This window comes from Hibiscus syriacus, unplaced genomic scaffold, assembly GCF_006381635.1.
Source record: "Hibiscus syriacus cultivar Baekdansim isolate YM2019G1 unplaced genomic scaffold, ASM638163v2 tig00110954_pilon, whole genome shotgun sequence".
Taxonomy (NCBI): Eukaryota; Viridiplantae; Streptophyta; class Magnoliopsida; order Malvales; family Malvaceae; genus Hibiscus; species Hibiscus syriacus.
The window spans coordinates 1338779-1410867 of NW_024062931.1; the positions used below are offsets into that span (position 1 = coordinate 1338779).

Below are 72089 nucleotides of genomic sequence, written 5' to 3' on the forward strand. Positions count from 1 at the left end.
AAGCTCTGGCAGGAGGAGGTGTCATAGATGGCCCAAGGAAGGCTCGGGTAGCTTCTATGGGGGTTGATGTTCTCCTTAATGAAATTAAATCCAAAAAGAGAGAACATGTTGATAAAGTTAAGGGTAATGTTGTGGGAGTTGGTGGTGTGGGCCCAGTTAATGCTTGATGCTAATAAGCTTTTGGAATGTTAGAGGAATTAATAATCCTCTTAAGTTGGGTAAGGTATTCAGTAGGTTGGTTAAGTTGGATGTGGATGTCATTTGTTTACTTGAAACTCGAATTAAGAGGCCTAATTCTGGTAAGATTTACTCTACTTTCTCTAAAGACTGGAACATGGCAGATAACTATGATTATGCTGAGGGTGGCAGAATCTGGATGTTATGGAGGAAGTAGTTAGGGTTCTCTATTTTAAGCTGTAGTGATCAGTCTCTCACTATTGCTGGTTTTTTCAATGGCCACAAGACTCTGATAACAATTGTTTATGCCAGTAACAGTGGCTTAGTCAGAAGAGAATCATGGAATCATCTTAAGAACTTGGAATGTATGGTTGGTTCTGCTTCTTGGGTGGTTGAGGGAGACTTTAATGTTATCCTAAGGGCAGAAGAAAGTTCAGATTATGAGAATCTGGGTATGTTCAGTTCCTCTGACATGGAGGACATTCAAGACTGCCTTCAGGATTTGGATCTTATGGATCATCCTTACCAGATGCCCACTTTTACCTGGTCTAATAGGCAAAACGCGGGTTTTTTAGCTCGCAAATTAGATAGAATCCTGATAAACCCTCAATGGTTGATTGACTTCCCAGACTCGTATGCTGAATATATGGCACAAGGTGTTTCTGATCATTGCTTGGGTGTGTTATGGACTCAGAGGGGTGCTTTGGCTAGGAGACCTATGCATTTTAAGTTTTTTAATTGCTGGACTGCTAGTGATGATTTTTTTAGAATTGTGAAGGATTCTTGGCTGGTGGAGTGTGTTGGTAATCCTATGCAATGTATGTTCCTCAAGATGAAAATGCTAAAGGCTAGGCTGAGAGAAATTAACAAGAACCAATTCTCTGATATTTCAAACAGAGTGCTCAGTAAGAGAGCAGATTACGAAAGAATGCAATTGCACAATCTGAATCACACTGACCAAAGAAGCTTGGAGGAGGAGAAGAGAATTTATGCTGAGTTGGTGGATTTGGAGGTTGTTGAATTTGAATTCTACAAGCAGAAGGCTAAAATTCATTGGCTTAAGGAAGGTGATCTCAATACTAAATTTTTTCACCAAAGAGTTGAGTCAAATAAGAAAAGGAATACCATAAAGGTTTTAATGAATGAAAGTGGGCAGTATATGGATTCTTTTGAAGATATAGCTGTTGAGTTAGTGTCCTTCTTCACTAACCTCATAAGTACTGTTGATCCAGCAGTCAAGGGCACTAATGTGGATTATTTGAAAAATCTATTAAATTTCTCCTTACCAGAGGATGATGGAGATGTTCTTTCTAAAGATGTAGATGACAAAGAAATCAAGGTTGCTTTGTTTAGGCAAGGAAATGGGAAAAGCCCAAGGACTGATGGTTACTCCTCTTGGTTTTTTAAAGCTGCTTGGGAAGTGGTTGGGTGTGACTTCCTTGCTGCCATTAGGTATTTCTTCCATTCCTCTTTCTTGTTTCCAGCTTTTAATGCTACCTCAATTGTGTTAGTCCCAAAGTCACTAAATGCTTGCATGGCCAAAGATTTTAGGCTTATTTCTTGTTGTTCTGTGGTTTACAAAACCATCACCAGGATCCTTACCACTAAGCTGTCTCATTATTTCCCTGGAATGATTTCTCTTAGTCAGCCTGCTTTTGTCAAAGGTAGAAACATTGCTGACAATACTTTGTTAGCCCAGGAGATAGTCAAAGGTTATTATAGGAAAAGTCTTTCTCCTAGGTGTGCCATTAAAATTGATTTACAAAAATCCTTTGACTCTGTGAACTGGGATTTTTTTATGGTTGTGCTGGAGGCCATGGGTCTGCCTGATAAGTTTTGTGGATGGATTCGGACATGTGTCACATCCCCTAAATATTCAGTTTCATTGAATGAAAGTCTGGTAGGTTTCTTTAATGGTGCTAGAGGGGTTAGGCAGGGGGATCCTTTATCCCCTTACCTTTTTGTTTTGGCTATGAATATTCTCTCCTACTTACTAGATGCTGCTGCCAAAAATGGTATTTTTAAGTATCATCCCAAATGCAAGCGGATTTCTCTCAGCCATCTTTGCTTTGCTGATGACCTGTTGGTGTTCTGCCATGGATCCCTTGATGTTGTGCTGGGTGTATTGAGCACTTTAGAGGTCTTTTATGATCTTTCTGGCCTTAGAATAAATGCCATGAAGACTGAGATTTATGCTTGTGGTGTATCTGACCATGTCCTTGAGCAGATTCATTATGACACTAGTTTTAAAGTTGGGAAACTCCTTGTCTGATATCTTGGTGTACCTTTGGTAACTAGGAAACTCACAGGGAAAGACTGTTATGCTTTGGTTGTTAAAATTAAAGAGAAACTTAGCAAATGGTCAAGTAAAAAGCTGAGTTTTGGAGGTAGATTACAACTCATTAAAGCTGTGTTGTTTAGTATCTTTAGCTATTGGAACAGACAACTTATCCTGCCTAAAGGGGTGATCAGGGATATTGAGAAACTTTGTATGAGATTCTTTTGGAAAGGTGGTGACACCCCTGCTAGGGGTGCTCGGGTTAGTTAGAGACATATTTATTCCTTGAAATCTGAGGGAGGCCTGGGGTTAAGGAGCTTGTTGGATTGGAGCAAAGCTTGTTGTTTGCTACTCATAAAGAAAATTTTAGTAGAGGAAGGCTCACTCTGGATTGCTTGGATTAATGTGTACTGTTTTAGATCTGCTGACTTTTGGAATGTGGAAAACAAGCTTAATTTTAGCTGGATTCTGGCTAAACTGCTTAAGCTAAAAAGTGATGCTTGGAGACTGTTTTGCTCTAACAGCAACTAGTCTCAAGTTAAGGTTAGTTGGATATGGGACAATATTCGAAGTAGGCTTGAGAAGGTTAACTGGCATCGCCTTGTATGGTTTCCAGGCAATTTTCTTTAATCTTTTTGATGTCAATTTTGGACAGATTGCCTACAAAAGATAGGCTAGCAAGATTTGGTTTGGCTACAGATATTGCGTGTGGGCTATGTAATTCTGGTACTAAATCTTGTAATCACATTTTTTCTGAGTGTGTTTTTGCGAAGAGCATATGGCGTGCTATTCTTCTCTCCTGTGGCCTTGCCCAGGAGTTCATATGCTAGAGTGATCACCTCCAGTGGTTGATACAAAGTCTCAAAGGTAAGTCTCTTCTGGTTCACCTTCTCAAGCTAGCTTGGACTGGATTCATTTATTACACTTGGGAGGAACGAAATCACAGGTTTTTTTTAGAGGTGTGGCTCGTTCGATTGATACTATTGTAAGTAGGGTTAAGGATGCTGTGAGATTTAAATTGTATGGATCTCATATGAACAGATTAGATGCTGTAAATATGCATTTGTGTGTTACTTGGGGATTGATATAATTGTATAGATTGTATAGGGGTATACGTTGTACAGCAGCTTGTCTGCTCCTTTTTGGATGAATGAATTTTACTTATCCAAAAAAAAAATATTTTCACTTCTATAGTTGTTTTAATATATAACAATTGTTAGTTTATTACACACATTGGATATATTTTAAAATTATTGAAAGAGTGTAAGAACAAGAGCAAAATGATTGAATTAATCATATATTTCTTCTGAAATTATCAAAATTATCCATTTTTTCTTCTTTAATTTTGTTTAATCGACGGTGGTACCGATTTTGATGCTGGTTGACACCCTCCGATTATATTTTTCCTTTTTTTCTAGTTTTTAATAAGAATAATTATGTATTTGTTGTTTTCATTTATCTTTTTTCTCAGGGATAAATTTGACATCGCCACGACTGATCATGATGATGCTTATTTGTTATCATGATGATCTTCCCTTCTTTGGACCCTTGGATTGATTTGAATACGCGTTTTGCGTTCATGGATAGTTTTCTCACGTCGCTTGACTCTAATTTGAGATTTGTCAATGACCTTCAGTAGTTTCATCCCCTTTTGTGGTTCGTTTGCTTATGCAAACAAATTTTTTTGTATCGTTATTTTGTTTGAGCGTTGATTAGATTTTTTAATCTTTCAGTTCTACTAAAATATAATTTTTATTAAATATTATCACATTGGAGTGACAAGTTTCAATAAAAATATATATATTATTGGAACTCTTCATGCTGACGAAATGAGTTCTAAGTCACTATATCAAATATCATAATTCCCAAAATAAATAAATAAAAATCTAGTACCATATTGGGCTTAATAATTAACCCGCCTACGGTATTGAGTCAAATTTACCCTCAAGATGAGAGCTGTTATTTGTATCTCTCTTTTGTTAATGGTTGATTCCACTTAAACGTGTTAATATCATTTCATATTTGTCCAATATTTCTACCCAATTTAAATAAATTTAGATCCAAAAATGCTTTTTTATCTGATCAATATAATCACAAAAACTGTATTAGGTAACACGCAGCTATAAAAGCTCATTCCAAAGTCACATTGTATTTATAGATACTGAATTCAAGTAGATAGATTAATACATTTACTCACCTCAGTTAGGCTCCAAGCAAAAAATGTTACCACTATGAAAATTGCATGTACCTCCTGGACATGTTATAATCAGATGAAAAATAAATTGAGAAGCAAGCATTTATCAAGACAGTTTACTTTTTGATCAAACATTGACCTATCAAAGGAAAAAATCTACTGTTACGTTTAGTTTGATTTAATAGAGGTAACAATATATATAGGTGAAGATTCTTCATCAAGATATACGGCTCGTTCCCTCCTCCATCTTTCCATGGTTGAGATTTGAATGAAAATGCTTAATAAACAAGAAATTCAAAAGAATATGAAACCATAGGTTTTTTTCACAAAAAGTGAAGAAGGTTTGGAGGCCATTTCATAATATTTGAAAGAAATACGTCTAGCCATAACACCGTTAAGTATTATGGACGGATTCTGACCAAAATAAGAACTAATTGAAAGTTTAGTGAGTAAACTATATTTTTTTAAAAGGACCAAAATAAGAATGAGAAAAAGTTGAGTGGTGAAATATATAATTTACCCTCTTTAATAGAGTTGATGAAGTTATATTTTGGGATAATCAAAAGCATGATTTAATAATTAAGTGGTTACCAGAATAATTTACCCTAAATTTAATATTTAAAAGAAAGAAAGTCGTAGAATATGCCGCTTCCAACTCGTGGTAATAATTTTGAAAAGTAGGGGAAGATGCAGAAGGATTTGAGAAGTAAAATTCAAGTACAAGTGAACCAGTGGGGTGATTGTCAACGAATTTATTTCACTTTTTTTTAAGTCATTTATCATGAAGATTCAGCCGAGTTTAGCTCGCATCAGTGGCGGATGTACCTGGGTCTTAGGGTGGGTATGTCATGCTTAAATTTTTTAAATTCGAATTTTTTCTTTAAAACTCAATTTTTTTACTAATATATGCGTGCCTTTGAAATTTTATCGTGTTCATCCTGAAATTTTATCATATCTATCTAGATAAAAAAATTATATTATTAATATGTGTCTATCCTAAAAACGTTTCTAGATCCGTCACTTGGTTACAATAATAATACCTTTTGTAATGATTGGTAAAATTCATGCATGTCATCTTCCTACTTGTTCAATATCATTTTGGCAATTATATTTTCTTTATAATATATATATATATATATATATATTTTTACGAAAACAACGTTTAAAAAAATAATGGTATTAATTAGACAATCGATCGATATAGTGATATCCGACTTTTAGTTCTGCTAGGGTGATAATGCAACTCGCTTTGCTACAACACGTCTCCCTATTGATTCACTTATCACTGATATCTTGCCTGTGTTTCCTGTATCCTATACTAACAGATGTGTGCTTGAATATATCATGGTGAAAGTGAAAGGAAAAGGGAAGCTTTTCCATTGAAGATTAAGTCTTCCATTCATTCAAAGATAAATTTAAAAAGGAAATTATGAGCTTAATTTAGCATTTATAGTGATGGGGTTTGAATAATTGGTTGAATTCAATAACTGAATCGCTCAGTTGATGTGAAATCATTGTGTTTAGAAGATCCTCAAACAGGTTCAAAATAGCCCCGCTATTTTACATCTTTTATATATATTATGTAATGGTATTCATTACATCCGCCACCCAAATCATAATTTAAATGGCCTTAGTGAAGACTAGAGCTAGCATGAGGTGATTACAGTGATATGTAGCAAGATGAGATACGAAAACACCCAGATGTTAAAGAGTTTCCCCAGGAGACAAGTAGTGTTACATATTATGAATAAATAAATGAATTCTAACTAGCCGGCTAAATATGGAAACATATTACTCTCTTCTTCATCCATCTTCCACAGTGAATCCAAGCAATGGTCGTTATAGTTATCACTCGAAGGTTTTATCATATTTTCTTCAGACATATCAATATCCTTCCATATGTCATCCATGGAATACCCCTTTTCGTCTTCGAATTCCCAACTTTTCTCCCCTTCCAAGTCTGCCATGTCTGGCCCTCCGGTGTCATAGAAACTTACCTTTCCGGTGCTTGACGACGACGAATGACTGTTGGAGGAAGATGAAGATGATGGTGACATGGCCTTTTTGTTTTCTTGAGCCTTTTTTCTCATGTGAGTTCTCCAGTAGTTCTTGATCTCGTTGTCGGTACGCCCCGGTAACTTCCGAGCAATTCTCGACCACCTGCGCATCATTATCATGTTTATGTACCTAGTGAATTCAAGATCATCAAACCAAGGGAAACAGAATACATATTTTTATAAACGTTATTGAATAATGTCGAACCTGTTTCCCCATATGGCATGAAGTTCAAGAACAAGACGCTCTTCTTGGGGTGTCATCTTGCCTCTTTTGAGACCAGGGTGAAGGTAATTAACCCAACGTAACCGGCAACTCTTCCCGGTTCGGTTCAAACCTACAACAAAAATTCATTTTGTTAAACCAGGGCTCATTCCAAGACCTTCCAATCTTCAAGATAATCCTACCTATCTGTTGTCTTTTCTCCCGCCAAACCTTCAGACCTGAAACTTTGGCGATAAAATCCCATCGCTGATCTCCGAATAAGTGCACAAGGTTGATCAGAATCATGTCCTCTTGCTCCGTCCACGGTCCCTTTCGGATTTTCTCATGCTCCATTTTCTCTGATTCTTCCTGGTAATGTTGCTGGTTCATGGTGACCTTGTGGGGTGTACACGTCTCATATTTATACTCAAAACTATACTTTGCCGTTGTCGAGATTCTGTTGATTGTCTTTTTTTTTTTGGCATTATATGATGATGTAGCAATAGTTACTTGTAATGCGGGCGTGCTCGTTTGTGATAGCTACCTTATGCATCTGATGTCAACCACTATATGGATCCAAAATAATCAAAGTGATAGGTTGATAAGTTGACGCAATCTTCAAATGTGATAGGTTGATAAGTTAATGCGGGCGTACTCGTTTGTGATAGCTACCTTATGCATCTGTTGCTTCAATGTGAACTTCTATATCATTAGCTTAGCAAGCTAAGTGCAAATAAAGGTTCCGTTTGATGAAAAAACACAACAAAAATGCTACTAAATGATTATCATCCAAGGAGGAGTGTCAAGGAATTTGCACAGGAAACCAAATGATTTTATGCCTATCAATCCTATCTTCCTTTACATAGTGCTATATTAGTGCTCAAAAGATCATGAACAATGTAAAGGAGATGTTATGAGGTCAAATTGTCTTGGCTCCACAATATATTATTTTCAGTTCGATCAACTGCCAGTAAAAATATAAGACCTGGAGCATGATCCTTCTCAAATGATGTTCAATGGTATTTCAAATACATACATACATATATATATATATATATATATAAACATGATAAAATATTTTAAAATTCAATATTTTAGGACGATATTTTGATCAATCACTTTTAATACTTATGAAATTCAGACTAGATAGATAGATAGATTGCAAAGTGTTATCACTTCCAATAACATTTTAGATTAATTTTGCAAAAAGTTATCTTTAGAAGAAGATTTTTTAGGATATTATGCTTCAGTTTCAGAAGGTCTAAGTGATCAAAATTACTATTATAAATCTTTGTATTAGCATCGAACAGGGATGGAACTCTGTAGAGCTCCGGGGTGGGTTGCCCCCCAATTTTTTTTATTAAAGAATATAGAGAAATTTATTTACCTAGACCCTAATTTTAATATTTTTTTCTATTTTTAATGACTATTTATACTTTTAGCTCCGATTGTTAGTATGATACTGATTTTACACGATCTATAGTTCATTTCTACTTAATCGAGATAATCAATTGATTAAAATAAATAAATCTTTGGGTGCTTAAAGTATTGTAGGGACTTTATACAAGATAATATATATATGATATGACACTTGAATTCATGGAAGTTGCAACTGATTAGAGATGATAGTTCTTCTTTACCAGAATATACACAGAAAATGATGGTGGTTACTGCCCTGTGTCAAGTTCGCAATGTGACTCTCGGTTCAATGAAGTTGACATGCATGCTTTTGTCTTCATCTCTGGCTGATAACCTCTTGAAAAATGGTTGATAGGAGCCCTGTAATGGCTACCAAAAAGCTCAAACGAGAGCATAATTTAGGGTTTAGTTTCATTTCAATTTTGGATTAATACGTTAACCGTTGCCCCTTAAATCATGATAAACAATATGACGAGGAGAACAATATTTGAAGTGGGATGTGGCTTCATCTTTGCTTCTACTAATGCTTATATTAGTGGTTTTCCTGACATCTAATGTAATATGATAAAATGATAATGTTGATGATGCTAAAAGATAAGTTTTTTTTTTTTATGCTTTTCAGTTTTGTTATATACTGAAAACAAAGGTCCCCTTGTTCGGGATGGTGGATTAAGCATTATAGAACAAGTAATTAAGCATTGATTAGCTGTTAATAACTATAAGAGAAAGAAACAATCATTTCTTGATGATGATGATTCTACATAAATGTGCAACACTGGTGATTGTAGGGACGCACCTGGTAATTTAGTCGAAGGCTAAGACAAGATTTAATGATAAACAAAATATTGTGTGCTTTCTTGGACCACTTTTACCCACTTATCTAAGATCATAAAAGTTGGGGTCAGTAATGCATTTTCTAAGTTCATCAAAGACATAATATTCTAATTGAAATACAATTCATGGGTATGAATTGGTTTTACACGAGTAAATTCGAATTTTGAAAGTTAAGTTATATTTATGCCAAAGTTAAATTTGAAGTTTTGGTTAATTTGACAGGTTATTGAGACCTTAAGAGATAGCATATACTTGAAGAAATAAATTTTACTGTTGTGGTAAGCACAACCGAATTTATAGAGAGTGATATTAAATTAATCTTATAAAAAAAAGAAAATAAAATAAAGAGGGTTTGTATAATGACAATTAAATTAAAAAGACTTAAATGAAAAAAAGTACAATCGTAAATAAAGAGATTATCGGTAATGATGAGGTATCCAGCTATTGTAAAGTGTAAAGTTTAATTTAATAGGTTGATTATAATTATTCGGGATGTTCGATTAATTTAATCTTTTCATAACTTCTCAGTAATCAAAGAAACGTTCGAACAATTACTTCACTTATTGATTTAATCTATTCAACAACTTTTAGAATCGAAGGGATTTAACGCTAAGCTAACTAATTTACTCCAACATGGATGATTCAAGTTAGATCTTATATCTTCATAACTTGTTCCTAAGTTATTTTACTACTTAGATTAAGATATGCCCACAGTTATAGATAGATGAGAAGATTTTAAATAACAATATAAATATTTAATAAATTATAGAATTATCATTTCACACACTATATAAATCAATAATAAATATAAAAATGTTAAAAATGATAAAGTATATAAAGATAAAAAAAAAATCTTACGAATCATTGAACTAAAATACCTTGAAGAAATAATATATATGTCATCTATCTCTATTACCTCTTCTTTGTCTAATAATCTATATAAATAATGATTAAATATTTTTATCAAAATAGGAGAAGAGATAGAGTTCGAGTTTTAGATTATATTTTATTAAATAATCTTTATATAATCTCATTATGAGGTGGAGATGGAGTTGTGATGTATCAAACTAAAAATTTACGCCTTACTTATATTCATTATAAAATTATAAATATGATTTGATATATAATTTATTTAAAAGGTGTTGTGAGAAGTAGTATTAAACTAATCCCATGTGTGTCATAATCATGTTTTGTCAGCAGATTTATCTTGAATCGGCCTTTAAATCAAACGTAGCTGTTTCCATCTATGGTTCACACCTTGACCACAATGAATGGAATGTCTAATCAAGTAATTAAAAGTAATGTATTTGGATTGAGATAAGGGTGTTATATCAGCTTAGGCAGAAGTGCAAAGCCAACACCATTTGTTTTCCTATAATGTCGGCCATGAGGTTCAGGGACATAGTCACTGGCCGGCCTGGTAAAACTGAAGACTGGTTGGTGTTTCAGAGTTCGAACTTCTATAATATGTGTGACAAAGGGGAGAGATTGAATGGGAAAAAACTCGTGCTCCCAGAAGGATCCGAAATAAGAGAATAAATAATTGGAGATGTTGGCTATCCTCTACTACCCTATCTCGTTATACCGTACGAGGGGAAAGAACTACCCGAATTAAGAGCCGAATTCAACAAAAGACATTCGGCCACGCTCCTGGTGGCGCACAGGGCGTTGGCAAGTCTCAAGGAAATGTGGAAGATCATCCAAGGGGTAATGTGGAGTGTTGGGGAAAACGGGTTATTTCCCACACGAACGTAGTTTTAAAATTGACCTAAAATGTCAAGATTAAAACCACCAAAGGTTGCACAGCGGATAAACCTGTCAAACTATTGAATATTGAAACACAATGGAAAAGAATCGAATAAAAAACAATAAATGAGAGAACACACCAAATTTACGAGGTTCGACGAGAATATTGTCTACTCCTCGGGCACCACACCGGATGATAACTTCACTATATCGCCAATATTACAACAAATGGAATTCTTTGGAATTCCCAAAGTGGGAGAATGAAGAATACAAGAGGAAGAGAGAACTTGTTTTTGGGATGATTTCTAATGGAAATACTTAGGCCTATTTATAGTTGAGTTTCAAGAACAATATGTTCAAAGTTTGGCCACCTACCAAAGAATTTTCCAATGTGTACAAGTTAGCCACCAAATATGAAATTCACATGTTCAAAGTTTGGCCACCAACCAAGATGAAATTTCCAACTTGTCAACTTAATTTCTAGACAGATCTAACAAATCTCCACCTTGGCTTGAAATTACCAAGCCTACTCAACTTCTTCAACTCCCCAAATTTGTAGTGCCTCTAATTGCGCTCACAAGTGCCACACACCCGAAGGTGTTCATACTTTCAGGATGTTAATCAAGTTCAAACAAATATTGAACTTGATTACTGTTACCACCTTGGTCATCATATCTGCAGGATTTTCTGATGTCGCAATTTTCTGAAGTAGAATCTTTCCTTCTTCAAAGATCTCCCGTACAAAGTGATACCTCACGTCGATATGCTTAGTCCTTGAATGGTAGAATTGATTTTTCGCTAAGTGAATAGCGTTCTGACTGTCCCAATAGAGACTAATGTGACTTTGAACAACTCCCAAGTCTTCCATCAACCCGTTAAGCCAAATTGCTTCCTTTACAGCCTCTGAAACTGCCATGTATTCTGCCTCTGTAGTAGACAAGGCTACCGTAGATTGCAATGTAGACTTCCAACTTACTGGGGCTTTAGCAAGAGTAAACAAATACCCAGTAGTTGATCGACGCTTATCCAAATCACCAGCATAATCGGAATCAACATATCCAACCATACACTGACCAAGTGCTTTATCCTGTTCAAAAACTAAACCAACATCCACGGTTTGTTGGAGATACCGTAGAATCCATTTCACAGCTTGCCAATGTCCTTCTCCAGGATCATGCATGTACCTGCTCACAACTCCAACTGCTTGTGAAATGTCAGGACGCGTACACACCATTGCATACATCAAGCTCCCAACTGCATTAGCATATGGAACTTTTGCCATATACACTCGTTCTTCGTTAGTTTTAGGAGATAATTGAGAACTAAGTTTCAAATGAGAAGCCAATGGGATACTTACATGTTTAGTATTTTCATTCATGCCAAAACATTGTAATACCTTTCTCAGATACTGCTTCTGTGTTAAACAAAGCTTCCCTCTCTGTCTATCTCTGCTTATCTCCATACCAAGAATCTTCTTGGCCTCACCTAGATCTTTCATCTTAAACTCTTGATTCAACTGAGCCTTTAATTTGTCTATCTCCTTTTGACTCTTCGAAACGATCAACATATCGTCAACGTACAAGAGAAGATAAATGAAAGATCCATCTTTGAGCTTTTTCAAATACACACAATGATCATATTTGCTTCTAGTATACTTTTGCCTCCTCATAAAGCTATCAAATCACTTGTACCACTGCCTCGGAGATTGCTTCAATCCATATAGCGATTTGTTCAGCTTACAAACCCATTTCTCACAACCACCATCTTTGTATCCTTCTGGCTGTGTCATATAGATCTCTTCTTCTAAATCACCGTGCAAGAAAGCCGTCTTTACATCAAGTTGAGCTAGCTCCAAATTCAACTGTGCTACCAAGGCCAACAATATTCTAATGGAGGAATGCTTCACAACAGGGGAAAATACTTTATTGTAGTCGATTCCCTCCTTTTGAGCGTAGCCTTTAGCTACCAACCGTGCCTTGTAGCGAACATATTTCTTGTTATGAGATCCATCTTTCTTTACAAATACCCACTTGCATCAATGGCTCTTTTACCTTTCGGTAATTGTGCCAGTTTCCAAGTGTCGTTCTTTTGGAGAGATTGCATTTCGTCATCCATGGCACTTTTCCACTTATCACTTTCCAAGCTTTGTATTGCTTCTTGGTAAGTGATAGGGATATCATCATCAACAACTGGAAGAGCATAGGCCACCATATCAACAAATCGAGCAGGTCTACGAATTTCTCTCCTTGGCCTTGTAACTGCAAGTGTTTCTGGTGTCTCCAATGGTTCTTGGGTTTGAACCTCTTCATCTTCTGATTCTTCTATTGGAGTTGAAGAATCAGCTGCATCAACTTCTGGGATCATCATCTGCTGAAACTCCACCTATTTTGGAGTATGCTCCACCTGCTGCGGAGTACTACTTGTCTGGACAGCTTCACTTGTTACCTTCTTTACTAGGGCAGATTCATCAAAGGTAACATCTCTGCTACAAATTATCTTCTTGGTGTCTAAACACCAAAGACGGAATCCCTTCACTCCATGGGTGATTCCCATAAAGAGAGCCTTCTTTGCTCTCGGATCAAGCTTGGATTCCTTCACATGATAATAAGCAGTGGATCCAAATACATATAAGGAATCATAATCAGTAGCAGGTTTTCCAGACCATACCTCCAATGGTGTTTTTCCTCCTATCGCTGATGACGGCAGACGATTAATGAGATGGCCAGCATATGTCACAGCCTCAGCCCAAAATGCCTTGCCTAACCCAACATTAGACAACATACATCGAACTTTCTCCAATAGTGTTCGATTCATATGCTTTGCCACCCCATTCTGTTGTGGTGTATGTCTAACAGTGAAGTGTCGAACAATACCATACTCATGGCAAACGTCAAAGAATGGGTCACTTTTATATTCCCCTCCATTGTTCGTCCTAAGACGTTTGATCTTTCTACCAGTCTGGTTCTCGATCATATTTTTCCATTTCAGGAAATTTTAAAGCACTTCATCTTTAGACTTCATCGGATACACCCAAACTCTTCTGGAAAAGTCATCTACAAAAGTTACAAAATAATGGTTTCCTCCTAAAGATGATGTCTTTGAAGGACCCCATACATCTGAGTGAATATAATCTACAATACCTTTTGTATTATGTATAGTGGTGCCAAACTTCACTCTCTTCTGCTTTCCCAGAACACAATGCTCGCAAAAGTTCAATTTGCAAGCCTTTGCACCTTTCAACAATCCTTTCTTTGCCAGAATTTGCAAGGATTTCTCTCCAGCATGTCCCAACCGCATATGCCACAACTAGGTTGCGTCCAAATCATCACCTCCGGAAGCTGCTACAACTGCTCCAATAATTGTACTACCTTGGTAGTAATACAAATTATTTTTCCTGATGCTCTTCATCATCACAAGTGCGCCATATGTGACTTTTAAAACTCCATCTCTCATAGTGACTACTGAGCCTTTGGATTATAAGGCTCCCAACGAGATGATATTTTTCTTCAAACTGGGCACGTATCGGACATTCGTCAGAACTCTGGTTGATCCATCTTGATTCTTCAATCGAATTGAACCTATCCCAACAGTTTTACAGGTATTGTCATTGCCCATATAAAAAACTCCTGCATTTAGTTCCACTAAATCGGAGAACCACTCCCGATTAGGGGACATATGATAGGTGCAACCCGAATCTAATATCCACTCATCGGAATGGAATGTTGTTGATGAAGCAACCAATGATATGTCAGAGTCATGTGCATCATGCTCTGCAACACATGCATCTGGAGCAGCTTTTCCTTTCTTCTTCAGCTTCGGACAATCTTTCTTCCAATGGCCTTTCTCATGACAAAAGGCACATTCATCTTTTCCCAGTCTGGACTTCGACTTTGATCTCCCTCTCCACTTTGGCTTTTGACTTTTCGAGCGACCTCTTACCACCATGGCCTCTGCTGCTTCGTACTTGCTCTCCTTCTTGGTTTTCTTCCTGAGTTCATAACTATACAAAGCAGCAGTTACATCTTTAAGGGTAACATTATCCTTACCATGAAGTAACGTTGTCTCAAGGTGCTCAAATTCATCTGGAAGAGATGAAAACAACATCAAAGCCAAATCTTCATCTTTGAAGGTTTCATCCATGCCCAATAAGTCTTCCACTAGCTCATTGAACACAGTGATGTGTTCATTCATACTGGTGTCTGGTTGATAATCAAATCTGAACAATCTTTTCTTCATGTGGAGACGATTCTGAGAGCTTTTCTTCAGGAATTTTTCCTCCAAAGCTTTCCACATCTTACTTGCAGAAGTCTCGTTCTTGTAGCCATACTTCTGCTCCCTAGAAAGACAAGATCGAATCGTGCTGCACTCCAAACGATTGATTGTTCCCCATTCTTTCTCCTCCATATATTCGGGCTTTTCTTCCTCAATGGAGATGTCTAGACCTTGTTGGAATAAAGTGTCTAACACCTCGCCTTGCCACATGCCAAAATGACCGGATCCATCGAACAACTCCACCGAGAAATTTGCATTTGACATCACCCTCCTCACCGGTCCAGATAAAGAGCTTGATGTCTCAACTGATCCGTATTTTGGCATTTTAATTCTAACGAACAATATTCAATATCACGAACTGTATCTTTTCAGCAACGGAACCACCAGGATAACCTCAACCGAAGCTCTGATACCAATTGTTGGGGAAAAAGGGTTATTTCCCACACAAACGTAGTTTTAAAATTGACCTAAAATGTCAAGATTAAAACCACCAAAGGTTGCACAGCGGATAAACCTGTCAAACTATTGAATATTGAAACACAATGGAAAAGAATCGAATAAAAAACAATAAAGGAGAGAACACACCAAATTTACGAGGTTCGACGAGAATATCGTATACTCCTCGGGCACCACACCGGATGATAACTTCACTATATCGCCAATATTACAACAAATGGAATTCTTTGGAATTCCCAAAGTGGGAGAATGAAGAATACAATAGGGAGAGAGAACTTGTTTTTGGGATGATTTCTAATGGAAATACTTAGGCCTATTTATAGTTGAGTTTCAAGAACAATATGTTCAAAGTTTGGCCACCTACCAAAGAATTTTCCAATGTGTACAAGTTAGCCACCAAATATGAAATTCACATGTTCAAAGTTTGGCCACCAACCAAGATGAAATTTCCAATAAGTTGGCCACCAACCAAGATGAAATTTCCAACTTGTCAACTTAATTTCTAGACAAATCTAACATGGAGACCTGACAAACATAAGTTGCCAAGGATTATCCTTGTTTGCTGCATGCTTCATAACATCGTTGTCGACTTGGAAGATGACGTGAAGGAAGAAATGCCTTTGTCTCACGATCATGATTTCAGTTACTGCCAACGAATTTGCGGATCCGTTGACATCAAGGGTGTTCATCTAAGAGATAAACTATCTCTCTACGTGTCCGGGAAATCGCGAGAATGATTGATCTCCATTTCGGATTCCTGATACAAAAAGGTCGGAATATGATCTTTCTTGGACACAGACAATCATTTCACTGAAGTTGGTTTCCTTTTGTTTAATTCAACAGTGGAAAAGTGAACGATATCATTGCATATTGTTTTGTACAAGGCTCCTAAAATCTTGAAGTAATTGTTGAGCCAGTTACAACTGGGATTTCTCTGCAGAACCAGAGAACTGAAAGAGCTCAACACGCATTCAATCAATCGTGACCGTGAAATGTCTTAGATGCAGCTGAATTTGTATCTATGTTAACCAAATTTCAGATTGCAAAAATGGATCCAATAAAAGTAGAGGGGGGGGGGACACGAATATATCTAAATTACGTGACTTAAAATTATGAAATTAAATAATGAGAAGCAAATATATAACTAAGTATAATATATGAACTAATGACAAAATTTTACAGATATTGTTTGAATCAAAACAAAATTTAAAATTTTGAAAAATACAAAGTTAAAAATTGATCAATTTAAAATACAAAAACTAAATCTGCCATTTATATATAGTACAAATGTTAATCCTATAATTTAACCAAAACAAATAAAAGGCTTAATATCAAAATAAATGCCCAAACTATACAGTTTTTCCCAAACAGGTGCCTAAACTATTTTTTGACTCATCCAGGTGCCTAACGTTACAAACGTTACCCATTTAGGTGCTCAGGTCGTTAAATTTTCCCGTTCAGTGACATGTGTCACACTCTTGTAAATTTAAAATTAAAAAATTAAAATTATATTTTTTAAAAAAACATAAATTTTGAAATAAACCCAAAACTTTGAAAACCTTCATTTCAACCCCTAAACCTATGTTAGTCGCCGCCTTTTGTCGTCGAAGAAGCTCCAACCGACACAAAACACCTATGAAATTATGACTGATCAATGGTCGATTGACGACTAATTGGAGTTATATACTTCACGAACCATAGGTTAAAAATCATGATCTCACGCGATTCTGAAGGCCAATCGACGACAACTACGATGACGTGTGACTAGGAGGATGGTAGGGACTACGTCTACGACAGTTGTTGTGGCAACAAAGGGTGATGGCGGCAGATTAAGGTTAGGATTTGGGGGCTATTTTATAATTTAAGAGAAATTAGGAATTTTTATATATATCATAATATTTTTTAAAACAATCAAAATCATCAAATTGTGACAATTGTCGCTTAACAGGGGAAATTAACGTCGTTGACAGCCTGGACACCAAAATAGGTAACATTTGTAATGTTAGACATATGGATCAGTCAAAAATAATTTATGTACCTATTTTAGGGAAACGGTATAGTTTTAAAATTTATTTCGGTATTAAGCCAAAAACAAAATAAACATAAAACGCCTTATGCGCCCTTCTCTTTTGACCTATCAACCAGCGTGAGGCACGGCACGCAGGCAGAGAAATCCCCATGGAAAATGTACTTTCGTACTTGAGCCTCTACCTACCCAATTTTCAATCTCCTTTGACTTCTTCAACAAATCCTCCCGATAATCATTTTCCAATTTTCCCCCACGCACCATCATATGTATTCCCATGGACAGAGAGAATATATTTTAAACTTTAGAAAGTGATGAATTTATGTAATTTTAAGAATGATAAATAGATTATCAATAAAAAATATAAATAAAATTTTAAAATATATTATAATTTTAAATTTTTCAGATGAACGATTATCACCGCCTGACGCCTCAATCCATTCCGGTGTATTCCCAAACCAATTACATGTTTCATGTTAATAATTTCATGGGAAGAATCGTCGAAAATTGCAGGAAGAACAAAGATTCTAGGGGGCAGATAATTGTAATATTTTATTTACTCACGTGCTCCTCGAATCCTCGACTTTTCAGTATGTTCAAACTCAAACAACCTGACGTGACGACATTATCTGGTTAAACAAACTTCGAAAATTAACATTATATATAGAATAGTCCAAACACAGTTCGCTTGAAGTTTTACTGTACGGTAGTCTTAATATACGGCTAAAAAAATGTTATCGATTTTTATTTTACAAAACCAGTAAAAAAATTACCGGAAACATGATTATTTCTACCCAAAACATTATTGAGCGCTATACCGAGCTTGATAATATATCCAGTAAAATATTACCTAAAATATTATTTTTTCTATCGAATATATTTACTAAACCCGGTAAAACGCCTAATAATAACAAAATCGTAGAAATAATAATATTTCTGATAATTTTTTTCCAATTTTATTAAAAAATAATAATAAAATTGATAAAAAAAAATTAACCGTATATTTAACTATCGCACGTGAAAATTCCCCCAGTTTGATGTGCGGAAAAAGATAGCATTGGAACATAAAATTCCACACAAAGAAGCTTCTTTAATTACACATGTCGACATTACACGGCAAGTGTAGGTTCTCTCAGTTCACATTTAAGAGGAAATCTCCAATAAAATATAATATGCCTAAATATGAAAATGTTATACTTACACGTTGTTTCATATTTAAATGCCTTAAATATTATTAATATTTTGTGTCATGTTTATGCCGTTTTATTGCACTATTTATTTTTGTTTTCTAGTTATATGTTTGTTCAAATAAATATGGCTAATGTTCATTCAACTGGTCTTCAAGAAACTAATTATGTACAAATTTGTGTAATACTCATGGGTGAGGAAACCTTTATAATGTTGTTTTTTCTCTGATTGATTTAGATTTCTTTGACTGAATTGCAAATTTAATAAACCTATGGGTTTTGAGCAGCAAGTTTCATGCTTATTCCCTTCTTTTAATTATATTTTGCCATTCCCGTAAGAAATATCGATTATTTATTTATTTATTATCTAGATAAATATACTATCAGGGAAGGACACTGAGGGTGAAATTTTAAAATTACTATATATTTTAGATTTTTATGTATTTTTTATTGAAAATTAATCTGTTTTCGTACCTTGATATTTTCGAAGTTTAAGTTCGCCCCCTCGAAGTTTAAAAGTTTAAGTTCGTCCTCAAACATAAAATCTTACATCTGTCCCGGGATACTATTAAACCATATTAGCAAGAATTGGTTCAGTTCAGTTGATTAAATATTTATTAATAGATATTTTAAGATTTGAAAACATCAATTTCAGTCGTAAATCAATGGAAATTGTATGGAAAAGTAAGTGTGCTACCTTCTACCAACATACTGCTCTCTAGTCTTTACTTTAAAACCAGAGGTAATAGCTACGAAAGTGGTGGATTAATGTTGGGAGATTTCGCCTCCAAAACGTAGAGAAAAGATACAAGTGTGAAATTATGAAACTCGCCCCTTCAAGGGAGACCGCGTTGATTTCCAATAATATGTAAATAGTTTAATAATTTTTTTATATAATACAGATATTATTTAAATTTTTATTCACTTATAAATGAAAAATATTAAAATTCAAACATATTTGATACTAAATTTTATATCAATATCAATTGAATTAAAAACATTCAACAATTCAATTAATTATAGGGAAAAAGGGACCGAGCTCCATCTAACTTTGAAAAAAAAAACTAATATGGTCCTCATATTATTTTTCTCTCAAAACGGTCCTCTAACTTATAAAACAAACTCAATTTGACGCTTTGACCAACGTTTTTCGTCGTTTGACCGTTATGGTGCTGACGTAGCAATCCATCTATCATATTTGAGTTATCAATTTGGCTCATTTGTCATGTTATTTGTCACATTATCAACTATTGTGGACTTTCACTTCAAACCATAGACCGTCACGTTAGCACCGTAACGGTTAACGGGAAAAAAAATTGGTCAAAAAATCACATTGGGCTTATTTTATGAGTTAAAGGGCCATATTGAGAAAAATAATAATACGATGATCACATTGATTTTTTTAAAATACAAAGACCTTTGTGTCCTTTTGCCTAAATTAGAATTAAAAACGATCGTAATTTATAATAATTATTTGTATGTAATATTTTAATATTCTCAAGCATTTACGTTATAATTCATCGAACCCCATTTTTGAGTCCAAGTCTTTTAACTGCTACTAACCTACTTTCTTTGCACCTTTCTCCCCGTTTCCATTTAAATATGAAGCCTTGTGAGCCACAATAGTTGATTCAACGTTCTCACGCGCAAGTGATGCGAGGACCATCAAACAACGATTTTTTAAAAGCTATATAGAGACGATAATTTTGTCACGACGAATATCAATTAACACAGTTAATTTAATTTGTACATTATTTAAAATAACATATTAATTATATTATTTTTATGATCTTATTTTTAATAATAATTAGATGAAATATTAATTCCTAAATTTAAAAATATTAAATTCCTTTTTTCTTTGAAGTCGTCGCCATCGTCGATGTCACCATCGTCATCGTCATCGTCGTCTTCATTGTTGTTGTGTCACCGATGCTGCTAATATTGTTGTCGTCGCTACTATTACTATTGTCATTATCGTTGCTATCGACATTGTTGTTGTTATTGTTGACATTTTTCACTGTTGTCATCACTGTCATCGTCAATGTTATTGTCGTCATCGTTACTACCATCGTTGTTATTGTTGTCATCGTTGTCATCGTTGTCGTTGCTACCGCCGCGTCAAAGCAAGAAAAAATGATTTAGAGATTTTTAATTTATGGGTTAATATTTTATCTAATTATTATTTAAAATAAGATTATAAAAATAATGTAATTAATATTTTATTTTAAGTAATTTATGTTTAGATTTTTAACTAATTTATAATTACACGTTGAGTACTTTATAATTTTAAAGTTTTATAAATTAATGGTGCTCATCAATACTCGTCAAGCGTTATAGAAATTTCATATATATGTGTGCGCGTAGACTTTCCAAAAGAAAATTGTTGGAATTCTTGAATAAAATTGTGGGATGATTCTTCTACGCTCGACGAGCGGCGATGGGCACCACTAATGATGAACACTGATAAATTAATTTATAAAACGTTAAAATTCTGAAGGACTCAACATATAATTATAAATTAGTTTAAAATTCAAAGGTAAATTATTTAAAATAAAAAGGTAAACTATACTAGTGTCCACCTAACTATTGTCCCTTTTTATTTTGACCATCATTTTTGAAATTTTTTCAATCATGTCACTCAAGTACTATTTAAATGCATTCAATAAAACCACTTGCAGTTTATATTTAACGGTAAAGTTGATATAGTAGTTAAAACATTTGGGATAATTACACATGTAATCATTGTTACTTATATATTCTATCATTTTGGTCCTAATTTTAATAACTAAAATAAATTTAATCCTCAAATATACCAAAGTAGTTAATTAGAGAGGAATCAAATTTAATGCCAGCAAGCACAATTTTCTTTTCTCTCTATCGACTTTTATTATTTATAATAATAAAGTAAAATAAACATGACAATGTTTTGTGATGATATGTGCCAGCATTTCTCCATGTTCTTCGTTTTTTTAGCTTAAAATACTATATTTTACATTGATACACGCAAAACAATTAATGTGTTTAAGTTATATCTTTCAATAATTTTAGGAGTTTAAATTAGATTTTTTATTTTATTTTATAATTACTTTTAAACAGTTTGTTGAAAAATATTTATTTTTTATTACTCAGCAATCCTAGTATTACAACTTTACTTTTACCTAATTCATCACATTATATGTAAAATTTCATTATTTTTGATTAATTTTTAAGAGTTTAAATTTTTATTTTACTTAATATAGATATATTTTTGAAATCAAAGCGTTTCATATCTAATTTTTTTTAATTTCTCAAAAACAAAATCAAATTTTTTTAAGTTTTCTTTTCTTTTCTTTCTTGTTTGTTTTCCTAGAAATTGAAAGAATAAGATGAATACATACTACTTTGGCACCATTTGATTTGAGGGTTAAGTTTATTTTAATTTATTAAAATTAGGAACAAATTGATAGAATATATAAGTAACATAGACCAAATGTGTCATAATATCTAATATTTTAACTACCACATCAGCTTTTCCGTTAAACATTAACGATAAGCGGCTTAATTGAAAGGATTTAAATAGTTGAGTGACCTGATTGACAAAATTTCAAAAATAGTGGTCAAAATAAAAATGGGCAATAGTTAGGTGTCATTGGTATATTTTACCTTTTATTTTAAATAATTTACCTTTAAATTTGCAACTAGTTTATAATTATACGTTGAGCCCCTTAGAATTTTAAATTTTTATAAATTAAATTAGTGGCGCTCATCGTTAGTGGTGCTCATTGATACTCGTCAAGCAGAGAATTTTCCAAAATTGAGTGAGTGAGAAAATTGCAATTTTAAAAAATAAGGGTTAACTACATGGATGATCACTTATGTTTGTGTTTTGTTCACTGGTTTAAAAAAAGATATAGCCATTCTTGTTTTTATTTAATTAAGATATGGTCACTTTCGTTTTTATTTAATTAAGATGAGATCATCATGGGTTAATTGTTGTTAACAATTAATAGAATATGTGATGTGATAGTTGGTATAATCACACATTTGACCCTTCTTATTTACATATCCTCTTAATTTAGTCATACTTTTAAATAAATTTTAACATAAAATAAACATTTTTAAATGAAAATAAAAATAAAAATAAAATATTTTTAAATTAAGTAAATAATAAAATATATTTAATAAGTTAATATAAAAAATTAAGTTAATATATATAAAATATTTTGAATTTAAATATTTATACACTAAGATACAAAATATATACACCTCGTCTACTTTAGACCAAGTAATGGCCTGGGCTTAATGGTTGGATACATGTTTAGTTTCTTAAGTGACCAATGTTTGAATCTTTTTTGACTCATTTTGCTTTCCTTTGTTTTCTTTCAACCAGAGGGTGACACATGTCACTCTTTGATTGGTGGAAATAAATATATTAAATTAAAATAAAGTTAATCATTCAATCTAATGGTGACACGTGGAATCATTTGATTGGAGGATTAAATTTATTTTAATTTATTGAAAGTATGGCTAAATTGAGAGAATATGTAAATAACAGAGATCAAATGTGTGATTATATCAAACTATTTAATTGATGTTAACGACAATTAACTAAAGGTGATTACATCTTAATTAAATAAAAACAAGAGTGAACATATCTTATGTTTTTTGAAATTAGTGACCAAATGTAGACAGAACATAAACATAAGTGATATACGTGTAGTTAACCCAAAAATTAAAATTATTTTGGCGTCTTTGAAAAAACATTGCAAAAGATTGAAAATGTGAAAAAAATACGAGTTTAAGATAATAAAAATTGAGATATGAGAGAATAATAAAATAATCTAATCTAAAATTTAGAAGCATGGGACGTGACGCGCACGCCAAAAGTCAGGGTATGGGATGTAACACTCACAACACTTCCAAAAGTGTCTAGAACTCTAGGAAGATTCCTACCGAGTTGCCTCAAGCGACTCTTCCTTAACGTGATCAGCTACGCGGTGACGCAAGATGGGGGCTACAAATTTCCATTTCCACCCCTCAAACCCACAGATAACAACCCATCAATTTTTACTTTCTTAACCCTCAAACATCGGTCAAATCCGTCGTGTGGCATTCAATGTTCCCACGTAACACACACTCGCCAACTCCTATCCTATAAATACAAAACCCTAACTCATTCCTCTCCTCCAAGTTTCTTTCCGGATATCTACAGCTAAAATCTCAGCTACTTTCCTGGGTTTTCAACCTAAGCATTTTTCTTGTATTTCTTTTCATATCTTAAAGTAAGTCTCTCCGGATTTTTGTAAATTATATTAAAGATGAAGAGAACCAGAGAAGTTGGAGAAATGAATGCCATGGACATGGCAAATTGCTTGATGTTGTTATCAAACGTCGGCCAAACCGACGCGTCCAAGCATGATCATTACCAGGATGCGGGTCGTATTTGCATGCAAGACGTGTAACAAAAGGTTTTCATCTTTCCAAGCGCTCGGAGGTCACAGAGCAAGCCATAAGAAGCCGAGGCTAACGGGAGGTGATGCTCCGGAGATCCCGGTTTCACCTAAGAAGCCAAAGACCCACGAGTGTTCCATCTGCGGACTGGAATTCTCCATCGGCCAAGCTCTCGGCGGTCACATGAGGAGACATAGGGCTGCCTTAAACGGAGGGTCGTTGGTGACTCGGGATTTGTTGCTGGAGATGGATAAGTTGAGCGGAGATGAAAGTGATTTGGGTTCGGATCTGAGCCTGATGCCTTGGGGAACAGATTTGGAGCTGAAGCTGGGCAAGGTGGAGACGACTCCTGTTGTCCATTGCTTTATATAGGATCTTTTTGTAAAAAGAAATACAGTTCATATTAGTAAATAGGAAGATAGGATCTGATTTCTTGATTATTTACCATTTAAGGAGTATTCTTGTGTTTTTTAGACACTACTGTTTACTCCATTATTTCTATTGATATACACTAATTTTACTATCTTTATAATCTTTTTTATAATATTTGTGTTATTCAAGTATATAACCGGCATAAACCTAAGTAATTTGAAAATTTTATTTTGTTTTCATATCTTTACTAATTCAATGATTGATTTAGTTTATCTCACGAGTTAATCTGAAACAAATTCAATTGGATAAAACTTTATAAATCATAAATTTTATTATTAAATATTTGTCTCTCAATATTTATGTTTTTTAAATAAATATTTCAAATTAAATTTTTTTTAAAAAAATTAAAGCGGATGAATGCTTAATTTGAAAGGTAACTTAAAATTTTGGATCATGAGTTCGGTAGAGGGATTTTAACGGTTCGGATCAATTTTTTAACCTACTTAAATTTACCTAAAATTTGAAATTCTCCACCTACACTCGATCTAATTTGGGTTTAGCATCTTTAAAAGAATTGGGTTTAGTAGAACCTCATCCAATTCAAATTCCAACCGGATATTTTAAACTAAAACTCCACTTAACCCAACCCAACTCAACTACCTCTCTCTCTCTCTATAATTTGATTTTATTAGGTAAAATAAAGACTTAACTATTCGCGGAACGTTCGATTCGTTATATGCATAATCGAAGATATTCATGCTCTTAAGCACAAGAGAGTAGGGACTTCCAAAAACTTTGGAGTTTGACACCAAAGGCAAGAAAACTATTACTGAAGGAAAAACCCAACTCATAATCTCAAAAAACATCATGACCAAACACAAGTAAAATCCCCAATAAACAAAATTAGATTTGTACTCAATATAGGCTGAGGATAACTATCATGTCCTACATGAAGAGAAATAAAAAAATGAAAGTCTAGGAAATTTGTCTCAATAGAAGAAACCGAGCACTTTCCCTCCAACATTCTTTCTCCTTGCTTCTTCATGGTCCATGATGCCAGCTGATGCTGTGAGCACGATGTATCCAAACTGCAATAACAATGCACATAAATGGCATAACATCGAAATCTCATTTCAGTTTACTGAAAAACAAAACAAGATAATGATGCATAAATGGCACAATGTATCCGCATTATAGTGTATTTTGTTTGATTGTCTAATAAGAATTTCTAGATTTTAGCAAACCCTAGTTGTTCTTATGAAAATTTAAAAAGATGTAGAATAAACATTGGAAAGTTTCTAAGGTAACCTGTCTGGAAGGAAGTAGCCTGACAGTCCAACTCCAACCCTCGATCTCTTTGACTCCAATGTCAAAACGAGGACTAATCACACCACACTTGTTCAGCCTCCCGTTCAGTTCAACCACAATTTTGCCAGCTCTGTGATCATTGACATACTCAAACTCACCAATATAACCTGTAATGCCAAAATTAAAAAAAGAAAAAAGTATCAGGATTTTCAGCTTACTACTATAAATAACAAAAAAGGCATTTTTAACAAAAACAAGTGGGGATCATAGATCAACAGACCATGCTTCTGCATGACCAAAAGGAACTTAATGATCACTTTGGAGGAAGGCCTGATCATGACCTGTCGTTTGCCCCTCTTCTCGGCATCGTACATGCTCTATAGTGCATCGTTCAAAACGCTGACTCTTACCATCCTCTCGAGTCCAAGCTACTGTAGATTTTCTACTGAATAACAATTAAACATTGATAGCTCAGAAAAGGAACCCATCAGTTCAAATACCATTACAACCAAAATTCAACATTCTTCAATGATATTAAATAATTCTAAGCTATTTTATGCTAATATATAGAAAAACAAAGACAAATGTGGTGTTGGTTTTTTGGCAAATTTTGAATCCCACATTGGTTTTGTATAAGGAGGAGGAGAAATTCTTTTGTTATAAATAGAGTCCTCCTCCTCCTTAGTTTTAAGCATCCCACAAATATAAGTATTCTTCTATATTAAAGGCTATTTGTACTCTTTCTCTCTCTTTGTAATATTTCTCTATTAGTGAAATATTATTTTAGTAGTGTTCGAGGACGTAGGCATAATTTTGGCCTAACCTCATTAAATTTTGGTGTTCTCTTTTATATCTATTTAATCTCTATTGTCGGGTATATTTGTTGTTCATTATTGTTCTATTAAAATTACTTGTCTTGGTAGTTTTGTCTAAGGAGAGTGGGTTTTAAGAGGGACCATTTAGACCCCTCCACTCTTTCCTGGGAATCTACCTTGGGGTGATTTTTAGTACAATCGTTTTCACACTAGTCAACTAGATAATAGTTTTCAAGGTGAATTTGTTATTATTGGTGGAAATTAACCCGAATTCCACAACAATTGGTACCAGAGCTCTTGGTTTATTTTAGTATGCTTTGTTGCGTCTTAGGCTGATCTTCCACATGAGAAAAAAATTTCCTTAGGCTAATTGACATTCCGCATTGACAACTATTAAATAAAATTTGTAGCAGAAATGACAGATGACACAAAAACAACCACATCATCGTCAACAGCTTCTTCATCTTCAATTTTGGCAAGAAATGTTGTGACAAATGTTAGATTTACAGTGGAGATTTTTTATGGCGTTTTTCATTTTGGCATGTGGCAAAGTGAGGTTCTAGATGCCCTATTTCAGTAGGGTCTAGACATTGCTATTGAAGGAGAGAAACCAGATGATGTTGAGGAGAAAGAGTGGAAGATGGTCAATAGATTGGCATGTGGTATTATTCTATCGTGTCTTTCTAGAGAGCAGAAGTATGCATTTTCTAAGAAAACTTCTGCAAGTAAATTGTGGAAGGCACTGGAGGAGAAATTTTTGAAGAAAAGCGGACAGAACAAGCTCTACATAAAAAAGAGATTGTTCCGCTTCAACTTATGTACCAGGTACCACTATGAATGATCACATTACTAGCTTTAATCAGCTGGTGACTGATCTGATGAATATGGACGTGACTTTTGAAGACGAAGATCTGGCTCTGATGTTGATGAGATCATTTCCTGATGAGTTTGAGTATCTTGAAACTACTCTACTTCATGGGAAGGTTGATGTGTCTCTTAGTGAAGTAAATGTTGCCTTGTATAGTTATGAATTGAGAAAGAAATACAAACAAGAAAATACAAGTGTTGAAGCAGAAGCTCTTATTGTTAGAGGCCGTTCGAAGAGTCAGAATAAAGGAATGAGAGGGAGATCGAAGTCAAAGTTCAGATTGAGCAAAGATGAATGTGCCTTTTGTCGAGAAAAAAGGGCACTGGAAGAAATAATGTCCCAGGCTAAAGAATAAAGGTAAACCTGAAAGAGGAAAGGTTGTCTTAGATTTAAATGTGGTCGAGTATGATGATGCAGATTCAGATTTTGCATTCGCTGTTACGCCATCAACCAGTTGTTCCAGTTCATGGCTGTTAGATTCAGCTTGTAGCCACCATATGACCCCAATAGAGAATGGTTCTTTGATTTTAAAGAACTAAAATGTGAAATTTTCTATACAGCAAATAATTCCCCTCTTGACAGACTTGGGATTGGTTCAATTCGCTTGAGGAATCAGGATGGATCAATCATAACCTTAACAGGTGTCCATTATGTACCAGATTTAATGAGAAATCTCATCTCTGTGGGAACCTTAGAGTCAAAAGGTTTAGAAATGAGGGAAAAAGATGGGATTATGAGGATTATCTCTGGTGCACTAGTGATAATGAAGGGAATCTGGAAAAGAAACAATGTGTATTACTTTCTGGGTAGTACAATTGTTAGGAAAACAACAATGACAGCTTCTATTGATGAACAGGAATCAGAAGCAACCAGGTTATGACATATACGCTTGGGATATGTTGGTGAAAAATCCTTGAAATTACTGATAGATCAAGGATTAATGAAGGGTGCTCGGGATTGCAAATTAGCTTTTTGTGAGAATTGCATAAAAGGGAATAAGATAAGGGTGAAATTTGGAACAATAATCCATGATACTAAAGGTATTTTGGATTATGTTCATTCAGATGTATGAGGGACTTTCAAGACAACTTCATTGGGAGCAACACACTATTATTTCACCTTTGTTGATGATTTTTCCCGGAGAGTTTGGGTGTATACAATGAAGACAAAGGATGAGGTGCTAGGATTTTTCCTTAAATGGAAAAAGATAGTGGAGACTCAAACAGGCAGAAAAATCAAACGTCTCCGTATAGACAATAATGAACAGTACAAAAATGATTCATTTCTGAAAGTCTGTGAAGAAGAAGGTATTGTCAGACACTTCATTGTCATATATACACTATAATAGAATGGGGAGGCAGAGCTTATGGACCAGACATTAGTGGAGAAGGTTCGGTGTATGTTGTCTAATGCTGGGTTAGACAAAGAATTTTGGGCTGAGGCTTTGGTCTATGCTTGTCACCTTATCAAGCGCTTACCATCGACTGCTATTGTTGGTAAAACACCATTACATAAATGGTTTGGAGAACCTGCTACAGATTATGATTCCTTACATGTGTTTGGTTCCACTACATACTACCATGTTAAGGAGTCAAAGTTGGATCCAAGAGCAAAGAAGGCGATCTTTATGGGGATCACCTCTGGTGTGAAAGGCTATCATCTTTGGTGTCCAGAAACAAAGAAAATAATCTTCAGCAGGGATGTTACCTTTGATGAATTTACCATGTTAAGAAAAATGACTTCAGAAAAATTGGAACAGACAGATGAAACTCCCAAACAGGTGGAGTTTAAAGGAAGCAGAATTGTCCCAGCCAGTAAAGAAACTGATGTTGACTCTCCTATGGTAGAAGAAGAGTCAGATGAAGAAGGGGTTCAGACCCAAGAACCTTTACAGCAACATAAATCAATTGCACTCAGAAAGGGAAAGAGGACCATTAGACAACTTGTTCGTTATGCTGATATGGTATCTTTTGCATCACCAATTACAATTGATGACATTCCTGCCACTTTTAATGAAGCAGTCCAAAGTTCAAAACATAAAAAGTGAAGGATCACCATGAATGAAGAAATACAATCCCTTCAAAAGAATCAGACGTGGAAACTAACTAGTCTTCCGAAAGGAAAAAAGGCAATTGGGTGCAAGTGGGTATATGCAAAGAAAGATGGATTTCCTGACAAGAATAGCATCCGCTACAAAGCAAGATTGGTGGCTAAAGGCTACGCTCAAACGGAGGGAGTTGATTATAATGAAGTATTTTCTTCAGTTGTAAAGCATTCCTTCATCATAATTTTGTTGGCTTTGGTAGCGTAGTTGGATTTGGAACTAGTTCAGATGGATGTAAAAAATGCATTTTTACATGAAGACTTAGATGAGGAAATCTACATGACTCAGCCAGATGGATTCAAATTTGCTCAAAAAGAAGATATGGTGTGCAAATTAGAAAAATCAATGTACGGATTGAAGCAATCTCCAAGGCAATGGTACAAGTGATTTGACAGTTTATGTTAGGGCAGAAGTACACAAGAAGCAAATATGATCATTGTGTGTATTTATGCAAGCTACCAGATGGATCATATATATATCTTCTTCTTTATGTTGATGATATGCTGATAGCTTCTAGGAGTTAGACAGAAATTATGAAACTAAAGACTCAATTGAACAAGGAGTTTGAGATGAAAGATCTTGGTGAAGCGAAGAAGATTCTAGGCATGGAGATATCAAGGGATAATAAATTGGGGAGGCTTTATTTGTCTTAGAAAGAATATCCGAGGAATGTACTAAAACGTTTTGGCATGAATAAGAAGTCAAAACCATTTAGTACACCTCTTGCTCCTCATTTCAAGCTCGGTGCATCCATGTCACCTAAGGATGATGCAGAACGGGAATACATGTCAAAGGTTCCGTATGCAAGTGTTGTTGGTAGCTTTATGTATACAATGGTGTGTACAAGACCCGATATTTCACAAACAGTTGGAGTTATGAGCAGGTATATGTATGATCCTGGAAAGGAGCATTGGCAAGCTGTGAAATGGATTTTGCAGTATATTCTGAACACTGTAGATGTTGGTTTGGTCTTTCAGCAGGACAAACAAGATGGTCAGTGTGTAGTTGGATATTGTGATTCAGATTATGTAGGTGATTTGGACAAGCGTCGATCAATTACTGGTTATGTGTTTACATTTGCAAAAACACCAGTCAGTTGGAAGTCTACCTTACAGTCAACAATGTCTTTGTCTACTACAAAGGCAGAGTATATGGCAGTTACAGAGGCTGTGAAGGAGGAAATTTAGCTTCAAGGGTTGCTTGGTAAATTGGGAATGTAACAAAAGCACATCAAAGTGCACTGTGACAGTCAAAGTGCTATTCATTTAGCAAAGAACCAGGTTTACCATGCAAGGACGAAACACATTGATGTTCGATATCACTTTGTACGAGAGATTCTAAAAGAATGTGAAGTCATAATCCAGAAGATTCGGACCACTGAGAATCCTGCTGATATGTTGACAAAAGTGGTAATTGCAGTCAAGTTTAAACATTGTTTAGACTTGGTCAATATTGTTACAAATTGAAAGATGAATTTACAGACACTACTGAAGATTGGATTTTTGAAAGATGTGTGTGGAATTTGCCAATGTGGAGATTTGTTGGTATTTTGGCAAATTTTGAATCCCACATTGGTTTTGTATAAGGAAGAGGGGAATTTCTTTTGTTATAAATAGAGTCATCATCCTCCTTAGTTTAACATCCCACAAATATAAGCCTTCTTATATATTAAAGACTATTTGTACTCTTTCTCTCTCTTTATAATATTTCCTCTATTAGTGAAATATTATTTTAGTAGTATTCGAGGATGTAGGCATAATTTTGGCCTAACCTCGTTAAATTTTGGTGTTCTCTTTTATATCTATTTAATATCTATTATCGGGTATAGTTGTTGTTAATTATTGTCTTATTAAAATTACTTGTCTTGGTAATTCTGTCTAAGAAGAGTGGGTTTTAAGAGGGACCATTGTGACCCCTCCACTCTTTCCTGGGAATCTACCATGGGGTGATTTTTAGTATAATCGTTTTCACACTAGTCACCTAGATAATAGTTTTCAATGTGAATTTGTCATTATTGGTGGAAATTAACCTGAATTCCACAACATGTGGGGGGCACACCAAGCCTTTTGCAGAACATAGAGGCTAATTATCCTAAACTTGGTTTGAAGCCGAAGAAACTTGACTCAGAGTGTAACACCCATAACCCGTATAATTATACCTATACAGATTATAGATGTCACCCAAATTTCTGTCCTCGTTTCAAGAGGTAGTGAATCGTGCAAAAGCTCTTGAAAGAGCTCAGAATGAACGTTATGGGGATCAAAGAGTTTAATCTTTTAAAAGAACGGGGCCTTCATCGAGTTTAGTATCACCCAAAAGAAGTAGAGATTCTGGTTTTCGATCTCAAGCACGGTCAGAGTCGATGACATCCTCCGCTAGAGGATCAAGTCAGATGAGAGATAAACAGACTCAATTTGTAGAGCCTGGTGATGGAAGAGCACAATTGAGACATTGTCAGAATTGTGGAAGATATCATGGTGGGATGTGTAGAATTAAATCTGGAGCTTGTTTCCGATGTGGGGAAATAGGACATTTCATGAGAGATTGTCCATTGAAGGACAGAGAGCTTGCACAATCAGAACGATCTGTTTTGATGTCTCAAAGAGGTAGAGGTAGAGGTAGAGAAAGAAATCAAACAGAATCTTCTACTCAACAGGAGATGTGCTCCACTGCTAGAATATATAATCTTAATACTAATGAAGATTGTGAGGACCCAGAATTATTAGCAGGTATCTTTCGGTTGTATAGTAAATGCGTTATGATATTGGTTGATTTAGGCTAGCATAATTACATTTGAACAATAAATTGATGAGAGAAGTACTAATTTTAGTTATAAGTTAATTGTAGTAGTTTTATTGATATAAACCCATTAAGGTATAGTGTTCAGGTAAATAAGATTTGTGGTTACTTGAGTGGATTAAATAGCGTATGAGAACATGAGAAAATATATGGTTTAGTTATGCTATAAGGAAATCTTGATAATGAGGAATAAATAGAGAAAGAAATGAGAATGATAGAGTTTAAAGAATCAAGTAAGATAAGTGTTATAATTTGTGTTAGATTGTTTATAGCATGAGTGAAAGAGATATGTATTGAGTAATAAAAGAGGACTGTATATAAGGATTGCTTCATATTGTTATAAAGTGAAAATTCGAGGACGAATTTTCTTAAGGAGGGGAGAATTGTAACATCCCAAACTAGGGGTTAGTGACTAAATTGTAAAGTTTAAGAATTTGATGAATTAAGTAGAAGAATGGAATAATTCAATGATTTATTTGGAAATAATTCCTAAAAGTTGTTAGTAATTATTAAAGTAGATGAAGGGAAAAATGGTCATTGAACAAAGATAATATTAAATATTAATAAATGGGTATTATAATACATGAGATGTAAGATTGAAGAGATAAGTTTTAGACTTATCTTCTTCATCTTCATCTTCTCTCAAACGTGAAGAGCCAAGCTTGCAAAGGTGAGTTTCTTTGTTAGTTGGTTATTTGCTAAATTTATGGTTGGGTTTTGATCATTAGATAATAACTAAGCTTAAGGAAAGCTTAAGTTATCTTAAGATTGAAAGATAAAGAAGTTATGAAAGATTAAAGAAAATGAGTTTTTAAAGGAAATTCTGGAAAAGAGTTAATAAGAGATTTTTAAGATGGAATTTGACTTGTCATCAATAAGAATAAGAGATTTATGAAGTTAGAAAAGATTTATAACAAATTTGAAAGTTTAGTAAGATTCTTAATTTTAAGAATCTTGATGAAATATGGAAGATAAATATGATTTATATGGACATAAGTTGGTTTCAATAATGATAGTTGAGTTTAAAGACATGATAGGGGATTAAAATAGAAGAATTGAATGAAGAATTGATGAATTTCGGGCTTGAAATACAATTTCTGGACAAGGTGCATCGATGCACATTCATAAGTGCATCGATGCATTCCTTTAAAAGAAGAACATCGAATGCCTTTGATGCATCGATGCATAGCTAATGCATCGATGCATCCTTTTAAAATAATAACATCGAATGCATTTTATGCACCGATGCACAAGTAGTGCATCGATGCATACCTTCATTGAAAGAGGAAATTGGCTTTTCTCTTAGCCTAAGAAGTGACAGTTTAGAATATATCAATTGGAATATTGATATGAATCTGTGTATTGTTATGTAGAGATAGAACGTGATCCGTTTCAGGACAATTGAGGAATTAGAATCGAATCAAAGCAAAGCTAAGGTGAGTGCAATTTATTTTGTACTTATTTTATTGAATTAACATTGGCTTGCGATGAGCCAATGATGGAGTTACTATGGTAAGAAGTAACTTCTAAATTGTTATGTGATTACCATGTATGCATTAATACATAGAAATAGATGGATGCTATGTTATATGATTTATATGCTTAAGTGAAAATGCAACATATGATATATGTTATTTGATATGACATGCATGGTTATATGAAAGAAAGCTATGTGACTACATGTATATGTGAAAGAAGCTATAAGCTTATATGCACATGTGATATATGTGATATGAATTACATGAAATGATTTACGTGAATACATGTATATATAATACATGTGATATGATATGAGATATATGGTTACACATACATGTGGTATGTGACAGAAGAGAAAGAACAAGTGATACGAAATGTATAAATAAATGCCCATAGTATATGATACGAGAGCTATAGGTATAGTTGGTATACCAAGAGTCGAGGGTTTACCTATGTTGAAAGGAACATATGGATAGTTGCCGAGGATCTTTATGACCTCTGGATAGTTACCGGGGTTCTTTGTAACCTCTGGACAGGTCCTTCGGGACGAATACTGAACGAATGTTCGGTGCCCCATGAGGGAATTTATACGAGCTGTGGTGACAGCATTAGTGCACAACCTCAATGTACTCACATACCTCTATTCTCAATAATATACATGGGCAATGAAATTGAAAGACAAATGAAAGTGAAAGTGATACAAGAAGGTAAGTTGCATGTGTGCATGACCTGATTGTATATTGTTATCATACAATAGATTCATGCATATTGATATGTCATGATTCAATGATATGAATGCACATACATGAATTATATGATGTTATGTGTGTTTCTGGGTATAGTGATATATGTGTTATATGATGAGTATATGGTAAGTGGAAAGGATATTGATAGTGTTTGCATATGTATGTCTTTTATTTATATGAAATGATATATGGTTATATTATATGTTTTATATGCCTCACTAAGTCTATGACTTAGCGTGTAAGTGATTTACACGTAGGTACCAAGAAACGAGAAGTGAAAGAATAGAAGTGGCAAAGACAGTATCACTACTAAAAGATCAGATCAGAAGTATTTGACAAAGTATGTATTTGGTTATGTATAAAGTGTTGGCATGTAATAAGTCATTAAGTACGAGCACTCTGATAAAGTCTGTATTTTGTTTTAAATAAAGTTTTAAATTTCCCGGGATTTTTTCTTAAGAGTCAAGGTTTGAAAAGTCAATGTGACACGTCGGACTTGTATCCGGGTCGGGTACGGGTTGGGGTGTTACAGATATAAACAATGTCAACTTATTGCAAGTCTTCATGATGATGTATAAAACATCTATGTATAATTTCATGCATGTATTGCATTCACCTTGACACTTTATAAAATCCACAATATGTGCCTCACTATGTTCCACAATAAACCCTTTTTATACTAGACTTGCTTCAATCACAAATCAATCATGATCTGTATGTAAATCACAAATTCACAATGATACATATGTTAGTATTATACTAACATAAACATATCCCATAACAACTCCATTCTACCAAATATTAAACACTTAATAACTCCTTTTAACATTAGAACAAACTTTTACAATTTACACAAAATGGTCCTTCACCATTTTATCACTTAGATTCTTAATACCAAAATTCCAGTATTGAAATTACTATCATTCAAATGCTTTTACAAAAGCATAATTACATTTAAGTACCCCAACTATGAAATTGTTGTACTTAAATCACTAATCTTTTCAAACTTCTAAAATAGTCATATTTCACATTCTAACACTGATTTTAATTCCCAAACAACAATTTCCAGCATAGTACATCAATTATATATCACTTACACAACAACCCATCAATTTTCCAGAATTTACAAATTGATCTCCAACTTTTCAAAACTTACGAAATTATCCCCAAGTTTTCTAAGGCTTGTAGAATATTTCCTTAATTATTTCCAACCTATATATAATTTTTCCATAATTATTCTTACTCAAACAATCCATGGCCAAAACTTAAAGAACAAGTTTTAGAAAGATTAAACATGTTCTAATCATCATACATACTTGAATATGAATCTACAACATGTAAATCATCAAAATTTATCATCAATTTCATGAATCCCATCATGAACATAAACCCTTAAATTTGGGATCTTTGAAATCCAACAAGATTAGAAAGTAATATTAGTACCAAATGATAGCGTTTTTCGCTTAGATCACTTTCCTATCTCACGCCATAACTCTAATTCCAAAGGAATTAGCTCAAATATTGAAAATAAAATATTTTCTTACCTTCAAGCTTTCTCACGTGAAGATGCTGGAGAAGATGAACACTTTGGCATGATATGTTTGATTGATATCATGCTTATATCCTTTAATTAATCATTTAATGAATATTAAATTCATTAAATTGGTTAAATACAAATTTAACCTTAATGAAACTTTATAATTACCAAAGAACCTAGATACTTATTCTTATCTCCATCCAAATCAGAGAAATATCAGCCTTATCATCTTATAATAGTCAAAGATGAACAAATTAGTCTTCCACTTTACCGTTTTGCCCTTGCAATTTCCAAAAATTGCAATTCAGTCACTTTAATCAAACAATTCAAGTTAAACATGGAATTAAACCATTAAATATTATTTTCCAACATTTCAAAAATGTGAAAATAATATTTTTATTTACTTATTTTCGTGACCCATATGTAACTTTTTAAAATTATATTTTAGTCCATAAACTTTTCAAAGTTTATACTTTGCTCACCAAACTTTACCAAATTTATAATTTGGTCATTAAATAAATCCATTTATGGAATAACATTATTTTTGGTAAAATCACCACTTACTTCCCTAAACTTTTTCCCAATTTTCTACTTTGACCATCAAACTTTCCAAATTTTCATTTTGGTCATTTTCTAAATTTTTGGGGTATTACACGGAGAATGTCAATCACATAAAAAATAAAAAGAGTATACAATTTAAAAATGAAACTATGATAATTCAGATATGTCAAAAGAAAAAGGAGCTAAAATTAGCAAATAAAAGTTTCTATAAGATTTCATTGGAAGAACTGAACAAATAAAGTGAACAAAATTTATAACAACATATTAAGTTGGAGGAGCTAATTCAATTTGAAATTTGGGATAAACGAGAGTTTACCTGAAAGCAAAAAGGGCTGCTGCTTCTGGGTTTTCTGAGGAGGAAGAGGAGGAGAAGAAGAAGCAGAAGTAGGGATGGGCACCGGGAGGGGCGGGTCGGGCCACCCGACCCTGACATAAAATATATATGTAAAGCTCGACCCTGCCCTGTCCCGAGGACTTTTATGCTTTTTTTGCCTCCAAACTTGTCCCGATTTTTAGACAAAAAACCCGACCCGATTCGAATATATTAATATTTTAAAATAATAAAATATTATATTTATAGTAATATATGATAATTATTTATTATATTTAAATGATTAAATTAATATTTTATTATATTTTTATATTTTTAATAATTAAATAATATATTTTAACAATATAAAAATAAAAATTCTTAAAATATTAATTATAATATATATATATATATATATATAATAACCAGATCGGGTCGGGTTGGTGATTTTTCACCTTAAATCCGGTCCCGTCCCACCCTAAGCCTCAAAATTAAAAAAAGCAGTTCCAATAGGATTGGGTTGGGTCGAATCTTGCCATGTTCGGATATTTTCACCATCCCTAATCACAAGCAAAACTAGGGTTTTCTAAAAGGCTATGCTTTTATATAGAGAAAATCGCCTCAGTGACCAAAAAAAAGTTATAATATACGATTTTAACCAACTTTTTTTGGATTTGCCAAAATGACCAACAAAATCGCAACGCGAAATAAAAATCGCAACGCGATCCCCAGAATCGCAAATCAGTTTCCAAAATCGCAACGCGATTCTTGAAAATCGCGATGCGATAGTACAAATTCGCATTGCGATTTTCAATAATCGCAACGCGAATATGAAAATCGCAACGCGAACACATAAATCGCAACGCGTATCCGTAAATCGCAACGTGTATCCGTAAATCGCAACGCGTATGGGTAAATCGCAATGCGTATCCGTATATCGCAACGCGTATCCGTAAATCGCAACGATAATACATAAAATCGCAACGCGTATCCGTAAATCGCAACGTGTATCCGTAAATCGCAACGCGTATCCGTAAATCGCAATGCGTATCCGTAAATCGCAACGCGTATCCGTAAATCGCAACGATAATCCGTAAATCGCAACGCGTATCCGTAAATCGCAACGATAATCCGTAAATCGCAACGAGAATCTGTAAATCGCAACGATAATCCGTAAATCGCAACGAGAATCTGTAAATCACAACACTGAAATTTTGGGTATATAACACTGAAATCATAAACTAAATCCCTAAATCGCAACTCATTCCATCTCCATCTATCACTCTCTCCGGCGACATCCGTTCCTATATCCAACGACATCCTTCCCAATCCGGCAACAGGTTTTAGTTTCGCAGCTCGTCTGTTTAGTAAATTAATTTACAACCATGAAATCATCTGATCATGTTTGGATAGATTTGTGTTTTGGAGGGTCATGGGATAATGTTCATGGGATAATGAACATGTTGAACATCCATTCTGTAATTCATATAATCCTGAAGAAGAAAAAGAAGAAGAAAAAGTCCCCGAAGAAAAGAAAATGCCACGGGAGTATAACTGGAATATGCCAGAATTACTTCAGTTACCGGAAGAAGAGTTGGCAAAGAAAGCAGTTGATTGTTACACAAAAGTTATTCGTGTCAAGAAAGATGATTGTTTTGATACAAAGGAAGACTTGAAGATAGCTTTGTATACAAATGTGTGGAAGATGGCTATCAACTAAAAGTTAACAAATCAAGCAAGATCGTTTCGAAACAAGGTGTATGATTGACAAAACTGTACGTGGCGTATGATTGCAAAGAGAATAAAAGATTGCAAAATGTTTCAAGTTAGGACTTTTATTGATAAACATACATGTTCAAGAACCCTCGTTTTTCCTCACCATAGACAGGCAAACAAAAAGGTGTTGGGTGGTTTTCTGGCTGAGTTAATGTTTTTGAATGGCAGGGTATATCGGGGACATGAAATTATGACTGACATGAATGCTCGGTTCAAGATTAGTATATCATATTCTCAAGCTTGGAGAGCCAAATGTTATGCCTTGGAATTGTTGAGGGGTCGCCAGAAGCATCGTTTGCCCAACTGCCGGCTTATTGTCACAATTTAAAGCTGAAAAATCCTGGGTCGGTAACTCATATCAAAACAGATAGAGATGGACGCTTTGAGTTGCTGTTTATCGCCATTGGTGCTACGGTTAGTAAATCAATATAATTTTGTTGACTCATTTTTGTTAGTTACATGCATTTCACATTTAAATGATTATATTTCTTGTGTATATTATTTTGTAGATTCGTTCGTTATTACTTGCATGCGCCCAGTTATTATAGTTGACGGAGCACATTTGAAAGGTCGATACCTTGGAGTAAACTTATTAGCAGTAGCCATGGATGCTAACAATGGGATATTGCCAATAGCTTACGGGGTTGGCAAATCTGAAACCTCTGATTCATGGACATGGTTTATGGGGCATCTTAGGGATTGCATAGGTCCTATTAGCAATCTGACAATCATATCCGATAGGGCAAACTCAATTGACAACGCTGTTAGAAGGTGTTTCCCAGATGCTTTTCATGGACTTTGTGGTGTTCATTTGTATAGAAATCTAAAATCAAGGTCTGCTGGTATAAAAAAGCACAAATGGACATACTGGAAGGCTGTAAAAGCTTATCGGGAAGTGGATTTCAATAAGCATATAAATTGTTTAAGACGTGTTTTGCCTCAGTGTGCTCAAACACTAGAAGATGTCGGGTTTGAAAGATGGTCAAGAGTACATCAACTTGGAGCAAGATATGGTTTCATGACGTCTAATAGTGCAGAATCAATCAACGCTCTAAGTCGTCATTCCCGGAAATTACCCATTACTATGTTAATGGAGTTTTTTCGAGCCTCTATTCAACAGTGGTACTACAAGAAAAGAAACCATGCAGGTATTATTTCTTTGAATTCGTAACTTATCATATTTATATATTTTACTAAGTATTGTTTATTTAAATTTACAGGAACATTGGAACATCGTGTTACACCATGGACTGAAAAAAAGATAACGAAACGTGTTGTGAAGTCAACGTCATGGAGAGTTGAACCATGTTCAACACTTTGTTTCAAGTACTGGATAATAACTTAAATGGGCTAGTCGATCTAAATGCAAAGACGTGTAGTTGTATGAAATGGCAAACATCTGGTTATCCGTGTGGCCATGTTATAAAGTTGCTCTTCATTTAAACCAAGATGATTCAAGCGCATACGCTATGGATTGCTACACTACAGAAGTTATCGACAGACTTATGCCGAGATTGTCTACCCTATTCCACATCCTTCTGAGTGGGACATACCAGATGACTTACAAACAGTTTTGCCACCAGCCATGGACAGAAGGCTACCTGGCCGACCAAAAAGTCACGATCGTATACCGTCTAAGGGTGAAGAGAAGAAGAGATCGACATGTAGTCGGTGCAAGGAAAGTGGTCATACAAGGTTGACATGTGGATCACCAGTGCCATCAAAATCATCTTTTCCTCTACCAAAATATGGATCCTCATCAAATCCAAAGCTCATATGGTGTCAAGCAAAGGCAATCATCTTTAAAATCCCAATCACGATTGGCTTCACCTTTTGAGACTGTTAACTTAGGTGATTTTTAAATGCAAACGTTGTATTATGTGGATTTTATGTGTGAACTTTTAACATTTTCAGTTGAATTAATGACTCAGGCCAACCATTTTGACTTAACCAACTCTTGTTATTCAGTTGTTATCACTATTAGGCATGCATTTGACTATCGCAACACGGAAAATACAATCGCAACGCGAAATGAAAATCCCAACATGAAAATCGCAATGCGGAAATGAAAATCGCAACGAGAGAATCGCAATGCGAAATGAAAATCGCAATGCGAAATGAAAATCGCAACGAGAGAATCGTAATGCGAAATGAAAATCGCAATGCGAAATGAAAATCGCAATGCGAAATGGAAATCGCAATGCGAAATGAAAATCGCAATGCGAAATGAAAATCGCAACGAAAGAATCGCAATGCGAAATGAAAATCGCAATGCGAAATGAAAATCGCAACGAGATAATCGCAATGCGAAATTATAAACGCATTGCGATTTCATTTCCGCATTGCGATTTTCATTTCGCATTGCGATTCTCTCGTTGCGATTTTCATTTCGCATTGCGATAGTCATTTTGCCTTCAACATAATGCAGATTGAAATCAACAAAATCAACCATTACATTTCAATCAATTAAACAAGCACAAATAAGAATTATGTTCGCATCAATTACACAAATCACTTTTACAAATCATCTTTTACAAATCAATTAAACAATCAAAATAAGCAATAATTCTTATTTCCGATCATCTACTATTGAATCAACTTTTACAAATCAATTAAACAATAAAAAACAATCAATTAAACTATTGAATCAACTTTTGCAGCTCGACATCATTTTCACGCAGTTCACTTCTGAGATTAACCTGCAGAAACCAAACATTTGTTCAGACAACACTTTCTACAAATTATTGAATTCTAGTTACTTAACCAAACATTTTCAAACCAAAAGTATATAAACTTACCAATTGTTTATGGACATTTTTATAACGCGGATGCAGGTAGGCAGCGTCTCGTATATATCGATTTAGCCATATAATGCCGAAACCACAAGCCTGCTGCAGCTTTATCTCTATCGGTGGAGGTAGATACTTGATGCTTCCCGTCGTCAAACGCTCCAACGCCAAGCATACGAGAGGACCACAATCTCCTCTGGCTCCGCTCGTTTGTTGTGGCGCGGTCTCGTCTCTAATAACTGTAATATTGAGCTTCTTTGGCTTCTTGTTTCCAGAACGAGTCCAATAATTGATCGCATCCAAGAATTTAGCCAAATGAGAGCTCCATCCCTTAATAACATCTCTTAAATCAGCCAATGATATGTAATTTATCATGCTGTCATACACTATTGTCTTAAGGGATGGGAGCTGAAGCTCGACGAGAATCCAATGTTTACGTTCCAAAACAGGGATAACACCTGCAATCATAAGTAATAATTCATTCATTTGCGCACTTATTTCATAAAACCTTTAAACTCAATCTAAAATAAATACTAACCTTATCGACCTCCCACCATGCAGGATAAAGTTTAGCTTGTCCATTGCCCAAATCAAATGATTCATCTCGTGCATTCTTCAAGTGAACGGCGTGAAAAGACGTCGGCATTATTGTATATCGTATATTTTTATTTTTCTTAAGTTTTCTTATTATTAGAAGACGTGTCACCCACGCATCGATATGCTGTTTTACAAAAAAAGACATATATTAGTGACTTACATAAATTTAAAAAAAATTAATCAAATTGAAATATAAGAAAAATATAAGACTTACCCCCCATCGAAATAGCCATTGTCTTCGACCCCTAATAATACGCCCACCAAGGCCGTTCAAGCAACAAAAAGATATCATCGGTGAGCTTGCATATGTCAGTGAAACACCCCTTGCTCCGCTCATGTAGATAAAAATCAACTGCGGTCTTAGCCCAAAGGGTGTTATCCAAAATTGTGTCCGGTAGTTGTTCCCTCTCCTCTTCAGATACCGGTATGGTACTGGCCGGTAACTCATACGAGAGCCAACTTGAATCCATCATGTCCGGCACGACAGAGGGTTTCTCAAGAAGCCTACATATGACGCCATGTGAATCGGGCTCTTGAATGGTGGGAGGGACCTCTTCAATGATGACAGTGGCCTCTTGAACGGTGGGAGGGGACTCTCGAGGAATGATATGGGGGGCCTCTTCAACGATAGGAGTGGACTCTTGAGGGATGACAGGCGAGTCGGGCTTCTTCTTGCGGTGTCTTCGCACTATTGGGGTGTACGGAGACTTAATAGCACGTGCACGCTGTCTGATGCGTGAACTCCGTCGTGCAAGCATAACCCGACGTAAAGCATCCACTCTATCGGGCCGCTAAATAATTAAATACAAAAATCAGTAAATAAACAGACATGATATTTAAACAGTGAAAACAAAGACAAATATGTTTCAAACTTGCATTGTATTCACCCAAGTCATTATTCTATCATAGTTCACAAAATGCATCAGATAACAAAGAAAAATATGTTTCAAACTAATACCCTGAAGTTAGTATTTGTTTTGTCTATTGGTTGAAGTAAATTTATCCATTCAAGTTTCAATTTGCAGAAGAAGAAATAGTTTACTTTCGCAACACGAAACTTAAAATCGCAACGCGAAACCAAAATCGCAACGCGAAATGAAAATCGCAACGACAGAATCGCAATGCGAAATGAAAATCGCAACGAAAGAATCGCAACGCGAAATGAAAATCGCAATGCGATTTTGGTTTCGCGTTGCGATCTTGTCGTTGCGATTTTGGTTTCGCGTTGCGATTCTGTCGTTGCGATTTTCATTTCGCGTTGCGATTTTGGTTTCGCGTTGCGATTTTAAGTTTCGTGTTGCGAAAGTAAACTATTTCTTCTTCTGCAAATTGAAACTTGAATGGATAAATTTACTTTCAACCAAAAGACAAAACAAAGACAAATACTATTTCACAGTGTTAAAGAATACACAGTTTAGCAGAATTGGCAGCAACCGAACAAATTTACTTTCAACCAAAAGACAAAACAAAGACAAATATATTTCACAGTGTTAAAGAATACACAGTTTAGCAGAATTGGCAGCAACCGAACAAATTTACTTTCAACCAAAAGACAAACAAAGACAAATATTTCACAGTGTTAAAGAATACACAGTTTAGCAGAATTGGCAGCAACCGAACAAATTTACTTTCAACCAAAAGACAAAACAAAGACAAATACTATTTCACAGTGTTAAAGAATACACAGTTTAGCAGAATTGGCAGCAACCGAATAAATTTACTAAGCAATCTAAGTGAAATGGCTAATCTAAGTGAAATTACGAGTAAATTTATCATTAAGTTAAATATGGAAAATCTTAAACTTACCTCGTTGCGTAGAGTATGAACCTCATTCTGCAACGATACTATCATCTCACGTAGAGCGGCAACCTCACCACGTAAAGTTGACACCTCCACACGCCATGCACCATCGTTATCGCGTAGAGTACCGATCTCCTCACGCAAGGCATTGACCTCATCACGTAACTCCCTTGACTCATCCCGTTGAGGTGGAGGTGGAGAACAGGGAGATAGGAGTCGTGGCATCTTTGCCGGTCGCCTATCATGAGGTGATGGTGGAGAAGAGGCTCGATGATGTGACGGGATAGGTGATGGCTCTCGTTCTAGAGGTGTATAGTCGTCACGATCGGGTGATGGCTCTAGGTGAGGTGATGGCTCTCGAATTGGAGGAAGTGGATGCTGCTCATCATCCGTGCCATCAAAAAAACTCTGACTAGCTTGCCACCAATCAGTGGCAAGCTCTTCCTCCGTGGGTGACAGTCTTTGTAATGGAATGTTGGCCTCCTAAAATATAAAACTCAAACAAAGTTAAACGTCTACTATTAATAACTTGTTTATATATTATATGAAAGTATTTGTGTTAACTTACATTATTTATTGTGGCATATGGTATTAAGTCTTCCCAATCCAACAGAGTTTTCCTCTTCCAGGAAATAGCCCTGGGAATATCATTTGACGTTTTTATTGCATATGTACGCATGCTGGGGAAAGCCTCGAATATCCAAATCTACAAACAATATAATAACAAAATTAGTAATTGTTAAATAATTAATTATAATTTTAGAAACATTATATAGAAATTCTTACCTTAAAGGCCCAAACAAAGCCTGACAAAGTGTATTTGGACCCATCGCCCCGCAAACTTTTGCGGTCATCAAAGGCAGACGACAACTTAGTCCAGGTAGCTTTCCATATATACGAACCCCACGGAAACAGATTCCATGCATTCAGGTCCTCTACCAATATTATTAGCTCCCGATGAATAGGTTGTCTGGCCTCTCTGCCTAAAAAGCCGGCATACACAAGTAGTAGAAGGCATACTCGGACAACATCGACGTCTTCCATCCGAGTGAAACCAGCTTTCTTATTAAATAATTTCTTCAGGTCGTCGACATGTAGGTTCGGCTTCTCCATTGACTCATCCGGAAAAACCCGGGATAACCATGATGGGCGGGCGATATGACGAGTGTACCGGCCTACATCATCGTGTCCGAATCGTAGACCAGTGATTAAGCAGAACTCCTTCCGCCCAAAGCAAGTATACGCTGGTGGAAAATGAAACCATATCTCTTCCTCACCACGTTGTATACTGTCGGGTAGATTTGATGTCATGGTCTGAAGCCACAAATGGGTCAAATTAGCATCTCCACCCGGATGCTGTACTCTCAGCCATGGCCCGAAGCAGGTTTCCTCAAACAATTGTCTTTGAGCAGGTGAAAGCTTCTTTGCAATTGTAGTGGCCAGGCTGACTTTATTTCTCAAGGTCAATTGAGCCGAAAAAAATTTCTACAAAAACAATAAACATACCAAGTTAGATATACCAAAAACTACACTGTGAAGATATACCAAAAACAATAAACATAAAAAGTAGTAGTTTATTCTTGAAACTAAAATTTGCAACACTGTTTTGTCTTTTGGTTGAAATGAAAATCGCAACGAGAGAATCGCAACGCGAGATGACAATCGCAACGAGAGAATCGCAACGCGAGATGACAATCGCAACGAGAGAATCGCAACGCGAAATGAAAATCGCAACGAGAGAATCGCAACGCGAAATGAAAATCGCAACGCGAAATGAAAATCGCAATGCGATTTTGGTTTCGCGTTGCGATTCTCTCGTTGCGATTTTCATTTCGCGTTGCGATTCTCTCGTTGCGATTTTCATTTCTCTCGTTGCGACAGTCATTCTCTCGTTGCGATTTTCATTTATCTCGTTGCGACTCTTCTGCAAATTGAAACTTGAATGGATTGCATTACTTCAACCAAAAGACAGAACAAAGACAAAGACAAATACTAACTTGAAAATCGCAACGAGAGAATAGCAACGCGAAATGAAAATCGCAACGACAGAATCGTAACGCGAAATGAAATCTAAGTGAAATGGTTAATCTATTATTGAAATGACCAGTAAACTTATCATCAGTTTCAATATGAAAAACCTACAATAATGCAAACATTTCAAAATAAAATAATTAAAAAAACTAACCCTCGGAGGTTGATTTTCCATTTCTGAATATTGTGAGGGATTTCTGACCGTGAATGGTTGTGAGGGATTTCGCCGGAGATGGGGACGGAAATCTTCGGAGATGGGGACGGATTTCTTCGCCGTAGAGAGTGAGAGATGGAGATGGGACTGAGTTGTGATTTTAGGTTTTAGGTTATGAGTTGCGATTACGGGATTTTGTCTTAATATTCTTTTTGTAATTTGAAAATAAAATACGCGTAGCGATTATAATGGCGCTTTAAATATCGCGTTGCGATTTACGGATACGCGTTGCGATTTTATGTATTATCGTTGCGATTTACGGATACGCGTTGCGATATACGGATACGCATTGCGATTTACCCATACGCGTTGCGATTTACGGATACACGTTGCGATTTACGGATACGCGTTGCGATTTATGTGTTCGCGTTGCGATTTTCATATTCGCGTTGCGATTATTGAAAATCGCAATGCGAATTTGTACTATCGCATCGCGATTTTCAAGAATCGCGTTGCGATTTTGGAAACTGATTTGCGATTCTGGGGATCGCGTTGCGATTTTTATTTCGCGTTGCGATTTTGTTGGTCATTTTGGCAAATCCAAAAAAAGTTGGTTAAAATCGTATATTATAACTTTTTTTTGGTCACTGAGGCGATTTTCTCTTTTATATATTTCTTAAACTCATCTGCTGGACAGACAGAACATGCCTGAAAGGCCCAATTAATGAAATACTTCGTCTTTAGGTCCAGTTTCTGACACAACTAAAGGAATTGATGGGCCGGGTCGGATGTGTTAAATAAATTAGGATAAACTACCAGGTTGGCCACTTACTTGTATATACACTTTTACGAACTAAATTAACGAAACTTAAGTTTTGGTCACTTAAATTATTATTTTATGACATAATACTAGAAAATCCCCCAACATTTACAGAATTGATCATTTTGAACCCTCTTTTTTTTAATATTTTGTCCTCCAACGTTTAATTTTACGGCAAAAAGACCCCTAACATTTAACTGAATAGTCACTTTGACTCTTTTTTTTTAAAAGCATTTTGACCCCTAACATTTCATTTTAGGATAAAAAGATTCATATATTTTTAGTGTTAATCGTGTATTAACTAGCAATTTCCATCTATGGAGGGGTATTTTTTCCTCAAAAATGAAACGTCATGGGTTAAAATGCTCTAAAAAGAATAATGGCCAAAATGACCATTTTGATTAACTTTGTGAATAATTTTGTTATTATGCCTTGTTTTATTAAGTTTTAGTCATTGGAACATTAAATGTTATTAGTTTAACGGTGTTACATGTTAGTAAAAAGATCTAATTTTTATGTTAACCTCTTAACTTTAAATAAAATATTAATTATGACTCTTTTGTAAGCTTAAAACAATTTAGGGATAAATTTTTAATTTACCCCTTTTTAATATGTTTTCTTCGCAGACTCTAGCTTCCCCACTTGTTTCACATACACATTTTTGTTCATCTTCTTCGTCGTTATCACCTAATAGAGATGGAGTAAGGTGTATGACATATTCAATATGATTTCAATATAATCTGTCTGATTTACAAAAAATAAACAACACACCTAATAGAGATGTGCACACAATTGAAGAAGTCAGGGTTTGAGAAAAACATAATAAAAAAGGAAAAGTTGATTTTTGTCCCTAAACTTAAGTTTTTTTTTAAGTTTAATGAGTAAAGAATACAAATATAAAATATAAGAAACCAATCAACTAGCTTACCTAATAAATTAATGACTTATATGAAAGTTTTAACGTTCTTGTTATTTTTTTGTCTACAAATTGTAAGGTTCTTCTACTTGTAGCTCTAAAACTTTACTCTCGTCGCTTACCTTATTTTTTTTCTTCTTCTTTGCTCGACATGCGGTGATATAAACCTTAGTATTGATGGTCGATCATCTAAATTTCTTATTTTTATATATTTTTCATATTATGTTTGTATTTTTTTTTTCAATAACTCTATTTTTACGACACACTTTCTCTTCTTTTATGACATGTTTTCATGTCTTTTGGCACTTTTTTATTTTCTTTATTGGTCGTTTGGTCTTTTTTCTTTCGTTTATTTTTGCAGGGTTAGATTTGGCGTAATCACGAGTATCTTATTTATTATTTTGTTGATTTTCCTTACTTTAGACTCTCGGATTGGATTTAGATACATGATTTGCATTTGTAGAGAATTTTCTTACGACGCTTGATTCTAATTTACGATTTTTGGTGATCTTTCAGTAATTTAATCCCAAATTGTGGTTAATTATTGACACAATCAAATTTATTTGTATATATCTTTTGTTCGAGTTTTTTGAGTGAATTTTAGTATTTTCTTTATATAATTCTTTTATGATCACATGACTAATTAAGTATTTATCTTATATTAGTTATATTAAAATGTTTTAATTATATGTTTAATTTATAAACATAATTATAATAAATATTATATCCTTTTAATAAAACTAACGGTATTATTTGCATTCAAAATATTATTTTATCTAAAATGTTGAATAACAATACTATGAGAGGCAAAAATTTTGTTGTCTTAAGGATACTTTTAATTTTAATTAAAATTTTCTTTTAATAATATTAATATTCCAAATTAATCACCATTCAAAATCATAAATATTAAAGTTTAATAAAAATATATATACCTTTAACAAAAATAAAATGAATATATTGATAATCAAATTTAAACTCATAAAAGATAAGATAAAGTACACAAATGATTCCCTGATTATATGTATTATTTTATTAAGTCCATTGATTATTAAAAATTACAAAATAAACCTAAAACTATAGAATGTTGCTTTGTTAATCCTCTTGACTATTAAAAGTTACTAAATGATCACCTGACTATTCATTATGTTTTAAACTTGTCATTCTCTATTAAAAATTGGCGGTAGTCTAAGTTGAACGTTAACATGATGATTATGATATGATAATTGTTTGAGATTCTAGGATCATGTTTTATCATATTATGACCAACATGTTAATGTTCAACTCAGAATACCATCAAATTTTTAACAAAAAAAGAAAAGTTTAGGACATAATGAATAGTCGGATGACCATTTTGTAACCTTGATTTTAAAATAAATAAATATAACAGTATTAAAATTTTTAATGGTTTGATTATTTTTTTTAAACTGAATATTTGATAAACAACCTTGATTTTAAAATAAATAAATATAAAAAGTATGCTGAGAAAATATCTTAGAATAACTGAAAGGTTCCCAAGCTTAACCTCGTGCTGATAGGACGGTCAGCACCATAAAGGGTGCTTTTGTAAGAGCATTGGAGGCAACATTGCGCCAACTGAGCAATCCGCGTCGAAGGGCAATGGATCACAAAATATGAAATACACAAACCATCTCTACGGTTAATTCATCCCCTCGTATCAACTCTATCTAACGGTCTAGGTCTACCACGTCACTGATGCTCGTGAAACCCAAATAAACCAATAACTCCCCCACTCGTCTCTCTATAATTGCCACCATTAGTTCCCTTCGCAAGCATTCCCTTCGCAAATTTTCATCGGACTCGAATCTCTCTTCTCTTTTTCCCCAAACCCGATCAAAGGCTATCTCTTAGCAAGGAAAATGGCACCGAAAGCTGAGAAGAAACCAGCGGAGAAGAAGCCAGCTGAGGAGAAGAAGACCGTCGCCGAGAAAGCTCCGGCGGAGAAGAAGCCGAAGGCAGGGAAGAAGCTTCCGAAGGAGAGCGGAGCAGCCGCCGGAGACAAGAAGAAGAAGAGGGTGAAGAGGAGCGTTGAGACCTACAAAATATACATCTTCAAGGTCCTGAAGCAAGTCCACCCGGATATCGGGATCTCAAGCAAGGCTATGGGCATCATGAACAGTTTTATCAACGATATCTTCGAGAAGCTTGCCCAAGAAGCTTCTAGACTGGCGAGGTACAACAAGAAGCCCACCATCACTTCCAGGGAGATCCAGACTGCTGTTAGGCTTGTACTTCCGGGTGAGCTTGCCAAGCACGCGGTTTCTGAAGGTACCAAGGCTGTCACCAAGTTTACTTCGTCTTGAAAAGGGGATCTTAGCTGTTCTATGGTTAGGGTTAGGTTATGTTGCTTTTAAAGTAGTTCGTGTGGTTTTATATGCTAAATTTTCTGCACATGTATTTGGATTCTTGGTTTGTATTTGAATACGGATCCCGATTTGGCCATCGTAGAAATGAATTGTTGGTTTTTGTTGTAAAATCTCCGTTTGAACTGAACAATCCCATTCCACCATATCCTCACATTTACGGCCATTCAAAGAAGCATAAATTTTAAAACTATATTAATTGAAGACCCATTAATCTACTTCAAAGAAAATTCTTACTCAATATGTAGGGCGTGACAAACTTAAATTCAACCCTTAATTTTTATGATTAAAAAAATTAATATATAATATTTTAGCACTAAATTTTTAATTTATCAAATAATAACTAAATTAATATCGACCTTTTTAATGTAATATATAATAATAAATTTAGCCCTTAATGTTTATATTTTCGTTAAATTATCCTTTTTAGCTAAATTTAACTATCAACTTTTTTTTTAAAAAATAATTGCCTTTTCTCTTTGACGAAAAAATTAACTAAAACATTAGTTTTTAAACCATTTCGAGTTGCAGTGTATGCGGTACACACGTACTTCCATTAACACGATAGTATTGTCTTATAAGCCATGTCAAAAATAACTTCAAATTATAAAAAATAAAAATAATATCCACGTGTTTAATTATATTTAATTATTTATTAATAAAATCTCAGTTAAGATAACTAAAAGTTTACCTATATTTTGTCGAAACAAAAAAAAAACTTATACTTATATAATTGATTTTTTACATTAATCAATATCTTGAATCATCAAGTTAATTGATTTTTTTCATTTGATATGGATAAGTGGATTTCGTTCTATATCTTTTAAAGATTGTTTATATTAAACTCTTAGAGAATTAAGTAACAACAAATGTGATTTGTTTTCGAAAATATTGGATTCTATTCTTGTTTAGAAATAGGCTTAATGCTCAAATAAGTGCTCAAACTATATAATTTGTGCCAAATAATTGCTTACTTTTTTTTTGTCTATCCGTGTGCCTAACGTTATAAACTTTAACACTTTAAGTGCCCAGGACGTAACAACTGTTAAATAAAAATCATTATCCATTCATTTTTTGACACGTGTCTCTGATTATATATATATTTATAAAATTTGAATATATTGATATTCAAATAAATAAAACATTAATATTAATATTTTAATCCTAATATATTAACCTAAAAGTAAAAAAACCCTAATATTTATCGATCTTCCTTCCCATTCTCTACAACTCTCCCCTCCCCCATTCATCGTTAAAGAACATCTAGTTCACCACATGTGGTTCGACTGGTTGGAGCAAAGGCTCAATTCGATGAAAATCAGAGCAAATGGTGGGTCGAAGAAGGAGAATGGAAGTTGAAGAGGAGGCTAATTTGGGAATTATCAATGGAGTTGGTTTGGATTTAGGAAAAAAATATGATGAAAAATATGATAATCGGAAGAGATGATATAAATGTTATTGGAATTTGGGGTATTGGGGTTTTTTACCAAATATTCACCCTAAAAAATTACATGTCAATCACTAATTAAAAAATAATGCCGATCTAACACGAGAATGAATAAAGGCCCTGGAAGGCGCATTCCCTTCCCCAACCGACTGCCTATATAAACCCCTTCCCCACCTCACATAAATCACACCAAAATTTCCATTCTTCCTATCTATTTCTTATATAACTAAGGTATAAGTATTTTATAATTTTTTCATTTATCAAAATTTTTATTATTTTAGTAATTAATTATTTTATTCAATAATTTTGTACTATATTATTATTATTATTTTATTTAACATTTGATTATTTAATTATAAACTTATTTAGTTAATATTTATTAATTGCAGTTAAAAAATGGAAGGTGTGATGTTGCGATTAGATATTGATCATATTTCGACTCATTTTGCCGATACGGTAAGAATACGAAACTATATCCTTTTAAAATTTATGAATATTATGAAATCGAGTCTATATTAATTAAATTATTAGAATTTATTTCTTAGAATTTATTTAAATAGTTTTAAACTATTAGCTAAAATATTAATGGTTAGAATTTATTTATTAGGAAACTGATCGAATATTAGAAGTTTTTATTCGCAACAAGAAGATGAAAACACTGAGAAGTATCTGGTGTTATTATATATGGTTGGATTTGGTTACCCAGGGAAAACTGAAGGAGATTGTAAACTTGAACCCAACCTTATTTATGCACTAATTGAGAGATGGCAGCGAGAGTTGCATGCGTTCCATCTACCATGTGGGGAGTATACCATTACGCTGAAGGATATTTCATTGTAATTGGGGCTACCGATCGATGGGACTGTCATTTGTGGTGTGGCAGATGATGATTGAGAGGGTTTATGCAGGGAGTATCTTAGAAGTTGCCCGCCCAGTTTCAACGGTGGCTGAATAACATTAGTGTGACTGAAAAATGAATTTAAAAAGTTGCGCAAAAATTGTTCGAGACGAGGCAAAATCATTTGCTTGAGCGTATATACTACAACTTATTGGAGGTATATTGATGCCCGAAAAATCTCTGAACCAGGTCTATTATATGTGGTTGAGGTACCTGATCGATTTTGAAGTAGTTGACACATTAAGTTGGGGGTATGCAATGTTGACATTTTTGTTTAGAGAAATGTGTCAGACTACAAATTATAAGAAGACTACTATTGGTGGGTGTCTCATGATGCTCCAATCGTGGGCATGGTACCACATGCTTTTTTTGTGTCTGTTTGTGAATGAACCAATTTATTTTCTGTTACTGTTAATGTATCAATACTAAATTTATTTTTTAAATAATATTTTCAATTATTATAGAATGACATATATATATTATATTAAATAGGTGGTCAAGTAATAGAAAAAATCATCGTGATATTCTAGAAGAATTATAAGATATATGATTAGTCAAAACCAGAAAACTAGTGTAGATATATGTTTTTTAATTTTAATTTTTTATTTAATTGTATTATATAATTTGAATATCATTTTAATTTTGATAAGAACTATATATTTTTGTTTAGTTCAAATGGTTTCCATATTTGGATGACGAATTGAGGGTTTATATCCCACCTAACTTGAGTAGGTATTGGATGTATGGGTGGCGATTGTGCCCCTTATTTGTTATGCTATTGTTGAGTGGCATCCGATTGATCGCGTGCTTCGTCAATTTGGGTTTACACAATATATTCCAGAAGCACCAAGGAACCTCAACAATATGCATAACATCGATAGACGGGGAAAGAAAGAGGTGAATTGGTTGGTGAAGTATAGAGATTGGTTGGAGATATGGGAGAATCATCATCAACTCTTGCCTCATCAACAATATATAATAGAAACTAGATCGATGGTTTCAGATGGCTATATTGAACGGTTCAACGCAAATGGAAAGCCATTTTTACTTTCAGTGGAAGCACGAAGGGTGGCAACTCATCGTCGTCGACAAAAACATTTGATGTCACAACATCATCGTCCCCCACTACTGGACGAAGAGTATATGCTTCCGGGTCATCCTCAGTTATGCCACCAGAACCATCACACCAACAACTAGGGACACCGGTTTACATCCATAGCCCTCCAATTCATATGGGGACAGCACTTAACTTTCAGACGCCACTACAGCCGATTCATATGCCATATTCTTCGATTCAAATGGCACTACCATATGGCTACACACAAAGCCCGTAGGGTTTTATGACACCTACTAGCGGATATTTTTGTACATTGCTTACGAATCCAACATTTAGTTCCTATGAAAATTATCTTGTGGGTGGTCCTTCACCACAAACACCTCAACCGCAGTATGCGTCGCATATATCATTATCCAGTTTTTCTCAATTTTTGCAGTTCTCAGTTAGTAGTGGGATCGTTAGTCATACACCTCCAGGGTTCTTATTCTACAGAGGTCATACATCGACATTTAGCCCTTATCAAGATAATATTATTGATAGTGATGATTATGATGAAGACGATGTGAATGAGGATAAGGATGAGGACAGAGACGGCGATGGTGAGGACGTCGAGGAGCAACATATAAGAAGAAACCCTCCTAGAAGTAGACGACCACCACTCTATGGAGCACATTCCAAGAGACATCGATGAATTTGACAACCATAACAATATTTTTTTTATTGTTTGTTTATTATGTATTTTCCTCTTATTTTATTTTTTATTATGTATTTATATGAAGCAAAATTTTTCCTCTTAATTGGTCTTTGCCTCTTATTTTATTTCGTTATACTGTATTTACATATAAAGTAAGTTTTTGTATAATGTTTAAGGTCTGCGAAAGATGTGTCATATTTATGGTTCGTTGGTTTGGTATGCTTCATATCATGTTTAATAATTTGTTGTTTAATGTAATGTTTATGGTTTGTTGTTTTATAGTTCACATCTATAACAAATCTCATATTAAATTTAATTAGTCCTACTAAGAACAAAATCCATTACAATAATGCTTTCACAATTCCATAAACAATAAAAGCAACCTCTAAATATGTCATCACATGAACAATATGTTTGTGGAATCTTTTCGATGTACGAAACTGAGAAAATTTTGGAAATAGTTGAGATAGTCATGCTTTTGCAGTGGAAAAACTCTTTTTGCTTCATCTTTATATGCATTGGGTGTAGGTTGGACAATACTTGATATCCTTATTCCAATCTCTCTTTTATGTGAAACAATCATATGCCTAAAGCGTAAGTTGCTTCAATGACACTCGTGGTAGTGGCTTGCTTCAAGATATGACAATAAACTTCAACATTGGCACAATATTTAGAAAAACATTCAACTATACCTTCCCTAAACAATACATTTGGATTTCTGGAAACATAAGACTTTCGTACGAGCATCCATTCAGAACGATCCAAAGGTTTCAAGGCATACTGATGAAGTCGAACGTTTGCATATATGAATCTGTATTTTGATGCCAAGCAAAATTTCCAACAATTTAAACGAAGGTGGAGAAAGTCCTCAATATAATTAGAAGCAACACAACGTAAAATCTCAGGTAATATATCATTTGAGAGATAAGATAATAAATATTTAGCTGCCATTGAAAATGATAGAAAAGTCTATGAAAATGATAGATAATATAATTATAAAGATACATAGACGGCAAAGTACTGATGACCACTTGCTTCATCTCTCATATATATAATGTCTGACGCTGGATAAGATAAAATCTGAAGAAAAAGAAAGGAGCGTTTGAATGGAAGCGTTTTCCCCATTTTCAGATAATCTATGTCATGTCATAGTGTTTTCCATTATTATTTAGAGAATATATTCCATGTCATAGCGTTTTCTCCCATCTGAAATGAAAGGTGAATTCCAGGAGAAATGTTTTCCATTATTATTCAGAGAATCTCTATCATGTTATAGTGTTCCATCCCATCCAAAATGAAAAATTTGTTCCAGGGAAGTATTTTCCATTATTATTCAGAGAATTTTTGCCATGTCATAGTGTTCCATTCCATTCGAAATGAAAGGGGCGTTCTAGGGGAAATGTTTTTCATATTATTCAGAGAATATCTACCATGTCATAATGTTCTATCCCATCCAAAATGAAAGGTGCATCCTAGGGAAAGTGTTTTCCATTATTATTCAGAGAATCTCTATCATGTCATAGTGTTTCATCCCATTAAAAATGAAAGGTGCGTTCCAGGGGAAACATTTTCCATTATTATTTAGAGAAAATTTACAGTAACACCCCCAACCCGTACCCGACCCGATCGAACTCTGAGGTGTCACATTGACTTTTCAAACTTTGACTCTTGACAAAATTCAAAGAAAATTTAAAACTTTCATTAAAATAAAAGCGGTTTATTTACATAAATCGACCAAAATAACCAAAATCAATCAGAGCATATTCAACTCAATCAATTAGTACATGCCAACTATATTCAACATAACCAAACACATTTAAATTATCTATTTTCTGATCTGAAATCTTTGTAAGGGAGATGCTGACCTGTTTTGCTCTTCTTCGCTTCTCTTCTCGCTTCTGTAACCTACGTGTGAAACATTCACACGATAAGTCTATGACTTAGTGAGGCAATAAACATATATGCAAACTTTAACTAATAATCATACATGAACAATTACTATTATCATTCATACAATTCATACACTTTTACAGGTAACAAATACATACATATATACATACGTATATGTCATAATTATTCATATCTCTTATCTCAAGCTCTTATGATCTCTTATAGTCATATCGTTTATCTTGTAAACTTGTTACTATATCATCATGTAAATCAATTATAATCATTCACATATACTGTAACATGTACTCATATATGTCCTATCATAAAACACATACACAAAAGCAACTATATCATCATCTTTATGCTTATCACTATCATTGATTCCTTTTATCATATGATTTTGTAATTACCATTTGTACAATCATATATCACACATAACATTTCACTAGGAAACAACCATATCATTATATTGAGTTTATTAATATTATCTCTTATTTAACCCATGATACACATGTGAGAACTAAAGATATGCGAGTACATAGAGGTTGTGCACTATGCTGTCACCACAGCTCGTATAATTCCCTCAAGGGGCACTGAATATTTGTCCCGAAGGACCACTATGTCCTGAAGGACCACTGATTGTTCCGAAGAACCACTATGTCCCGAAGGACCACTGTTTGTCTCGAATGACCACTGATAATCCCTCGACTCTTATCATGACAACTATACCCCTAACTCTCATATCACATTACATGGGCATTATTTTTTATACCATTACACATCTTCACATAGCCACATAGCTTTTCAAAAAAACATTTCCATTTGCACATGTAATTACTTAATTTATTTTCTCATAGCTCATGTTCCATATTCATATCTCATAAGCACGTAGCTTATATTACTTATATTCACATATACATTCACATTACCAATTCACATAAGCTCATGTATTCACATGGATTATTTCTCATAGCATAGCACATAACTTCTATTCTTTCTCCCGTAGTCACATAGATCTATGGCATATAATATATATCCAAATTGCATATAATCACGTAGATCATTTCTTAGATGTTCATGTAAATCTAAATATCATATATTTTTCATATATAATCATATATACTTCATATAGTACATAGAATCACCTAGAACACTTCCACGTAGCTTATATAAATTTTTAGAGTCCTTTCATATTACTTGATAACATATATCATATATGTATATAATAGCTTATATCATATCATCTACCTTATGCTTCATTTCTTTGTATTCCCTTAGATTACATAAACTACGTCGTATTTCTAACATATATCATTTAATAGTATTTATTTATATTAGTTTAATCTATTTACTTAATTCAATTTCATATATTCCTTATAACCTTTTCATATAGCTCCATAACTTTAGCATATAACTTGTCTTATATATTCATATCATCCTTTTTATATTCAAGTTTCCTAATTGATATACTATTCCCATTTCATTCTATAATTTAATCTTATTTAGTTCCCTTAACTCTCATTAAATCAAAAAGCGCTATTATATTAATTCTCATAATGGATCATACCACTATGTCCTTGTCCAACTCATGTTTCTATTAAGCATATACTGTTACACATGTTTACCTAGTTCTTATCACTTCTCACGAACTCACTTTCATCATATTTTCCTATTATTACATATTTTATCTCATAACCATGTATTCACATAGTCTTATATTTCATTATCATGACTTATATTTTTTCTCCTATGACTCTTCGTAGACATCTATTTCCATTTCCATATATCACTTAACTAATCTTTTATATTCTTATAATTTCATAACTTATTTTATATTCTTTCATCAACACTTAATATTGTTTTTACATAACCCATATAGCACATACAAAACATATCAGTTCATATAATCAAACATACATACATTTCATATTAATTACATAATCATGTACTATACTATCTGAAATAGACTTATCACAAGTCACTTTCCATATAATCCTATGTAATAAGATGCACTCACCTTGGCCTCACTAAGTTCCAATCCAGTTTATGATTTCCTTTCTTCCGATCGAATCTTAACTTGATGGTCATCCCGGGACTTGTTCGTACTCGATATCTACATATTTATACATTGATACATATCAGTATCTAGTTGATATACTCTAATCTATCATTTCTTAGACCAAAAGAAATATCCATTTCAATTTCCCCTTGAAGTGCATCGATGCATTCTACAGTGTACTGATGCATCCCTTAACATGTGCATCGATGCACTCCTTATGCATCGATGCACTAATTGCATTCGATGTTTCTATTTTTAAGGGGTGCATCGATACAAACTGAATAATTTCTGGAAATTTACCCTTGATGCATCGATACACATTGAATGTGCATCGATGCACATAGCCCAGAATTCCAATTTATACCCGAAAATTCACTCTTTTCAGCTTAATTACTTCATATATCATCCCCTTTCTTATTCTTAACTTACATACTCATATTCAAACTCGTTTCTATTCATTAATCACCTCTTTAATATCAAAATCCTATTCTCCATATGTAATTCAAGAATTACACTAAATTTTCAACATGTTCCAAATTCAATTCTATTACTTCTAACTTCTTAATTGGACTCTTGACAAGTCAAATTTGGTCTAGAAATCCCATAAATGACTTTCTACTAATATCTCATTTATTCACTTCATTCCTTTAGTCCTTCCTAATTCCTTTACCTTTTGATTTTAAGATAACTTAAGCTTTCCTTAAGCTTAGTTATCATCTAATGATCATAACCCAACCTTAAATTTAACCAGAAATTATCTAAATAGAAAACTCACCTTTGAGCTTGGAGATACGGGAGGAGAGGAAGAAGAAGAAAGAAGAAGAAGTTCTGGAGAAATCTTTCCTTCCCACGTGGTTCCCTTATCTTATAAAGAGAAATAAAAATCTTCCTTGTCAAATGACCATTTTGCCCTTTAATTCCCTTAATAATTACTAGCAAATTTCAGGAAATATTTCCAGGTAAATCATTGAACTATTCAATTCTTCTACTTTTGTCACCATGTTTTGAAACTATACAATTTGGTCACTAACCCGACATTGAGGATGTTACATCTACCATTTCACATAGTTGACATAAATTGTTCCCCGTCCCTCAATATCTTAAACTCTTAAATTCTAAAACTTTGTATCTTTGAAATCTTAAATTCTCAAATGTTCAAACTTTGAAATTTCAATCTATCAAACTAAGAAAATGACTCATTTTTCAGTTGTTGTTTACCATGATGGAGAAATTATGGAAGATGAATACAAGGTTGTTTTTTTATCAGATCATTATATCCTTCTATACTTCAAAAGAAACATCACTCTTAATGATTTAATCACAAAAATCTCAAGTAAGGCTCGTGTTGAAAGTAGTAGAAGACTTGCAACACTTTAGTATAAAATTTTGACTGAATTTTTTTTGTTAATATATACATCGTTCAATCTCTCAAATGACGATGATGTTACTATGATTTTTAATACTTCTAGTTAAAATTCGAACTCTATTACAAAAATGTATGCCACTTTTTTTGACATGTATACAGTTCGGGGTATGTCCTCATCCTCCCACTATGGCTTGCCTAAACCAGTTGATCAAGTTGACAGTCCAACTCAAACAATTTGTAATGATTTCACGTCATTAGTGGCTAACCCACCTCATGTTAGCATACCATCAAGTTCCAGGAGAAGGTGTTCATCTACTACTTTTTTCGACCTTAATATAGAGATGTCTTCCAGTTCCAAGGGAGACATTCATCTGTCGTAACCTTCGACCTCGATGTGGCAATGCCTTCTCACAACACTCAATTCATAAACTATATGGTTACATGCCTTCAAGTTCCAGAGGAATATATTTATCTGTGAACTTGTTCGAACTAAACATCAGAGTTACGAAGAACATTTATCTCCTAAAAAAGAACCTCTTCATCAGCTAGGAGAAAATGGTGTTGAAACTGGATTATTTCTTGAACCTGAGTCACCAAAATTCAATATGGACTCTGATGATGATGCAGATGAAGTTCCTAAAAATATGGTACAATACGAACCTCCAACACATATGTATGAAGCTGACTATGATGCGATGTACGGGTTAAAATTTCCTGATATGCCTCATCTTGGAGACTATGGGAGGCATTCATCAGTTAATGATGGTGATTTATATCGTGGAATAGAGTTATCATCTAAAGAAGAAGCAACGATGTCAATTAAGAATTACAATATTCGTAATTTAGTTCAGTCCAAAGTTTACCAATTTACCATCGAAAAGTATGTATGTTGTTGTGTTCAACGTGATAACGGCTATAACTGAATGGTTCGTGTTTCAAAGAGGAAGAAGTCTGACAGATGAGAACTAAAAAAATAGAAATGTCCTTATATATTTTGTGCACAAGGGATCAACTAGGACCATCCAAACTTAGACTCCAACGTGATTTGCCAAGTCATCATGCATTTGGTCAAAGCAAGCTCCCACATACATATTGCAGTGTTAATTTTTTGTAATATAATCTCAATATGAGTACACCGTCTCCTATAAAAAAACATGGAAGGAAAAAATGTCATTATAAAATTACACGGCGAATGAGATTAATCTTACAACGAATTACCCATTTGGTTTAACCTAGTTCAACAACTAAATCCTGGGAAAGCAGTTGTCCAAGATGGTAATCACAATATTCTTCTCGTTGCCTTTACCATTGTTGAATGAGAAGATACAAAGTCTTGGTCTTTTTTCTTAAGAAATCTATGGTTACATGTTATCACGAGGGAATGTATTTGTATCATTTCAGGCCGAGAAGATGGGATCAAAGCAACAATAGACTCTTTGGGTCCAATATGGACACCTTCACACGTCCAACATTGTCTTTGTATCCGACATATTGCTGCAAACTATCATGAAAGATATAAGAAGAATAATGAACGACAATTAATTATACGCATGGGTATGTTACATTTTTTCCAATTTTATTTCTCACTTATTTTCATTTTTTATACTAACTACATTTCGCTTAGGTTACGAACTCTCACCTCACACATTTGAGGGTATGCTTTAAGAATTACAAGGAAAAAATGAAATGGATACAATTACATCAATGAGATCAACAAAGAAAAGTGGATAAACATATACGATGATGGTTATCGATATAGACATATGACAACCAACTTGCTGAGGCAATCAATTCAACCTTAAAATGGATCTGTCATTTATCAGTAATTTCTTTGGTTAAAACGACGTATTTTTGTTTGGGTAAACTTTTGCCAAGCTTGGGGGACAAGCTCTTACTTGGATGCAAAACAACCATATTTATTAACCACGATAGTAGCAGATTTACAGTAAAAGGTTGCAACATCAAACACATGTTCGTAATAAGCTTTTCTCACACCCAAGAATTATTTCGGGTCACAGAAATGCTACGACCTCTGCAAGAGATTGAATCTAACTCTTTCAAAGTTAATATACGAGATAGATGCTATGACTGTGGGTTTTTTCAAGCTTTGAAGTATCCATGCTCCCATGTCATAGCAACTTGCTCATTTTCTAGTCAAGACTATAAGCGTTATGTGGATCTCGTATACCAACTTTCACAAGTATTCAAAGTATATGAATATGAGTTTCCCCCATAGGTAATGAAAAATACCCAAATGAGGTTAAGTTTTAGCTTTCAATTATACCATATTCAAACTATTAAAGGAACCAGGTCATCCAAAATCCACTCGAATTCATTGTGATATGCATATTCGAGAGACATCAAGACAAAACTTAAGATATGATTTCAGCTTGTTTATTTTACAAGATGGCCCCTTTGTATATCTATATATTTTTTCCAATTAAATGTTTAATTTTTATTTCTTTCAATCTAACATAAAATCAACTTTAACCCTATCCTACTTTAAAAACACAAACATTCTAACATACAATCAATTTTAACCATAAACTTCTTTAAAAACCCTAAACCATACAGATATAACACCCAAAACTACTAAAAAAAACCTAAAATTACTTTAACATAAACCCTAAACCTAAAACCACCAGGCATAGGATCCACGTTCCCTATGACGCATCATTCAAGGAAGACATGTTCCATAGGACATGACATTCATAAAAACCCATGGAAGGCACATTTCATGCGACTTGTCTTCTCTACCCTCAGCTAAGACACGTCACCTGTCGTGCGCCTCCTTCTCTCTCCTGAAAAAAGGTGTTAGATCGGGAAATAGTTAGGAAAGGGTGTTTGATGGGTATATTTTTTAATAGGGTGATTTTTGGTAAAAAAAAACCTTGTGAATCGCTAAAAACATGTGAAGTGTATGACTAACCCAATAACGAAAGTTCCGTAAAGGGACTGGAGCAAGCTACTATGAGACAAAATATCTTCTTTCTAAAGAGACTCGATTCGAAACTATTATATGTCCAAGGTCCAATATTGAAATAATTTCAGATATTTTCCATTACTTTGTCCATGTCAACAAACAATTCGAAATGCATCGACTATTTTAGAACATGTCCGGGTTAAATAGCTATGATTCGAAGCACTTTTTTTACTCAATTTCGGAAACCCAGGGACTCAATCGTATGGATATGTAAAATAAAGATGAAATCACCAACCCAAAATAGATATATCAAAGCTCTCAAGCGGCTCGACCTATGCCGAGATGGTTACAGTGGGCAATCATTAATACTCCTTGGGGAAAGTCATGCACCTGGCTGAGATAGATAAAAGGAAAGATTATCTCACTAAAAACAAGTAAACAAAATAATTACTAGTGCCCGATCGAAATGTCACGTAAGGTATTATCGCTCCCGGAAGAGCTAATTTGGATAGTGAAGGAAGAAAGAGAAACGAGTGACCTTTACTCGGATTAGGGGCTAATCTTGAATGTTGAGGTGAGTCGACAAGAACTGGGAAAGAACCTAATGAGACCCTGTATAAAGCTCGAGTGTGCTCAGGGTAATAATGGTCCATCTTTTATACTCCGGTTTGCGCTATTCGCTAAGAGTAATAATCCCGATGGTGTATAATTCAAGGAGAATGGAGTAAACTTGCATACACCCTAATTATTGGTAGAGTTATTAAATAACTCCCTCGCTTAGCACAACAACAAAAAGAACTACGATTCCAACTGGACCCAATGAGAAGATAATTCTACCACCAACCCTTAAGACTATAATTGGCTTGCTACTCTTATCCCTTGCGCTTGATAACTCTTATGACAAGGAGTCTGAAATTGAAGAAGGGGTTAATAGAAGTACTTCACACTGAATACTCGCTTACGAAATGGAACATAACTCTCAGGATTTAAAAATAACGAGGCAGACTCTTTAGGGTGATTCTCCTCTTCATATCGTGCTTCTAAGTGGGGTAAATGAGGAGGTTAACCCCTAATCTGAGTGAAGGTTAACCCCTAATCTGAGTGAAGGTCACTCTTTTCATTCCAGCAGTTATAATAAGATGGGGGCAAGTGTTCTTCAGAATGAGTGGGCGTAAAGGGCACGTAGGCGGATCAGGTAAAACTGCGCTGGCCAATGAAATTTGTAGAGATAATAAAATCTGAAGTAAGTTTATTCCTTGATGTAAAGAGTTGATCAAATGAAGTTTTTTTTTATTCTTCTTGTAATATCCCGAAATCAGGGCTGGTGACTAAAATGGAAAATTTGAAACTTTAAGGACTGATTTTAAAAGATTAAAAAGTTTAGGGACTAAATTGGTAATGTTGAGTAGATGTTTGCTTAGTAAATATTAATTGAAATAAGGGGTAAAATGGTCTTTTCTAAGAAAGGATTTTATTTTTCCTTTTATTTAGGAAGCAACACGTGGTAATAGAGAGAAATGAAAGAAAATTCTGGAGCTTGGTTTAACTTCTTCCTCTTCTCTTCTCGTAAGCTCCATAGCAAAGGTAAGTTGGTTTCAAGCTGGTTTATTCATTCGTTTTAAAGTTGGTTTTGATTCTTAAAGTGATAGAAAAGATTAAGGAAAGCTTAAGATGGCTTAAAACTCAAAGATTATCAAGTTATGAGAGATTGAAAATAAGAGGTTTTAAATTGAAATCTTGGAAAAGAGTTAGTAATTGAATTTGGAAGTTAAATTTGACTTGTCATCAGTCAAAATAAGAAATTCAAAGTGTTAGAAACGAATTTAGAATATGTTGAGAAATTGGTAAGATTCTTGGTTTTCAAATTCTAGATATAATATTGGATATTAAGGTGAGTTATAGTGATATAAGTTGGCTAGAATAAGTGTAGTTAAGTTTAAAGGGCTAAAAGAAGGTTATATAAGAAGAATTAAGTAAGTTTGGGTGATTTTTGGGCTTAAAATATGATTTCTGGGCTTGGGGTATCGGTACCCATTCAATAGGTACCGATACCCTCTCAAACGAAAAGAATCATATAACGTAATGAGGGTACCGATACCCTAGTTAGGTACCGATACCCTCTTGAACAAAAAACTAACAGAATGCAGTTAGGGTACCGATACCCCTATAAAGGTATCGATACCCTTACAAGAGAAAATGAGGATTTACTCTTTCTTATAAATTAAGAAATCAAGAATTGAGTTATAGTATTTGGAATATTGATATTTATACATGATTGTGTAGATATCGATTGAGGGCAACGTCCGGACAAGTCGTCAAGAAATAGGCATCAAAGAAAAGTTAAGAGAACGATATTGACTAGTGAGGTCGGGTGAGTGCATATTAGATAAAATATGATGTTTAATGGAAATAAGACTTGCAACGAGTCTATTTCCTATAGTATTATGCATGAATTCATTAATATAAGCATGTGTTGGTTATGAGTGTATGTGTTATATGTTATTTCATATGTTACATGATTTATATGAATATTTGATAGTGTGATAGGAATGGTGAACTGGTATAAGTGATTTGTATGATTATATAAGATATACGACCTGGACATAAGGAACGATATGAACATGTGCATGTGATGTGTGAATATATATATATATATATATAAGCTATATGATTTATGTAAACATAAGAGAACAAATGATAAACTATGGGATCACACGAAAATGTTATACGATCTATGTGACCATATGAGAATATGACATGAGATTATATGCATATGTGATATGAACATGTGAAAATATGAAATGATAAGAAATAATGCCCATGTTATATGAGGTGAGAGCTATAGGTATAGTTGGCATGCCAAGAGTAGAGGGTCTACGCGGTCCTTCGGGACATATACACAAGTCCTTCGGGATATATGCATAGGTCCTACGTGACATATTTCACATGCCACTTAGTGGGACTTATACGAGCTGTGGTGACAGCATAGTGCACAACCTCACAGTACTCACATACCTTAAGTTCTCAGTAATGCACATGGGCTAATAAAGAGATAATAGAAATAAATTTGATATGATTGTTATGTAATTGTGTACTTGAATATGAGTGTATTGGTTGCATGTATTGCATATGTTATTATCTATGTTAAAAATTATGTTTGTTTAATATGTTGAAATATAAGAGATTATAATGAATTTATATGATATGTTTCAAGTAATTACATGTGAAATGTTATGAATTCCATAAGTAAAGGTATATGTAATAAAATGATGGATTATAGGATTATATGAATAGAATAATTATAATCGTATAATGAGAATATACTTTGTAGGTGAACTAGTGTAATAGAATTATACTAGGAAATGAGAATTTAGATAAATTAATGGAGATAAATTAATGGAGATAAATAAATAATACATTAAATAGGAAATATGTATAGAAATAAGTTGTATAGGGAATTCTATATGTTTCAATGAAATGATGATCTAAAACTAGTTCAATTCTTAAGTGATATAAAACATAGTACTAAGATCTAGGAAATGAAGTCATATGAGAACATTATAGAAATCAAAATTGTGATCAGTCATGATAATGTGTTTATGTGACAAATTATATGAAAAATGAACTAATAGAATATAACGAATTAGTACACCCGAATAGGATATATAATATGTAACAAGAGTCTATAGGTTATATGATAAATAGAAGTATATGGATATAAGATATAAGATATAAGATAGATGACTATGATATAGAGATTATATGATTAAGAATTGTAAAAGGGGATGATTCAAAGGATAACAAGAGAATGTGATATAAGATGAGTGAGGAAAAATAAATGATTATATGCATATGAAAAAGTATATTATGCTATATGATATGATGGTATTTGTGCATGTATAAATTGGTTGTCTGAATTGGTAGATGATGTTGCATTATATTCTTATATGAATTGTGAAATATTCATGCATTATTGAATATAGAAAGTTCATATTATACATGTTTAATGCCTCACTAAGTCATCGACTTAGCATTTGAATATTTCACATGTAGGTTGAAAAGCGAGAAGATAAGCTTAAAAGAGCAAGACAGGTCAGGATTCTCCTTCCTAAAAATCAGATCAGAAAAGTATTTTAAATTATATGTATTTTGTTTTATTGAAATATATTTGGCATGTAAGATAAACAATTTGAATTGTATATGGTCTGATAAGTTTGTAAACTTTTGTCATGCAAATAAAATAAAGCTTTCTTTTAACAGAAAATTTTCATTATTTTGCACAAATAAGGGTTTTGAAAGTTGATGTGACATCTCGAACTGGATCTGTGTCGAACACAGGTTGGGGGTGTTACACTTCTGGTCAGTAATGCCCGATTATGGTCGAACTAGTTTTCATTTTTAAAGGTTACTTCAACGACAGAATTTTGTTCTTAACTATATCACAATCATCGGATATCCGGCAGTTGAAGGCAAGAATCTGGGGATTTCTTACAGGAAACGAGGCCATGGGTTACACCAATAACCTGTTTGTGAGTGGGGAAGTGGACCACGAACTATATTACAATTTTCATTAAATTTAAATATATTGATAAATGCTGGCATCCTATTTTTAATTTTGAAAATATAATATATGCTTTCCAATTCCATTCAATTTAGAATAAATGAGCAGTGACTTGCTCGACAAGATATGCGAGGAATTTGCATTTTTTTCACCTTTGAATAATATGTTTTGGGTGATTTTCAACAATTTGTTGCACTTAGACACGATAAGATCATACCATGATCTTCAATGCATAACCATATAATGCGTTTTTTTAATGTAACTAATTTTATTTTAAATAAGAAATATCCCAAATCACAATAAATATTTATAATCACAATCGTAAATTAAGCACATAATTAGAAAAATTTTCTATAATCGTTGAAACAAAACTAGCAACTTAAGATCCATAAAGACCATACAAAGAAAAATTAAATCTAACCAAGAAACTCGAACAAAGATAATAATTACAAACAAATATGATCACATCGGCAAACGTGTTAGAAGACAAACTCAATTATTGTAGGAGTTCAACGTGGCAATATGGAAATCACATGTGCATGTCTGCAAGAAATCAAATCTTTGCAATTAAAATATCTAGAAAAGTCTTGAAATCCTTGGCTAAGAATTCAATCATGCGGCTATAAGAATATAGAAGCAATTTAAGTTGGTTTATTATATATATATATATATATATATATATATATATATGCAAAGCAATCATGCAGGTAAGTGAGGAAAAGTGAGTAACGAGTGAGAGAGAAAAAAATAGAGAGAATTGAGAGATTTGAAATAGCTTAGAAAAGCTATATTGGTGGAGTTTGTAAACTAGTTGCAGCTAGTGTTGTAGTATTGTAATATTGAGGTAGTGTCATTGTAACGTATTTTGTTTCGTATCAATAAAAAGTTTGAGTTATAAATTATCGTGAGCCCATCTACGCTTCCAACAAGTGGCCTCAGAGCTTGGTTCGACTTCAATGTGGTAAAGAAGATGGTCAACATGATTCAACCACAAATCCCGAGATTGACAAAGACAAATTATGGCAATTGGAGCATTCAAATGAAGGCGTTATTAGGCTCCCATGATTGTTGGGATATCATCGATGATGGTTACACCGAGCCTAAAAATGCAGCAGCAGAAGCAGCCCTGGCCAATGAAGAAAAGAAGGTATTGAAGGAATCCTGGAAAAAAGATAAAAGAGCGTTGTTCTTTATTTTTCAAGGAGTAGACGAATCTACCTTTGAAAAAATTTCTGATTCGAAGACCGCAAAACAAGCGTGGAAATTCTGCAAAAATCTCTACTAGGTACCGAAAAAACAAAGAAGGTACGCTTACAAACTCTCAGAGCTATGTTTGAGATGTTAAAAATGAAAAATACACAAACCATCGATGATTATATTAGCCGTGTGAAAGCGGTCGTGAATGAAATGAAAAGAAATGGTGAATCACTCGACGATGTTAGAGTGATGGAAAAAAATTTTGCAGTCATTAACAAGAAAATTTGATTACGTGGTTGTGGCAATCGAAGAATCAAAAGATTTATCCAAAATTTCGATCGATGAGCTTGTGGGTTCACTTCAAGCCCATGAGCAGAAAATGAAAAATTAAGATTCAAAAAATTTGGAGCAAGCTCTACAAAGCAAGATGAATGTCAACGAAGGAGAAGCTAGCAGCAACTCTACACACGAGGTCGAGGAAATCGTGGCGGTTATTGTGGAAGATACAGAGGAGGACGAGGAACTCGTGGATGTGGTAATCGATCATATGGCACTGATCAAATGAGTGAAAACAATCCAACATCAGGTGTGGAAGAGGATTCAGAGGCCGAGGTAGAGGCAGATATCAACAAGGAAATAAATTTCAGGTACAATGTTATAATTGCAATAAGTATAATCATTATAGTTATGACTGTAGATATGCTCCTAAACGAGAAGAAAGAAATAACGTAGCAGCAGCTGAAGAAGAAAAAAATTGAAAAATCTCATGTATTCCTCACTTATAAAGGAAATGAAGAATTCAAGAAAAATATTTGGTATCTTGATAATTGTGCCAGTAACCATATGTGTGGTCAAAGGGAACTGTTTGTGAACTTAGATGAAACAGTCCATAGACGAGTAATGTTCGGAGATGACTCACACGCAGAACTAAAAGGAAAAGGTGAAGTCGTGATTACTCAGAGAAATGGAGAAAAGAAATACAGTTCAGATGTTTATTATGTACCTGCTTTGAAAAGCAATATCATCAGTCTTGGTCAACTCCTGGAAAAAGGATATGAAGTGCAGATAAAGAACCGCTCGCTTGCCATCAAAAATAAAGAAGGAGAATTTATAGACCAAGTCGATATGACTCGAAATCGTCTCTTTACAATTGATATCGAGTCGGGAGAAGTCAAGTGCATGAAGATCGCGATCAAAGATTATTCATGGTTGTGGCATCTAAGATATGGACATCTTGGATTTTCTGGTTTGAAGTTGTTATAAAAGACAAGCATGGTGAAAGGACTACCAGAGATCAACCCTCCAAATCAATTATGTGAGTCTTTCATCAAAGGAAAACAACATAGACAAAGCTTTGAAGTTGGCAGATCCTGGCGTGCCTGAAGACCGTTGGAGATAGTACACACAGATATAGCCGGTCCTTTTGGCATACCATCTCTTGGAGGTAACAGGTACTACATAACTTCATTGATGATTTTAGTAGAAAATGTTGGATTTATATCTTGAAAGAAAAGTCGGAAGCGCTGGAAAAATTGAAAGAATTCAAAGCAATGGCGGAAAAACAAAGCGGTCCATATTTGAAGATACTCAGATCAGATAGAGGAGGTGAATATATATCAAAGTTATTTGAAGAATTCTGCAAAGAGCATGGCATCATCCATCAGCTGACAGCCAGATACACGCCACAACAAAATGGAGTTGCAGAAAGGAAGAACCGCACAATCCTGAACATGGCAAGAAGCATGATAAAAGGTAAGTAACTACCAAGAAATTTTGGGCTGAAGCAGTTCGATGTGTAGTTTACCTATTGAACAGATGTCCAACAAAAAATGTGAAGTATATGATGCCAAACGAAACATGGAGTGCACAGAAACCAGGAGTTGGACACCTCAAGATTTTTGGATGCATCTCATATGCCCACGTTCCTGAACAGACCAGAAAGAAGCTTGATGACAGAGGAGAAAAATGTATTTTCATTGGCTATGATGAAAGAAGGAAAGCTTACAGATTATATAGTCCTCTTACAAAGAAGATAATAATTTCAAGAGATGTCGAGTTCGATAAAGCAGACTATTGGAGATGGAGCAAAGAGGAAAAGAAAGATGAAGGACTATTTTTTAAAGATGATGATCTTATTAATCAAGATGAACAAGCTGATGATCAATGTCCTCAACAAAATATATCATCATCGTCAAGCAGCAGCAGCGATGCTAGCAACATAGTAGAAGATTCTGAAGCACCTCCCACAGAAGTTTGAAGATCCACAAGAGAGAGAAGAATGTCAGAAAGGTACAACGATTATGAGCTAAATAATGTTTCACTTTTCTGCTTACTTGTGAACAGTGATCCAATAACATACGAAGAAGTGGTTGAAGATGAAAAATGGAGGAATGTAATGGATGAATAAATAGCATCAATAGAAAGAAATAATACATGGGAGCTAATAAGACAACCAGAAGGTCATAACCCAATTGGAGTAAAATGGGTTTACAGGACAAAGACCAATAAAGAAGGAAATGTCAAGAAGCACAAAGCGAGGCTAGTTGTCAAAGGCTATAAGCAAAGACAAGGAATAGACTATGATGAAGTATTTTCTCCAGTAGCAAGGATCAAGACCAGCAGACTTCTCACAGCAGTCGCAGCACAAAAAGGATGGAAAATTTATCAAATGGATGTGAAGTCGGCATTTCTAAATGGCTACCTAGAAGAAGAAGTTTATATTGAGCAACCACTTGGATACATTAAAAAGGGACATGAAGACAATTTATTGATTGAAGAAAGCTCTATATGGTCTGAAGTAAGCCTCGAGAGCATGGAACACGAGAATTGATGAATATTTCCAGAAAAATGGGTTCATGAAAATTCCATACGAGCATGCCTTATACACAAAGAAAAATGAAAATGGTGATATCATGATCGTGTGCTTATAAGTGGATGACATGATTTTCACAGGAAATAATCCAGGTATGTTCAATGATTTTAAGAAAGCTATGACTAAAGAATTTGAAATGACATATATTGGAGAAATGTCATACTTCCTTGGAGTTAAAGTGAAGCAAATGAAAGAAGGAATATTTATATCACAAAAGAAGTATGCATAAGAAATTTTAAGAAAATTCAGAATGGAAGATTGCAAGCCGGTAGTCACTCCAGCAGAACCAGGAATCAAATTAAGTGTGAATTCAACAAGAGAGCAAGTGAATCCGACGTTGTTTAAAAGCATCGTTGGAAGTCTAAGGTATCTGACTATCAGACGACTAGACATAAAATACGCTGTGGGATTGGTAAGAATATTCATGGAGCATCCGAAACTAGATCATTGGATTGCAACAAAAAGAATCCTCAGATATGTCTAAGGTACAACAGGTCATGGCTTATTCTACACACATTCAGAAAATTCAAAGTTGGTTGGTTATTTGATGGTGATTAAGGGGGAGACTTAGACAATCGAAAAAGCACAACTGGATATATATTTCTTATCGGCTCTGCAACATTTTCATGGTCATCAAAGAAGCAACAAACGATAGCTCTTTCAACATGTGAAGAAGAATACATA

The 72089-nt window shown here is 34.2% G+C and overlaps 2 protein-coding genes and 1 pseudogene across 2 annotated transcripts; 2 read left to right on the forward strand and 1 right to left on the reverse strand.

Moving 5' to 3' along the window:
- Positions 1–6415: 6415 nt before the first annotated feature.
- LOC120148164 (transcription factor MYB59-like) lies at positions 6416–37217 on the reverse strand. The gene is made up of 6 exons (XM_039161340.1): positions 37184–37217; positions 26239–26391; positions 25997–26125; positions 7148–7267; positions 6912–7041; positions 6416–6809 (listed from the first exon to the last, which is right to left on the reverse strand). Exons 2-6 carry the CDS (start codon positions 26330–26332, stop codon positions 6416–6418), a joined length of 867 nt encoding a protein of 288 aa, XP_039017271.1. The 5' UTR covers positions 26333–26391; positions 37184–37217.
- Positions 24131–24717, forward strand: LOC120148183 (annotated as a pseudogene).
- A 12635-nt stretch (positions 37218–49852) lies between the features above and the next one.
- LOC120148176 (histone H2B) lies at positions 49853–50434 on the forward strand. The gene has a single exon (XM_039161350.1). It carries the CDS (start codon positions 49938–49940, stop codon positions 50379–50381), a length of 444 nt encoding a protein of 147 aa, XP_039017281.1. The 5' UTR covers positions 49853–49937; the 3' UTR covers positions 50382–50434.
- The last annotated feature ends 21655 nt before the right edge of the window (positions 50435–72089 follow it).

What these genes read in the sequence shown, in the direction of transcription:
- LOC120148176 (XM_039161350.1), top strand. Translation starts at nt 49,938, where the DNA reads ATGGCACCGAAAGCTGAGAAGAAACCAGCGGAGAAGAAGCCAGCTGAG.
- LOC120148164 (XM_039161340.1), bottom strand. Translation starts at nt 26,332, where the DNA reads ATGTACGATGCCGAGAAGAGGGGCAAACGACAGGTCATGATCAGGCCT. An exon ending in TTTGGTCATGCAGAAGCATG is followed by an intron (nt 26,126 to 26,238) that starts GTCTGTTGATCT and finishes TTGGCATTACAG; the next exon opens with GTTATATTGGTGAGTTTGAG. An exon ending in CATGCCATATGGGGAAACAG is followed by an intron (nt 6,810 to 6,911) that starts GTTCGACATTAT and finishes AATGATGCGCAG; the next exon opens with GTGGTCGAGAATTGCTCGGA.